At 32.8% G+C, this 72089-nt stretch overlaps 1 protein-coding gene and 1 pseudogene across 1 annotated transcript; both read left to right on the top strand.

Annotated features, from left to right (window-relative positions):
* The first annotated feature begins 41868 nt into the window (after positions 1-41868).
* On the top strand, positions 41869-60959 carry LOC142612486 (uncharacterized; annotated as a pseudogene).
* Positions 60960-67053: 6094 nt separating this feature from the next.
* On the top strand, positions 67054-68437 carry LOC142612485 (LOB domain-containing protein 23-like). Its single transcript, XM_075784573.1, has 2 exons — positions 67054-67206; positions 68114-68437. The coding sequence occupies exons 1-2, from the start codon at positions 67054-67056 to the stop codon at positions 68435-68437; spliced, it is 477 nt and encodes a 158-aa protein (XP_075640688.1).
* The last annotated feature ends 3652 nt before the right edge of the window (positions 68438-72089 follow it).

Genomic DNA, 72089 nt, shown 5'->3' with positions numbered 1-72089 from the left:
CTCTGACAATGATTTTCTACTTTCTCCAGTTTCACTGAGCCAGTCATGAGTCAACCTATATTGAACAAGAAAATAGCATCAATTGGTTAGTTCAACACCGTTATTCTTTTCTAGAGTCTAGACCCGATTAATACATATCTCAGAACCTGATTTACGAAAATGTTTAGCCAGTAATCCATAAAAGAAAATATGATTGCCCTCTAACTAGAAGACATGATCATAGTGAAATTGCAATCTTTTTCCAACCCAATTTATCGGTTGGTCCACAAAATAATTAAAGGTTGAAAAAAAAATAAGGACAAAGTACCCTTTATAAACAAGCTTCTTTTTGTCTCCAAAAAGAAAGAAAGAAAAATCATCCTCCTCCCGTTTGGACATTGCTAGCTAGAGTGCCACAATAACCAGTTAAAGCCTATAATAAAGTATTTGGCATACGCATATTTTGTACATATGTCCCGACTTTCACAACTCTAAAAGGTCCCCAATTTGTTGAGGGATTTTGTTCATTTCGCCGAGGACAATTCTGCTTTTCTGGCTATCCAAATAATTGAGGAAAGCTCAACTCATCAAGAAAAACCTTTTCCTTGTGAATCTTCTTTTGATTTCCCTAGTAAATCATTGTTTTTTGGAAAAGAAAGATGGAAAGAAAAACAGACACGCACGCTCCTCTTTCTAAAATCAAAATATGTATGATCCCACAGGCCATACTAGACACCATATAATCTTTGAAACCCACTTCCCATCTCTCTTTATGGAACGCGGTTTCTACACATATTGGAGATTTATTTTGTACGGGAACCAAATCCACACGACCCCATTACATTATAGTAGCCTATAATAGCTTTTTTGGCTTATGGCTTTTTGGGTGCTCTTCTAAAGCCAAAAGATGAGCTACTTGTGACACATTTTTTTGTCTTTTTAATTGATAAATCATTCTATATTTGTTTGTCTTTGTACCTTTCTCTATTTTGTCTTCTTTCTGATAAGTCGATGCGTTGCTAGTCTGAGATCAATTTCTTATTTTTCTATATCTATTTCTATATATTTATTGTGTGAGCTGGACTTGGGGGTATAAATGAGTGGTGCTCAAATCTCGTTACTAAAAGTTGTATACTTCATATTTCAAGTCACTGCCAACGGATTTGGTTCAATTGGCAAGTTGAACACTTAACTCAAAATGCCTAGGTTCGAGTTTCGCTGTCAACTGTCTTTTTTGGTGGATAATCTATGAGGGTGTTTGGATAGTACAAACGTGCGTCCACGTCCAGTTTTTTTTTTTTTTTTTTTTTTTACGCGTGTTTGTTACTGTTCATTGGCTATGAACAGTGATTTTAGGCCAATGAACATTAACTTTTGGTATGAACAGAATTTTTTAACCATTTAAAAATTATTTTGCTACAATGTTTTCAATTTTCAATTTTCAGTTTCAACAATAAGTTCTATCCAAACGGACCCTATAAGTCCAATGCAAATTTTTTCTGAGACCTACGACTTTCCCTGATCTTGGAATGGGATAACCTCCCCTCACTTAAAATTATTTTTACAAAAAAACAAAAATTCAAGTCACCCAAATAATCATGGAATCTTACGTCACTTTGGAAAAGCCTGGCACCATTTGTTGTTATTTTTATTTTTTAGGTACATCTTGATATTATTGTTCTTCTTAAAAAAAAAAAAAGATTGATATTATTATTCGTTGAGCAAAACAACAAATACAGAACATGCCACCTGTGCACAAGCTAAAAGGCATTATTAAAAAAAATTAATATAAAAAAGGTGTATGTTGTTATATATAAAATATAATAAAAAAAATTAATATAAAAAAAGTGTATGTTGTTATATATAAAATATAATAATTTTTAGGTAGTTTCGATGTATTACTCTGGAATTAATTAAGTGTTTTTCATCTTAACAAGTTTAAGAAAAAAAAATTTTGTTTTGATTCTTATGTATTCTAGAAGTTCTAATATTAATTGTAGTTTTTTTTAAAAAAAAAAAATTAAACCCATTAATAACTTATTAAGCAACGGATTATAGGAGACAATTTACTATAGGAGAAGCAATTATAATAGTCTATTTACAAAATCTTTGAAACTATTGTAATCTTAGTACATGACCCATTTGGCTTCCCACTGCAAAGCCTCGAAATTCCGTACGCGAATTTTCTCCACAAACAAACCTCAGTTACAAAAAGTGGGACTCCGATGATCAACAACAATGACCCCACAATCGAAGAATTAATTTTGTGGTTTCAAGGAATCATCATTTTATACTTACAACAAAAAAGGATTCAAATTTTGTAAATTTTCTAAGGTACTTTACCAAATAGATTTCCTTAAATCTTAAAATTCTTTAATGATTTAATGATCTAGATTTTATCATGTCAGCATTCCACTAATAATAATGTTAATTGTTTTGTTTGCAATATTATTTTATTATTATTTAAAGAATATTATTAGTGAAATACTGACATGACAGAATTTAAACTATTAAATCATTAAACTGTGGTTAGAATTTAAGAAAATCTATTAATAAAGTATCCTAGAAAATTTAAAGAATCTGAATTCAGCAAGAAACTTAAAAAAAAAAAAAAAAAAAATCTTGTTTAACATTCACTCCAGCGAGAATGATTTCACTTGAGCAAGTAATCTTCAATTTGCTTAGTGACTCAACTTTAATACAAACCAAACTTATTTATATAAATATTATAACCCTTACAACAAACTTATATGTGTATATATATATATATTATAACCCTTACAACACATTGTTTTGATACAAAAATTTATCTAACAATCTAAAACCTAACAATTACTATAGTAGAATGCCAAATCGAACAAAAAAAAGTAGCTGAAACTAGTTCAATAGTACAATTTGGAGCAACAATTTATACAAAATAGGACTTCTCCGTTAGGTTGAAGTGGATTTTGTCTATTTAGAGATTCATGGCTTCTTCTTCTTCTTCTTTTTTTTTTCTTTTTTTCAATCGATGATTAGTGACCATTTGTACAACATGATTTGTGTCATTTCAGGGTAACATTTTTTTTTTTCACATATAACAAATTTTCAAATTCAAAACAGATGTCCGGGTCCGTTTGGATAGAGCTTATTGCTGAAAACTGAAAACTGAAAACTGAAAATACTGTACCAAAATAATTTTTAAATGTGTAAATAGTGTCGTTGGACTCATTTTTAATAAAAAAAATTCTGTAAAGTGAAGTTTGTGGGTCCCGTGAACAGTACACGAGACCCACAAATGTGCTGAAAAGTCAGCAAAATGCGGCTATGTTCATGCACAGTGCATGAACAGTAGCCTTTGTTCCCTGATCCGTACAGCAGAAAAAAAAAAAAAAAAAAAAAAAAAAAAAAAAAAAAACGCAAAACGCAGCAGATGCGGACGCATAAGCTGTATCCAAACTCAGCTAGAGTATCGGTGATTTGAAGCTTACCTACACACTTACTTAGGTATATTGATATAATATTGGCCTAAGTTTTTCAGATACTTAATTTAGTGACACGATCAATTTTAATTGAAAATTATCACAATTCATCATATAGTGGGTTTCCCAACTTTCTATGAACAACTTTTCAAAGAGCCGAAAAACAAAAACAAAAACGAGAACAACTTATTGAGGGTGAGCAACAACATTAATTCCTCGTAAGATAGATAGAGAGGAAAGTGACGTTAATCACGTGTCATTAATTGTAAATTACCTGTTTAATATGTTGTGCAATCTTTTTTTTTTTTTTTTTTCTTGAGCACAACATATTAAACATGTAATTGTCATGTACTCACATTTGAGTCATATCAACCAGTCATCTAATCTCATTGTCCGACAATTATTTTTATCAAGGAACCAATTTTATTTTTCTAAAATCTTCATGGAATATAAACGATTACATCATTGATTAGCGAGCTAGATTGACCCACTAATTAATTAAACGAGCACTTGAATAAATATCACTTTTTCTTGGATAAGGCTTCTTTTCATTGGAAATTTCTACTGGACACGTCCGGATTCGGACACGTATCCAAGAGTGAACACGTGTCCACCATCCAACGTATCCAGTGAAAACTTCCATTGGACACAAGCCACGCCCCTTTTTCTTTTCTACCATAATTTCATTCCTTGGTTGTTAGCTAGATCCGCATATTATTCTCCACTTTTATTTTATGATTATACTAAGGGTCATACATAAGCCACATATATAAAGAACCACTTTTTTTAATTAAAAAGTGATTAACAGGGTTATTAGAATTATTAGTCAATCGATTCTTAAAATTAAAAAAAAAAAATTTATTAATCAATTGTTAACACGTTGCACATGCTCTTTAGTCTTTAATGATCTAAGCTTGCCCAGCAAAGTGGTGACCGCTCGTATCTTGCCCATTATTATTTTATTTTATTTTAAAAAAAAATGAGGGTGGGGTACCCCAGCAGTAATAATAATCTTGCAGTGTTTCATATCTTTGAATCATAAGTGGCTTCGATTACAAAGGAACAATTAGTTGATAAATTTTGATTGACAAAATCTTGATTTTTTCTTGTACTGGGCTCTGATAAAAATATAATATAAAAAATTGTAAATATAACGTGGTTTTTAAAAATATTACAATACTTTTGGAGTCATAAAAAATATTAGAAAATATTTTGCAGTTGTTGAGGTGAAAAATTGTGAATGGTAGCTAGATAATAAAGTGATGTTAGTGGTTGATCAAAATAAGAATTAATAAAAACTTGTTAACTCAACTGTTTTGTAAAAATATTTTGAAAATTGTTGTTTATGTAACATTACTTCTTTTATAAACCTACGGCGAAGACTTCCCTACCTGTTAAATATGTAATAATGCAAAATTATGTATTCCATTCTAATCTTTGGACCGAAAATAAGAGAAGTTGATCTCAATCTATGAGTCAAAAGGAGCTGTAATTTTATTGTGAATCTGATGCGGGATGTGAAAACGTAAAAAAAGTAGAACATGTCTACTTCTAGAAAATAAGAAACAAAACATTTTTACTTCTGAAAATAACCTCAAATTTACTAAGGTTCTATAAATTCACAAGGGTCCTTAAATCCATAAAGAAAAAATGTATTCTAAAATAATTCTTAATTAATACATAATCATAACAGAAACCAAATTTGACCTAAAAAGTATTAAAAACACCTAAAAATAAGAAAACAATAATCCTAAACTAAAATTACAAAAATTACAAATTAAACATCAAATTTAATAAATTACAATAATTAAATAGTAAATTATATATTTTGTTGATACAAAATTACAAAAATATAATTTAAGGTCACAAGCTGAATCGAATCACAAGATTACCAAAATCTTTTTCTTTCAGACTTCTTTTGAATTTTCACTTTCGGATAGCTGTAAAATCAGGTACACTGACAATCCTGATATCCCTGTCTAAGGCGGTTGTGATGATTGGATGGTACGTACATTGTTATCTCCAAAGGTTTGGTAACACTCACTTATTTCCAATTCCAAGGACATTAGGCTAAGGGGGAGGGCCTCACCTTGCATATCTTCCAAGGCCTGCCCGTGGCAAAATGTATGGAATGGGGCATGGACCCAAGTTTGGTGCACCAGACATCTAGCTGACAGTGATACCTCACACCTTTACCTAATTATTTTAGCCTTGTTTAGTATTACTACATAGACTTTTGTCAAATACTATATATCGATCAGCATTTGTAATTTATGATTTTGTGGCGAACTACGTCTCCTCGTTCACTATGATGCATATAGTTATCTATTAGGTTTTAGATTGACAAATTTCATGACAATGTACTAGTATTTATTGAGTCTCAAAAAGTCATTCTATCAAGTTTTTTATTGTTGTATGAACTGATACTCGATTGATCTAAATTCACCTTTTGACAAGCATTCATTCACTTCTTAATCAATCGAATGACCAATTTTGACAATTTTTCAATTATGGACCGATTAATCAAAAATTAGATACTCAGTTAGAGATGCGTTTTCACTTTTCATTAAAGTTGATATCGAGCTCTTTTTAAACCTACCAAATCTACCACGTAAAGACGCTTATTTGCTTGATTTCTTGTGTGACTGAAGAGGCAAAAACTTATTTACTTAACTTATTGTGTGATTGAAGAGGCAAAAATGCTATAGTAAGGGAACATGAAAAGGAGTTGCCACATTGTTATCAATCAAGCATTCAATCAATTAGCAAGTTGTGTACACATTTGTGAAATATGCACGCAAAGCAAAAGAGTCTAGTAACATTTGCGGTTCCTTGTAATTATTAATAAAATCATGGTCAATCTAGTATGTATTCAATGTTGAACTTAGCATTCACCTACCACCCAACACAATCATAACTCAACTAATTTAATTTAATATCCAATTAATCTGGGGCGGCACAAAACGTTTTTGTTGCATTTTCAGTCAAATGATGCCACCACTCAAAACAGACAATTTATAGAAGTGGATTTGCACATCGGTCATCCGACCACTTGTTCATATATAACAGCAATTTTTTGGGTATTTAGAATGGCTTCTGAACGTGATTCTCCTGTAGTGCACGGGACCAAAAAAAAAATACAATTTTTTTTACCAAAAAAAAAAAAAATAAAGTACAATTTTAGGTTAAGTGTTGAACTTTCCTTTTAGTAGATATGTACTCAGTTTTGTTTCTTCTTTCTTATTCTTTCAAGATTGAATTTCATCACAGATGATTCGTACGCAAACTTCTTTTTCTAAATGCTGAAGAATCAACCACATTATTTCATTAGAAACTTAGAAAGCACAGTGGAAAAGTGTAAAAAGCATTGAAAGATTTCAAAAAACACCTTAAATTTTAAAGCACAGAAACAAAGCTATAGTACTTGAATTTTGGGCGTTGATAACAGAATCCAAAAAACGAATATGGTCTAATTACAGTTCTTGCATTTTTAATACTGTAACTTGTCTCGGGAAAACGTTTCACCAAGCAATCATGACATTCTTCAATGGTCATTACTCATGTGTACCTACCTCCCCTCCCTCCCTTTTGTCTTGAGTCATATATGGCTGATGCTCCTTCATATTTTCCTTGTAACTCCTTTATGAGGATTCCTTTGAAAATTGTAAAGGTGGCCCAAAGATGAAAGGCATAACCCTCTTTTCTATGTCGAATTGTCGATATCTTGCATCCCTGTAGCATGTTATGCCCAAGAATCTTTAAAAAAGAAGGCGCACTTGAGATTTTGCCTCAAACACCTTCGCCCGAAAGAAAAAAAATTATCTTATGAAATGGTTTTATAAAATACCAGCTCTATTGAGAGGAGTCTTCAATCCATAGTTGAGTGTCTTGCATGATATTGATATTCCACAACGTATAAAAAAGGCAATGTCTTAAGAAAGATTTAAATAAAACAAAAGCTCAAAAGTTAAAATTCTTTTTAAAATTTATTAAAATTTGACTTGTATGTAGGAATTTGACTATTATTAAAATTTATTTTTTGCTTCTCTAAAAAAAATTTAATTTTTTGAATGATTAGGAATTTGACTATTATGAAAGTTCACTTTATGTCAACATTATAAAATTAAAAAAAAAAAAAATCTCAATAGGATTTGTATTTCGAGCCTAGACTTAATCGAAAGAAACATGCAAAGTTTGATGTTCTCTCCTGATGGAGGGAGAATTAATTAAATCGATTTTTTTAGCTCTCTTTAATGACATACAATCTCTTAAGTATTCATGTAATTTTTGGTGTGTATGAATCAACTTTTAGCTTTTGAGGTAAAATTCCTACTTGGTATCAAATATAAATCTTTTTTCTTTTTTCCCTTTTTTTCCAAGTTTTGAGTTGCACTTAAAGTTGGTTGTAGAGATTTGATGGTAATACTAAATCCATTTTCAAATTTTAATTATTTATGGACTAGTTTCCATTTTATACTAAAGTTATATTAAAAATCTATTTTGTAAATGAAATACTAATGAAATAACTCTCACCAGCTTGGGGTGCAATAATTCTTAAGTATGAATATTTTAACTGGGGCGTGGCCAGGAATTCGTACTTGGAGGGGCCAAGTTGCAATATTGATAGAAAAATCATAATTTATAAATATATAAATATAAAATTATCAACTTTGATATATTGTCATATTCTTAAATATTAATGGAAGTACAAAATGCAATCTATGTTACCATACACATATACAAAAATTTGCATACTATTATTTTAAGCACCATCAACCCATCATTATCCATAATATTGAAAAATTTCTTATTCTTTTAATGAATTATTCAGCTCATAATTAATTTCAAATTAAAAAAAATGATGGTATGGAAAGAGATATAATATATTATCATATAGCAATACAACAAATTGAACAACTTAATTAACAAAGCATATTTATAAAACTAAATGACCATTATCATATATATAAAAAGCATAAATCTAAATGCCCATATGATGTTGAAGAAACAAACAAACCTGAAATACTGAGACACAAGAAGAAGCTGGAACTGAAAGCAATCATGGATATTTTTTTTAGATGAAAGGAGTTTATTTGATTTCTACCCTTGTTGAGAAGAGAGTTAATGTGTTTAGAGCCATCAACAATGATAGGAGAGAAACATGGGGCAGTGTGGGCTTGTATCAGGAGAGAAAGTAGCCGTGATAATTCTATTTTATTTGAGAATCCTGTAAGTGGCTTCTTGAGATTAAGAATGATGGGAAAAAAAAAGTAAATTTTTGTTTGAAAATGAGTGGTAAAAGATGATATTTTGAGAGTGTGGATTATTGTCTATTGGATATTTAGATTGACAACAAATCATTTGGATAATTGGGAGAGTTGACTAGTATTTTATTTGAGGACTTTGAGTTATCTATTGGACTAATAAGTAGAGATCCTAGAAAGAATTGGGGGGGGGGGGGGGGGGGTCATTATTTTCTAGGGAACCATAGTCTTTTACTTATTTTTTGCTATCAGACTCATAGCCTAACAGTAGAAGAAATCAAAATTTGGGAGAAGGGGGGGGGGGGGGGCAAGGGACAACAAAACACCACCCCTGGATCTACTATTAATTTTGAGTAGATAGAGATGAAATATTAATTATTTACTTATTTTTTCTCTACCTAATATATAGATAATATAACTTTGTTTCATATTTTATATGTGACAGGTGCACCTAAAGAGGTTAATAACTTGGTATGGTCATTTTCCCCCTTAAATATTGTTGTGGTGATAACACTAGTAACTCTTAGACAATGTAAATTTACAAATTTATGTTTTTTTTTATTTTTTATCTTTAGAGAAATTCAAGTTTCTTTTTTATTTTTCATTATTCTTTTTGGCATGTAAAAACTTACGGACTGCATCAGGTTGACCTGATCCTAAGAAGAATGAAGAAATGTTATAAGATTTAAACCATTTAATACTACCAATTTTTACTTAAATTTGATCCAAGTCAAAACTGATCAAATTAATTAAACTCAAACAAGTCTAGTTGTATATAGGGTTTTACTAACATATGCCTTTAGGGTATATATTAATAAATTATTTTTAGAAACTTTTTATAATAAAATGAAAAAGTGATTTACATTTTAAACAATTTTTTTTTCCATAAAAAAAATTTCTAAAATAAACGATAAACTTGTCCTATGATCCGAATCTTTTATATATATATAATATATTTTACTAACATGTGCTTTAAAAATATATATTAGTGTTTCATTTTAAGGGATTTCTTAATGAAAAATAGAAAAGTAATTAATTGATTTAACCGGAATGAAATGACGAACACTAGCTAGTACGAAACCAATATGAGTCTTAGAGCATCCACATCAATCCCTCTATTTTACACATCTATTTTTACACTAAAAACCTACTTTTTATATTTTACACATTCACTTTTACAGAATACCCACATCAGTTCCTCTATTCTACCTATCTTTTAATTAAATAATCAATACTCTCACAATTTTTTATTATTTCTCCTAACAACTTTTACAAAACGCGCACTCTCTCTCTCCTTTCTCATTTTTGATTTTTTTCTCTCTCTTCTTTCTCATTTCTGATTCTTTTCTCTCTCGCTCTCTCTTTCTCTCCTTTCTCATTTCAGATTTTTTTTTCTCTCTCTCTACTCGTTTCAGATCATCTCTCTCTCTCTCTACCCATTTCAGATCATCCCGTTTTAGATCAACTCTCTCTCTCTACCCATTTCAGACCATCTCTCTCTCTCTACCCGTTTCAGATCATCCCGTTTCAAATCAACTCTCTCTCTCTCTCGATTAACTCTCCGATCCGCTCAGACATCTCTCTCTCTCTCTCTCTCTCGATTAACTCTCCGATCCGCTCGGGTCCAAGCTCCGATCCCTGATTCACCAGCTCCGAGCTTGGATCCGCTCCGATGCGTCCGATCCATGAGCTCCGATCCGCGTCAATCCACCAGCTCCGATCCGAGCTCCGAGCTCCGATCCACCAACTCCGATTCGAGCTTCGAGTTCCGATTTACGATCCACCAGCTCTGAGCTCCGATCCACAAGGTTCGATCCACGATCCACCAGCCACGAGCTCCGATCCACTATCTGTGTGAGTATCTCTGTTTTTTTTTTTTTTTTTGAGCAAGTGTATCGCTATGATGATATGTCTGTGTGTGGGTGTGTTTGTGTGCATCCGAGGAAAACGAAGATGAGCAGTTAACTGGGTTGTTGAGCACGGATAGGAGAGAAAAAAAAAAAAGGAGCCAATGGAAATTAATAAAAAAAAGGGATAAACGAGCTATAGTAACCCTGTTAAAATACACGGTTACTGTAGCTCGGGGATGGATTTGCACAATTTTACATATTTTTACACCCACTGATATGTGCATTTTTTGGCTCAAAAATATGTAAAATTGATAATTTTTTGTGTTTTAGATGATTTTAACTGGATTGATGTGAATGTTCTTACAAATTAATCATGACCTTTGACTTAGAACGTCCATCGGTCACTTTCCTTGAGTATTGTAATCATAGCTTACTGTTCCAGAAAGAAAAAGAAAAGGGTATAATTTACGTAGTAGTCTATTCCCGTAACGTTTATGATTAATGATTTATCGCAGCGTAAGATTCTTGATTATGATAGGGCAACTAAGTGTCATTTCAGAGTCATAGACTCATTAGCTGTGATCCAATTATATATGTTGAGCACTGACATCTTTGTCTTAAAAAGCAGGGTACGTAAATTGTTCTGTTCTTCCTTGTAAGTACCCACGTAAACAAAGTAACACTCGCTCTTTATATTAATCCTGTACGTAATCCATTATTGACTGGTTGATTCGGAAAGTTAGAATAAACTGTTAGTTGTTTATGTACGGATCAATGTTGATTTCTTTTCCTAATGAGGAAAATCGAAATTTTAGGCATTATTTGGTAAACCTATTTAAACACATATTTTTAATTTTTAAATAATATTATATGTATTTTTATATATTTTTTTATTTACATATATTTTTACATAAATTTTTAAATAATAATTTTTACTTTTTAAATGCATGTACCAAACACTCTTCTATTATTCTAATAAATATTATTTATAAGAATTTTTAATAAAATGTATGTGTTGGGTTATGTTAATGAGTGTTAGGTGCACTAGTTAAGAGTACTAGTTAAGATTGATTTTTTTTTTTTATTATTGTAATTGGCTTTTTTTTTTTTTTTTGAGTTGCTCAAATTTTATTTTAAGAGGTATTTGATTATTAATATTTGCTACTTTCCAATGTAGTGAAACTTATTAGATATCTCTTTAACAACTACACTTTGGCATTTGTTAGAATGAAAAGTTTTAATAGAATTTAAGTTGTAATTACCTACACAAACCATATTTGAAAATATTTGTGTATGTATTAAAAAAAAGAAGAAGCATAATACTACTTTTTTTTCCCAATTATTGAAATCTTTCTAATGAAGATATCAAGCTTAAATGCTATATTTTATTTAAAAGTTAACTAGTTTGACCTGTGTATATATTATTGTGGGGGGTAAAAAGATCCTGATGGGAACATGGGCCTTTTGGGCCGTGTTAAGGAAGGCCGACCTGACCCTGGGTTTAGAAGTTGTTAATACTATGGGTCGGCCCATGCGCCGAGGATCCGAGGACCCAGCCGAGGGTGAACTTACCCTCGGATGAGCACCGAAGAACTCGGGATTTCATAGTAAAGGTTAGGGGATGGCACAGTTAAGGCCAATGGTTAAAATGGGGAAACCCTAGAACGCCCCAGAAGCACCGGTGTTGAAGAAATGTCAAAGATAAAGGCTGCTACCTCCACATTAAAGACCCTGCACCTACCACCCTGGCCGCATTAATGAGGAAGTGACACTTGAACAGTGGAAGGGAAGCTTCTAGTTACTGTTCAAAGGCACTAAGAAAAGAAATATCTAGGCTAAGGGAGGAAATGGGGCAACACGTGTATAAAGTATTAGAAAGAAGAGTATTTAAGGGAGGACCTGAGACAGAAAGGAGGGAGGACTTCTTTGTAACCTAAAAAAGAAAAGAAAGAAAGAAAGATATAATATAAGAACAGCCCTTGGCTCACGTCCGAGGAGGCCAATTTTTGCAATATTCCTTGTTGTTTCCAATTATTTACCACCCTTAGTTTGTTATTTGGTTCCCACCCATTCCTAATCTAGGTTTCAAGCCCACGCTCTACAAATTCGTATTGTTTAAGGCTCATTGGGCCTGAGCCCATAACTGTTCTTGGGTCCAGGTGCAATTGTGCACTTACAATTATTATGAAATAACAATTTTTTTTTAATGAATATTAATCATGTTTTTCAAATAAGTTAAAATTGTGACTTCCAATTAATTTAACTGATAAAATTACTTCAATTTTTCTTAAATAAGAGATATAAAATTAAAATCCTGCTTATATTAGAAACTAATTTGTATCTTGGTCTAATGATAAAGAGCAATTACAATATAACAAATACTATAAGTTAAAATTCTATTGAATCTATAAAAAAAAGTTATAAACATTATTGAAATATACTGAAAATGTACAGCCATACATGTACATTGAACATACCCAAGGAGTGAGCATTTTCAGTCTCTACCATGATATGACCAATGCTAGAAAAATCTTGCTCCTTCTGCTGCAATGGTCTTTTCATTTTTGTTGAGATTCCAACTTTATGATCACATCTCCGATTCCTACATCCATATATTGCAAACACAATGGCTTGCACTACTGCTTGCATGGGCTTTTGCTGCTACCAAATATGTGACCAAACACTTCGAATAGCTCCCACCTGCAATAAAATCTCTAATCTCCCTATCTTATCTCTAATAGTGACTCCAATTTGGATGCATTTGTTAATCATTTGACATGGTTGCGTTGTAATTCACTTTACACACGCGCGGGGCGCACACATACCCAGATATATATATATATATATATATATATATATATATATATATATATATATATATATATATATATATATTTGTGCATGGTGGGGGTGGAGTCCAGACCCAGTATCTAGGTTCTACCTTAGGAATATGGTGGTGCTGCCTTGTTAATCTTGACTCTTTAGGGAACTGAGAATTTCCTCTAGAGAGTGTTGTATTGTGTCACCAAGACTTTGTTTGTTGTTGCAACTGTAGTAATTCGTGAGTCTTGTGGTGATTCAAAATATGCTAGGTATCACCATGCACCCTACACTCTTGTGGATTGTGTGGGGTGTAGGGGCAAATGCCGAGATTCAAGTCTCCAAAAGAGAGTTTTGCACATATATACACTTAGATTAGGTTAGAGTAAAAATTTTATCTTGTCTAAAAAAAAATGTTAGATATATCTGTCTTTACTCTTTAGAGGTAGGGGTAGAATCTTTCCTTTTTAGTTAAAGAAGTTTTCATCCCAACTTTGTCAACATGATCCATTTCATTTCTATGATATAATCAGAAATCCCAATAGCATAGCGGATGGAATCTGCAATTTTTAGATCTAGGGCACGTTTTTCAAGTCCATTAAACCTACTATTTATTTTTAAAGGATATCTTATCAAAATATCGCTTTTTGGGGTGGGGTAGGGGGTTTCAAAGTACTGTATTTTCTTTAAATCAATTGAAAGTAAAATATATATTTACATCTGCACCTAAATTAATATATGAAAATTGATATCAATATTCAGGCTGTATCAATGTAATATAAACAACAACAAAAAACTTGTGGTTTCTTACTATATTTCAACTTAATCATTTGACATATGGTAAAGTGAAACTTAATATTCTTTTAAATCAATAAAATCATCTATTATTATTTTTTGCCTGAATACTACTACAATTTTTCTTTCAATGTACAAAATCAATCTATCTGTAAGAAAATCTTCTTCCACTTTGTTACAAATCCAAATTTTAACAATATTCATGGTTGAAAAATGCAAATATTGTAGTTAGTTTTCTTGTTTGTACTTGGCCAGAGCTACTAACACTGTGCCATAATTTTTTTTTTCTTCCTACTCTGAAACTCCTAGATCCTCTCCTGCTTTAACTTTGTGATGAAATTATGCTTCATCATGGGCTGTGCCTGCCCGCGTATCTTGTTGCTCATAACCACAATCCATATTGGAGTTTCCTTTGCTTCACTGACGGACAAAACAATCTGTCACCATGATAAATGATACCATGGCAATGGCTGAGGTTGGTAGTCTCTCATATTCAAAATTAACTTGAAGACCACTTGCACCATGGAGTGACACAAGACATCTCTTAAGCATAAGTCTTGTAATATTCATTAGGCTCTTTATGTTTGGTTAATTTTGTGGGCGTAAAAAAAAACACTGTACTAGATTCCAGTGACTATGCAGATGACTTGCACAATTAATTTATATAAACTACAGGGTAAAACTTCCACAACGGGAGATCCAAACAACTAATTAGAAAGTAATGAGGAACAAGAAAACTATATATTGATATGCAAATTGTTTTCTTGAGGTACAAAGAGTTGGGTTGAAAGCTAAAAGCTCTTATATCTACTCAAATATTACAATTTTCTCTCTCTTGTTCTTCCCTAAGGATTCTCTCTCAATTTTTCTAAACTCCCCTTTCATGTTGCACCTCCCCTCCTTTTATAGGCACCTTTCCCCTTCTTTTCTCTCTAGCTGACCTACTTCCAGCTGGATTCAGGAGATACTTGTCCAATCACCCCTTTGTTATGCCATCCTTTCATCATGAAATGGGACTTTTGGAGGTGTCTCCAATGTTCAGGCTAGTCTATAAGCATTTAATCTGAAAGAGATTAGGTAGAAAACATTTCATTAATGTGGAGGTAACTGCCTCTGTGATCCTTATCCTTTCGTGGCATTTCCCGAGGCTAGTTTAGTGACGATGGCATCTCAGATAAAAAGGGGACTCAGTTACTAATGGTTCCTTACACACCTACTTTAGGAAAAGCCCTGTTTACTACCTCGGATAGGAGCCTTAGCAATAGTAGCTAACTCGGATCTCCACAGGATCTATTCAGGGGGGTTATGTTTTACCCCTTAGGCTTCTTCACCCCTATCCATATATTTTGGTCGGGTCCATCTTTTAGGACATGATATGTTGGGCCATTGGCTCTCGGCCCGAGCTCAAGTTCATCCACCCACAAATTTCATTACAAATTCATTTGTAGTTGTTGAATTTTTATATTGTAATGTAATATGTGGTAATGAAGGTTGAATATTGAAACGTCTATCTACTATGCAAGAAAGACAAGCTTGATTATGCGAAGGTCATACATACTCAATCATGTAAAATCAAATAAAAACTTGGTGGAGTCTCGGTCAACAGAAACTCTTACGAAAATTATGTTTTTTTTTCTCCAAAATTCAATTTTGTAATCATCTCTAACCCAAATCTTACTTATATAATGTACATTTTTAGATCCCTTAAACACAAACAAATTAACCTAGTTATTTAGCCAAATGATTAACTTAGGTAAATTATTCAGATCTAGGTTAACACAAGTAAATTATATCATTGAAATATTGCGAAAAATAAAGAACACAACGATATGATAACCTAGGAAAACCAAACTGATAAAAAAACCTAGGGAGGATTTAATCTAGCTATCGTCATGGTAAAACAAATCCAATATGAAAGAATTGAAGTTTTACAATAGTGACTTAGACCACTAACATCCTATTTTTACCTCGAGTAGAAAATTTACTACCACGACCACGTGACAGCTTTGAGTCCACGGACTACTTCTTTCTCAAATCCACAGCATCCACAAGTATACCACTTGTTTTTCTTTAAGCTCTTTATGCAGTAACTGAAACGATCACCAAGCTCTCGACATCAATCTCGATCTTGATAACCCTAAGTGTGTATGAAGGCAAACACCTCTAGATATTACAAGAGATTCATACACACGGCATAAACAACAACCACAAAACGTGGTTAGGGTTTTTCCTATTATACTTAAAGCAAAACATTTTTTTCATAAGAGGTTGAGTTGAGTTGGAAATTCTGCAGAAAAAACATTTTGCACAAGCTTCAATTGATCGAGTTTAATTTTCCATCGATCGAGCCTTGCAGAAATTGAATAGCAATTTTCTGCAATTACTTGATTCCAACTTTATACATACATCACTTTAAACAGTCTAAATCTAGACTAAACGTTTTGATCATGATTTGCCAACATATACAAATTGAAGTTTTAATACATTATTTCCTAATTTCTTAGAACGTAACAATCTCCCCCTTTGGCAATCTGTGACAAAACACATACCAAAAACAAAAATGCTCAAAGTTACAAAACACAGTCCATTACAACAAAATGCCCAAAAACAATTCAACTTAACTATTATCTATCAGTTGCCAGTGTAGATAGCAACATGACTGAATCAACTTGTATATTCCTGAAACACTCAACAAATACATAAACGCATGTGTGGAAAAATACAAGTAAAACAAAATAAATTCTTGATTTCACATAACATAAAATAAAAGACATACATCATGAATAACCTCATAGCATAAATCAATAGCCAATGTAGCACAATGTGTAACAAGAAACAAAAATAAAAAACATAATGTCTCCCCCTAACATATGCATCACATAGAAAATAGATACATCATGATAAATACATCATGAGCCAAAAAAAAATTACAAATTGAAGCACCTAGATATAATCTAAAGCTCCAAAACAAAAAAATTTCCCCCTATCTCCATCCATATGTACTCCCCCTTTTTATGACGAATTGCCAAAGGGCAATCAAGACTCATTATCAAAAGGAGGTGGTGGAGGTAATTGTCTAAAGCTCACCAAATTTGCACTCAAAGCCTGAAGCTCCGTGAGCACGTCCACCAAAAGCTGACCATGAGCCGTCTGAATGGTCATGACAATGTCCAACATACGACGAATGCTAGAATCATCCGAAGTAGAAGGTGGAGCAGCAGCAGCAGGTGGATCAACAAACTCCTCAGTAGTGGGATCACCTAAAGAAGAAGGAGTAGGAGCAACACTCGAAGAAGACTCAACTCTTGGGCTTTTAGAGTTAGCTCTCATCTAAGTAGCTCTCTACCTAAGGAAGGTGGCACCAATAGGAGCAAAAATTTGTACGAGCTCAGAAGCAGAAAACTCATCTAGACCTAAATGTAATAAAATCCAATGAATAAAAACCGAGAAGAAAATAGCATGTGCAGAAGGACTACTCCTATGAACCTCAACCAAGGATCAAATGAGAAGATGAGGAAAACTCATAGGAGCATCTGTCACAAGGGCATACAAGAATGCACAACGCTCAATAGGAATGGTGTGAAGGTGAGAGATGGGTCAAATGGAATGCCATGAAATCCGGAAAAACAAATAATGAATCTCGGTCAACTCATGAGAGGTAATCCGAGGATCAGTACCCCACTGAATGGAAGAACTAGTGATATATGACATAATTTCATCAAGTGGAGGGGTCTCAGAATATGGGTAGACAGGATGACGTACCAAGGGCACCCTAAGAGCAGAGGCCACTACCGAAGGAGTAATGACAAACTCGTCACCCCATATCTAACTCTTCGCAAACTGAGTGTTGGAATCAGTGGAGTAGACAAAGAGGTTCGAGTAGAACTCTCTAATCAAGGTAACCAAAGGAGGATGATCTATATCCAACAAAGGCAACCAACCCCTACGCTCAAAATTTCTCCTAATTTCCGGATTAAGCTCATCTAAAACAACCTTTCTCTCAGCCCACACAGACCTAAGAATGTTCAGCTTCTCATAGGTCTTTTGGTTTTTCTCACTGAGAAACCTCTCACTATCAAAAGCTGGAGTAGAGGTGGAGGTGGATGTCTTATGGGCTCTAGTCTTCCTAACCATGATGCTAAGGTTGGAATAGGATAAACAAAAGAGAACCAAGGAAACAAAAACAAAGAAAAACCAAGGGCAGACTGCATCAGACATGGTTAGAGCAAAAACAAAAAGAAAAGAACAATCTAAATGATGCATGAACAGAATAAACACATGATACATGCTCTAATGCATTGAGAATAGTTCAATTATACTTTAAAAACATAGAATTGGCTTGAACTTAGAGTTTTAGAACAAAAACCCAAACTTTGAAAAACCCAATTCCAAAAATCCCAACAAATTGATCAATTTATCATTACACAAGTTAGATAACAATATATAATGACATAATTAATCAATTACACAAGCCAAATTTACAAAATTAAGCTCAATTGAACAAAATCCCCAATTTCCTAAATTTTCAAGCCCCAAAAATTTCAATTTGTTCCAAATTACAAAATTAACCAAATCAAACATGTTAATAGCAAGTACAAAAACCCAATGATTAATTTTAAAAGAAACCAACTCAAAAATAAAAAATTCCAAATTTCTATAGGTTCAAAAATTACACCTAAAATGCATGAGAAATGCATGAAAAATGGAAATAAAATGAAAAAGAAGGGGTAAAAAGGACTTACCGGCACTTGAAGACAAAAACCTTGAGAGAATTTAAGAAGAAAACGACAAAAGAATGCTAAAATTGGATTGGTCGAGCAAGAGAAGTCAAAGAACTTTTGAAAAAGGTATGAACAGTGTGATGAACACGTGAGAGAAAAACCTTTTTAAAAATTCACTAATCGATTTTCGATCAGTTGAAAAATAGATTCGATCGATTGAAAATCACATTCAATCGATCCAACATCAATCAAGCAGCAATCAAGCCAGGCAGATTGTAACCAAATTTTTTATTGCAATTTCCATTAGTCGAGAGACAGATTCGATCGATCAAGAATTTGGAAAAATCAATTTTTTGAAAACAAAGCATTTTAATGCAGAACCTCTTTAAAGCACGTTGTTTTATGAATAAAATACATGAGTATGAGATGAAAAGTTTTTCAAAAACCCTTGAATTTATCCTAGATCTTCCAAAAACAAGATTTTCAATCAATTTGTCCTTAAAACACAAACTTTAAATATGCATTAAAATCTAGGAGTTTTTAATCTTGGATGGCCACAACAAGATCACACACAATATAATGTACTAAGTTTAGCAAAGAGTAACTTGTGTAGTGTGTGCAACTAGCAAAAGCGTGAGATACATGTAAGGTGATATGTAGATAGTAATCAATCACAATTTTTACAAAATTCATCACATAAATTTGAAGAGATTATCACTTAAGGAGTTACATCATATAACTCCCACGTCTCCTAGAAAACAAACTTGCAATCATGTAAGTTTCTTATTTTGCCTCATAATGTACACACCAATTTTATTAGATTTGGAAATTATTAGAATAGTCAAGATAATGTACACACCAATTTTATTTCAATGTGAATTGATTATAGCCCAATAATGTACACATCAATTTTAGCATTAATCTGAGGCTACACCTTATGTTTTTTTGGTGCATGTGCTACATTTTTCGAACACAAAATCTTACGATATGCACTAAGGTGTTTATGATTGACTAGTAAACAGTGGTGAGATGGTTATTTATGCATTTCTCATTAAGTTTAAGTCCAACAATCAAAAGCATGTGACTTCAAGATTATGATCAAGTGATCAAAAACTATAAATATCTCCCACACAACATGCACTACAAAGCTCAAACTAGTAAAGTGCAATAAAATAAGCTCATCTAAGCTAAACAAAGTACATAAATAAGTTATGTAAAGTTAATATGATCAGCCTTGATTTCAAATCCAAGAAAAATGATGCCAAACATTTTTTTTTTTTTTTTTTGTTGAAAAGAATAACAAAAACATCCTAACATGAAATGCATGAATGTTATGCAATGCAAATCCTATTAACAAAAAACAAACCAAAACAACAAAAGAATAATGGTCACAAAAAATAGAGAAATGAAGCACAAGGACCATGTTAGAAAGACTCAATTAGATTGAGTCTTTTGCATCCAAAACTTCTTAGATGCAACTCTAGCATTGGAGTTATTATTCTGATTAGAATGATGAGCAACTCAGGATTGGAATGAAGGTTCAAAGCCTTTACCAACTCACCAATAAGTACCATAAGATCTTGTGCTTGAGGCACATGTACTTTTGGCTTATTTGCACGCTTAGCAACTTGCATCTTGAAACAGTTTGGATGAATGTGCCCAGACTTTTCGCAAAAATGACAAACCTAGACAGGTCTATCATGCAACTTATCCTTAGGAGGGTTAGGGGTCTTAGGCTTAAACTCTTTGAGATCAACCTTACTCTTCCTAGGAGGTGTAACTTCTACTAGTTTGACACTTTCTCTCACGGGAGGCTCAGAAGAAGAAACAAAATTTGTGAAATGAGTTTCAGACAAAGAGATGCTTTCTACGAAACCTAGACCAGTTTTTTCTAAAGGAGACTTCTGAACACTTAACATGTGATCAAGTTTTGAATTAGTAGACCTATTAGTTTGTTCTCTAGCAACAGATAATTCAAGTTCCAAGTTCTTAACTTTATCAAGCAATAACGTGTTCTCAGTTTTCACCTTATCAAGCAATTCATTAGTATTAAACAGTTTCAACAACAAATTTTTCTTATCAAGTTCAAGAGAAGTAATTTTCTTTAAGCCTAAATCAACATTCATAGCATCTTTTGCAACAACCTTGCAAAGCTTATTATAGACTTCTTGCAAATCAACATTCTTAGAGAGTTCCCCATCAAAAGGGTTCTCATCAACCACAACACTTTCATTAACTATAGCAGTAACTGTGAAAGTAATGAAGTTTCCATCCTCATCACTATCAGACTCATTATCAAAAACTTCATTATCACTAAGGGTTATAGCCATAGCCTTACCCTTTGATCTCAAGAATGTTGGACATTCTGATTTCACATGACCATACCCTTGACAACCAAAACATTGTTGACTCATAAAATTATTAGAGGATTGACCTACTTTCTCTTTAGGTTTTTCAGTATTGTTCACTTTAGTGAGATCATTCCTTCTAAAATTTCTAGGTTCAACATTGTTTTTACCTCTTGCCCTTCTGTTGTTGTTCTTGAGAAAATTTCTAAAGTTCTTGGCAAGATATGCAATCTTTGTAGCAGAGAATTCATCATTAAATTCATTCCCATCTACATCATCAACTAACTTAAAAGCCATTGATTTAGATTTGTTTGTCTTGAGTAGGTCTAACTCATAGGACTAGAGAGATCTTGCAAGTTCATCTGAAGTCCACATTCTTGCTTTCAGTAATGGCAGTCACTTTGGGTCTAAAGTTCTCAGGTAAGGATCTAAGAATCTTCCTAACAATCTTAGGTTGATCATAGATTTCACCCAAATTATAAGCAGAATTAACAATGTCATTAAGCTTAGCAAAGAATTCATCAAAACTCTCATCATCAGACATCTTAATGCTTTCAAATCTAGTTGTTAACTGCTGCAACTTATTGATTTTAACTGCCTTTATGCCCTTATGCATAGTTTGAAGAATATTCCAAGCACTATGAGCAACCTTAACATTTGAGATCCTTTTGAATTCCTCCATAGAAATAGTATTGAAAATAGCATTCATTACTTTGCCATTAAAAGCATCTGCTTCTTTCTAAGAAGTTTGCCACTCGCTTACAGGAGTAGTCCACTTCTCCCATCCGTATTCAATGGAATTCCAAACCCTTTCATCAATGGATTTTAGGAATGCTTTCATCTTTACTTTTTAGTAGGCATAATTGGTCCCATCAAAGTGAGGTGGGATCACAAGAGAGTGACCGCGTTCCATGACAATAGGGGTCAAGGATCAACTCTTAGATCTACGGATCTAAACACTAGAGCTAATCCGCTCTGATTCCATTTATACATTTTTAGACCCTTTAAACACAAACAGATTAACCTAATTATTTAACCAAGTGATTAATTTAGGTAAATTATTCAGATCTAGGTTAACACAAGTAAATCATATCATTGAAACAGTGTGGAAAATAAAGAACATAACGATATGATAATCCAGAAAAACCAAACCGGTAAAAACATGTGGAGGGTTTAATCAAGCTATTCTCAAGGTAAAACAGATCCAATATGAAAGAATTGAAGTTTTACAATAGTGACTTAGACTACTAACATCCTATTGCTACCTCGAGTAGAAAACTTACTACCATAACCACATGACAGTTCCAAATCCACGGACTACTTCTTTCTCAGATCCACAGCATTCACAAGTATACCGCTTGTTTTTCTTTAAACTCTTTATGCAGCAACTGAAACAATCACCAAGCTCTAGACATCAATCTCGATCTTGATAACCCTAAATGTATATGAAGGCAAACACCTCTAGATCTCACAAGAGATTCACACACACATCATAAACAATAACCACAAAACGTGGCTAGGGTTTTTTTCTTTTATACTTAAAGCAAAATATAAAACCCTACACGTTATATGGGCTTGGATTGAGTTGGAAATTCTGCAGAAAAAACATGCTACACAAGCTTTTATCGATCGAGTCTATTTTTCGATCTATCGAGCTTTGCAAAAATTGAACAGTAATTTTCTGCAATTACTCGATTCCAACTTTACACATACATCACTTTGAGCAGTCTAAATCTAAACTAAACGTTTTGATCATGGTTTGCCAACATATACAAATTGAAGTTCTAATACATTAGTTTCTAATTTCTTAGAACCTAACATATAAAAACCCTATGTCAACCCTAATATTGTGAGAAGATAGAAGGTTACTAAAAAAAACAAAGAAAACCCTATTGGGAGCATTAATTAATTCTTTGTCTTCCAATCCTCTCCCAGCCCATTGATCATCTTTTAGAGGAGATTTTCACTCAAACACTAAGATCACCTATTGAGTGTATTGAAGTGCTTTGTGAAGCCACAAAGATGACACAAATTCAAGTGACCTTAGAGTAACTAAGAGATGGGTTTTGCAATTGACGATACACTTGCAACATTGGATCACTATGAAGATGATCGACTTGCAATAAGATCTGGGAGCTTAGATACAATATTTTCTATTACATGTGTTGGGTGTCTTGTGAGTTAGCTTGTCTCGTAACTTTTTTATAGTAAATTTGACAAGCATGGGTTAGGACCTAGTGTTTTTCCTGATTAGGTTTTCACTTCATAAACAATTTCCCCGTCTCATGTGTGTGGCTGTTCATGTGATTGATTACTACCTTATCCATATTGTGGGGTATGAGAATTTCGAATAAGGTGATCACACCACGTATCACGCTAAGCTGAGGATGACAGTTGCTGGGCCGAGGAGACCACGTTCTTGCATTTTATGATCACATCATCAATACGCTATCAGAGGAGGCTCTACTGTGCAGAAAGGGCTTTGGGAAGGGAGATGGTAGTAGCGGGATTGAAAAGCTAAATATTGCCACCACATTTAATGCATCCCACCAAAATTTCTGGCCACATTTATGTAGAGAAGACATTTGAACAGTGTTTTCTAGCCGCATTTATGTGGAGAAGACTTGTGAATAGTGTGGTCTTGGAGGCCGCATCTCTTAGGAACTTGAAGAAGATGCTAGATAAGATTGGAACAGGTGGAATGCCAGGATGATCTGAAAGTGTCTATATAAGATAAAAGATCCCTCATGGAAGGGGGGATAGAGGGGGAGTAAGAGAAAAATACTGTAGATTGAATATCTGTAATAACTCTTTAAGAAATAAGAAATACAAGAATCAGCTTCTCGGCTTGAGTCCGATGACAATTTTCATTATACAAATTAATCCACTCTTATCATTTTGCGATCTTGGGTCATTGTTGTTATCATTTAAGCTCATTAGAAACAAGATTTCTAACCCTCTCTATAAATTTATTGTACTGTGCTTTTTGGGCCTATACCCTTCCTCTTGTTGGGCTTATTGTTGGGCGTAGGTGCAAATTGCGTCCTTACATATATCACATTTGTAATTAATTAATTAAATCCTTAGACTATAAATTACATAAATAGTCAAATTGGTAGTAAGCGCCGTACTCAAGGGTTTAAACATGTTCTTTTCAGTTGGAATCAAAGCACAGTTTCATGTTGTTAATTTAAAGGGTCGTTTAGGTAGAGTAATCCCAAGTTTGCCAGAGTTTTCTACTGTTTCCATTTTTTCTTTATTTTTTACCCTGATTACAATTGGTCGTGGGATGGTGACGCTCCTCATAGCATAAGACATGGCATATCCCATTAGTCCATTACTCGATAGTGACTCCCACAGGCGACAACCTTATCACCTTAGTCGACTCCATATTAATATCAGATTGATGAGTAACACATATATAATCAGTATTACTTCTTTGTTGTTTCCTTAAATGCTATTTTTCTTTTGAGCATTAGGGTTTATCTTTTTTTTTTTTTAATGAATTTTATCTTTCTTAATTCATGCTTACTGGTATTCTAGAAAAAGGATATAGACCAACATACATCTTGGCAAAACATGTCAAAGATATAGTTAACAAGGATAGCAACAAATTTATTGTTAATTGAGTCAGTTATTACTCATGATATTATGAATTTATTTTTTTCTTAGTAAAGTTACAACCTTTCAAAAAAAAAAAAGAAAAAAAAGAAGAGAAATGGACTCACTCAAATAAAAACACAAAGGAAAATATATAGTAGTACAACTTTAGAGACATGCTATATTCAGGACTATTATTGTGTAATTTCGAAATATATTCTTCCTTTTATAGATGGGTGAGTCCCACCTATTATGGTAGGATAATACAATAATTTTCCTTCTAATAGACACTTGACTATACTTCCCTATCCTTCTTTACTATAGATAGACAATGGGTGGCAACGGCATTAGTTATAGGGCATAGGTGGTGCATATTAGCCCTTGACATATTGCTAGAATATTTTTAGTGAAAAGCATATAGATTATAGTCTCCTTACTTTCTTTCACTTTCCTTTTCAACCTATGCTTTTCACAAAAAAGTGGTACAGTGCATAGATGTCGGATTGGAAGAAGTCTTTATTTGTTTATTATTTTGATTCAAAGTAGATTGGAAATAGTCAAAATTGGTATGCGATTGCTGACATTGTTGGTGTGAAAATCTGGAAACAGCGCAAAAGCAAGGGGTGCACGACCGGCGAAGAAGCCGACCTATAGTCATTATCGTTGTCTCTTCACTCAGACAGCGACACGTTACGACTGAAACTGATAACGACTGTCGGCATCCCTAACTCAAGCCACGTGTATCGACATGATTATGTTTAACTAATTCTTATCAGCGTTTGTGTGACTGTGTGTGTATATGTGTCTCGCTCTAGCAGCAGATTAGCTAAATTTTACTGCACTACTTAAAATGACATTTTGTCTTTGTTTATTACCACACAATATTTTCTTTGAAGCTCATCCTTAATTAATTTGTTTATCTGATCATAGGTCATTACAAAGTTCACAAAAATTTGGAAGTTTGTGATCCAAATTCTAGCTGTATGGAATGGGATTGGAATGACTGTGACTTCTGCAACCAAGTAGTCGGCTTTAAATTTGTAAGTTTGTGATCCAAATTTTGTTTATTTGACCTTTTTTTGATTGGTTTTTAGTTTTAACTAAAATTTAATTAAAATATAGTTGAAGTTAGTAAAAATAATAATGATTTAAAATATTGTACATAAATTAATAAACAAAAAAGAAAAGCTAATTAATGACAAACAAACTTTTAAGTTTGTGAATTACTGACACAGTTTACAATTCTTCATGCCACATAAATGATAAAATCGAAATAAATGTGTCATTAATTGTTGTAATCCTCTCACACTCTATTGAGTATTTGTATTGTAATTATATAAATAAATAAGCATGATTAGGATTGTAATAAATAAAGATTACAAGAACTCAAAAATATGAATAGTCATAAGGGTGTTGTTTATTTTACACCGTTTGTTACACACAGTTTGTATTTTAATAAACTGAAAAATTCATGTTTTAAATTTTAAAAACATAAATGTGTGTAATATGCTATGTACAATTAGACACGTAGCATAATTAAATGGGCTACTTGTTTTGATCTGTAGTGTAAATAGTGATCATAAATATATTTCATCAAGATTCTTTTTTCGTTCTATTTTCTTTGGAGGGGGGTGTTAAAAATCAAGATTCTTCCATCGATAATGATTGTAAAGAATGACTCAAGTTATAATCTGTGATTATTGTATAATTGTTAATTTGTTATGGGGCCTTGGATATTATAGCTAGGCAAAGCGACAAAATTTGTGTCTACTTCGTAATGATGGAAAAATTAGCTAGTAGACCTTTGATTTGACTCTATAGAAAGAAAATGATTGTTTTTTTTTTAACAGAAAGAAAATGATTGTTATTAGTTCCATTTGTTAACCAGTTATATTATAATATTTGTTCTATGCTGGTTGGTGGATGCATACAAGAAAAAACTTAGGCGCAAACAATAGCTGTTTATAAACAGCTCGATTCGACTACCGTATACTTTTAATGCTGTAATCATTCTACAAGTATAAAAATTAGTGAGAGTTTTATACACATTTATACTTAGATTAGATTAGAGTAGAATTCTATTTTGTATAAAATAAAATAAATAAACAACTCAATTCGATTCACAAAAAAAATTGTTTATACATGTTTCTTTAGTAAACAAGTCAAGCACAGACCTAAGTTTAGAATTAATTATTAAACGAGCTAGCAAGCTACATAATGATATGAGGCTCAATTTAACTAGACATAATATTATATTTTTATACGTATATTTGTTTGAAAATATATTTATATAAACTTGCAATTGAATTGTATAATTTTGTAAATGGGTTAATATAATATCAAATTATTATTTTTAGTTTATTGATAATATAATTAGTCAATTCATGGTAAGATTTAAAGATTTGTGAAAACGTAAAAATGTTTAGTCATTATATATATGAGGAAAAAAAAGTTAGTTAAGTGGTTCATGAACAAGCTCAAGTTCGTTCAATAATAAAATGAATAAAATGAATCTAGCTTCAACATGTATTTTTGTTTGGCAATTAACTCAAACTCAGCTCATATTCAAAATAAAATTAGATGAACAACCCTAAACTTATAATTCTCAGCTCGACCCATTTACAACGGTAGGAAAACTCTGCACAAAAGTACCTACCAGCAAGGCTTTAAATTTAAAAAGAAAAAAAAAAAAAAAAACTAAAAGGAAATAAACGAGTGCATTTCTTCCTCAAAACACCTTCGGTCCCCCTCTGGTCGGTGCCGCATGTGACACGAAATATCTAAAAATAGACATTCATCGCGATATGTCTATAGTTTTCTCATACCAAAAAGAAGAAGAAGAGATATGTCTATAGTTTTCATGCAGTTTTTGAGCCATATATATAATATAAAAGATTATGTGATCGATTATGACTGTATTAGACCAACTCTTATGCCAGTCTTGTCAAAATAATTTATTATATAACTTAAAAAGGGAAAAAGTTATGGACGAATATTATAGGAACATAATGGGTATCTTATATATTTTTATTGCCGACTTAACAAAGAATTTAAAAAAATGACCAAATCATGATAGTCTTCTTTTTCATTCTGGTGGAAGAACTTTTGAGTGGCACACATTAAATTAGTATTCTGTGATGGAAAGGTAGAGTCACATTGATAAATTGTCCACAAAGGGGATCAATTTTATTTGTCATGATTCATGGGGACAAGCTATCTTCTGCTCATGATTGTACAAGTGACACAATTTTAATTTTAAAGTTTGTTTGCTTGTTCAATCATGGAGATAAATGAAAGAGAAAGAAATAGAGTCACCAAGGTGCACTTGGAGAGGGAGAGAAGAAAATGGAAAAGGGAAAGAGAAAGAGAGAACCTGATGATGAGGAGCTATATCTACTGAGTCTTTTTTTTTTACTTGAACTATATATATATATATATATATATATATATATATATATATATATATATATATATATATACTGATTTAATTCATGATTTCTTATAATAAAAGATACAGTCTAGAAGTTCGCGATATCCATACTAGTCTAAATGCTAAGCAAACAAGGACCTCTCAACCAACTTTGCTTATTATATATGCCACTAACATATATAACATATCATATTATATTTAGAAGATCATCTCAATATGGCATTGTCACTTTTTATCCTTCACACAATAGTTGTGGTAAGTGGATATCCTCTCGACTTATTATTATTATAGTTTATGTTTTTTCTTCTTTTGTTAAGTACATTAAAATAATTATTATGAATGCTTTAATTTTTTTTTTTAAATACCGCTTTCACATGAAATTATATTACCGAGATTTTCTATAAATTTAAAATAGTTTTTATTACTTATTTAATAAATAAAACTAGGTCTTACTTGACGTTTGCTCTATATGTCTCAATATTATAAGTTATACAACCTAATTCTATCATGTAAGTTTGTATTATTAGTACATTAAAATTATTGCCCTAATTTATTTTAAGTGAAACTCTATTATTGAAATTAAAAAAAAAAATTAGCAAAAAAAATGTATTAAAAATTTCAAGAAACTGAATAGAAATTTCATCATTTATTTAAATATGTTATGCTCTAGTATAATATTTTATGTTGGATAAAATTTGTCCTTACATGATGTTCATTGATGAGGTAACTTAATTAAAGTAATTTTTGTTTCTATTTTTAAAGTTTTAATGCAAATTAGTTAAGGGAGAGGAAGAATTTTTATTTATTTATATTTTTTTTGTTTTCTCTTTCCTAGTGGAATTATGATTTTTTTTTCAAGATGAATTGAGATCCTTTTCTTAGATGAATTCGGAATTTTTTTTTTTAATTTTTCTTTTTCTAGTTTAGTGATTTTTCCTTTATTTAGTAGAAATATGTTTATTTTTTCTTTTCCTAAAAAAAGTAGGATAAATTTTCTTCCTATAAATACTCTTTATGGAAAGATAGTCTAAAATCGAAACCTTTGAAGCTCCCACAATTTTTCACATCATCATTATTTTTAAAACCTTAGCATTATTGTGGGGACACTTTTTAGCTTCTGTTCAAGCTTTCTGCTTTATAAGCGTGAGTTGAAGGAAGTAGTGTACCATCAGTTATTAACTGATCGTACACTACTTCCTTCAGCTCATGCTTATAAGGCAGAAAGTGAGGAAGTATTTCTTCGATGTGGGATTCATGAAAAAAAGCCAAAACCAAGTATAAGTGCAACACTTGCTTGGACAGAAGCTAAAAAGTGTCCCCACAATTATAAAATAAAAATTCTGATTTTAATAACTATTTCTCTCCAATACTCCTTCTCCTTCCTTATAAAAATCCAATCAACTCTTTCCCCTCCCGTCTTCCTCTGTATCACAAGCGCAACACAATCCAAAACCAAACCAAAACAATAAACATGAGCACAAATCCAAACCAAAAGTTTCTCAAAAAAAAAAAAAAAAAACCAAAATAATCTCATCTCCCTCTTTGACATCTTCCTCCTTATTCCATAAATTTCTTCAAACACAGTACAAGATCAATGTTTTAAATACCGTTCTATTCTAGTTTGTTATTATTATAATAAAAGATTATTTGAGAGGTTTTCTCTATTATTTTGCATCAAGTTTACATTTTATTATTCATTTTAATTATAATAATGAAATATTTTCTTTAGATTACTGCATGCACATGTATAATAAAAGTTTGAATTAAAACGTTATTGTTTTTTCTTTTGAAAGAGGAGAGCATTTTTGCTGGCCAAACATTTTTTTAAAAATAAAACTTATATTTTTAAAGGGATTAGTAGATTTTTTTTAAAACCCTCGTTAGTGATATTGATAATTTGATATCCATACGTACTATTTTTCTGCTCCTTCAACTAATTGACTAGGACCCTCTATGATACTAACCAACCAGGCAAATAAGAAAGCATTTTGCCTCGTTAATTTAAATAGGGGTGAGAAAACATTTAGAGGCTTACGGGGCAAGGCCAATTGCTACGAAAATGATAGATGATAGGTAATATCGATCACTCTGGTTATAATCCATGACCTAAATAGATTTGCTCATTAATTGTCGATCCCATCACTTTCAATTTCTGACATATGTCATGTTGAATGAGCAGCATGACTAAAATACCTTGTTGTCTTGGATGGAGATGATGGTACAGGTATAGAACTAGGGACCAACTGTTTCTAATTGGCTTATAGCTGTAAATAATTTCCATGTTTTAGTAGCTGTAAACATAAACATTCAAGGTTTGACCTCTTGCTGAGAATTTTCAGTCTCAATTGATATATGTATGAGTTTGTGCAGATGGCTCATTCATTTTGGGTTAACTAGACATGTTTGGATTCAAATAGTTCTGCCTTGATGAGTTTTATACTTTCACGTCATTAAAAAAAAAAAAAATCTACAATTCCCACTAAAATTCCTTATTATATATATTTTTTTAGTAAAGTTAAATAATGCTTACAAATTGATTCAAATAATCATTAATTAGCCTTTTGAAGTCTTTCAATCACATTTATTATTATACTAGTTCATAAACATTTTGTGGTAAAATTTCTAAGAACAAAATTTTGGAGGAATCTTCTCCAATCCATTGCATGATTACTCAAAAAAATGACTAAAAATAGATGTATATGGTTTTGTCAACATCACACATTTGAGTAACTTTCTTCCCAATAAGTTTGGAATGAAACCTTTTTTCTATTTGTAATAACTTTGACATTTTCCTTGATTTTTGGGTGTGATTTTCTCTTAAGGGTCCCAAAAAAAGGGGGGAAAAAAACAGAGTTAAGCTGTAATTGCAGGAAGAAGAATCTATTTCTGTCTTGACCTGAAGGATTATAGGCCCATTAGCTGCTGTCTGGGCTTGAATTCGTGGACCTAAAAAAATGATTTCCCATCTAAATACTGTGACCACTGATAATGTCCAAGTCCATGATCGATCGATCTTAATGGACCCATATAAGGACTCTAAGACAAAATAAGAGACAAAAACCTAATTACCCATAATTTGTCGGCATTCAAAATTTCCAAAAAGGTTTCATAATTATATATATAGTTTCACTTTCACTTTCACTTTAACTTAGACTTTCAAACTATTTAACCTAAAACAACAATGGAAGACAAGTCTCTATTATTTGAAGCAGACCTCTCCGACTACGGTCTCCTCTGTGCTACAGTACTCTGATACCTTTTGTGGGTCCTCCTTCCTGGTCTCAAAACTCAACAGGATCGTCGGCCTAGATATCCTGATGGTCCTTGCCGCCCAACCACGTGCTGACACGTCTAACAATCATGGTGTAGTTGTTTTCAGTCAGATCATAGACAAATTATACAATTCACACACAGAGAGAGAGACTAGAATTTGGACACGTCCTAATGTCCCTCTTTGTACGGTTTAACTGGTTCAAAAAAGGAGGGGAGTGGGGGACTGACTTTTTGCGGCGGTAGTCGACGCCGGGCATTGGTGGTCTGAGTTGTTTTGTCAATGACAGTTGCATGTGGTTTTTGGGACTGGACGCACGTGCCTGACAATTTCCATGCACAAGTCCATGACACGTGCTTCGTTCTTGAAAGAAAGCAAAGCCGACCAAAAAAACACACAGTAGCTAATAATGGACTTGTATGACTGACCGTATACAATCGTCAGATGTTTGTGGCTGAAGTACTGTCATAATAATGCCTTCTAGTCTTTTTGGAAAAAAACACAAAATTGTACCTATTAAAAAAATTAAATAAAGTATAGTATCATACGCGTAAAGTGTGTGCGATGAGTTTTTTTTTTTTTAGTTGTCATAACAAAAAAGCAGCAAACTTAAGTTGTATAACTTATTTTTCAATTAAAAAATAATAATAAACGTATAGTTACTTTGAAGAAATGAGTTAGTGAAAGAGTGTTTTTATTTTGTAAGCAATGTTTTAGTGCAAGTTAGACATGTATTTTTACCAAACTATACTTTAGTTTTGTCTCTACTTAAACTTAGGGTGGTAAGGGTATTTTGGAACAAAAAAAAATCCGGTTCAAACAGGGGCAGCCGCTTAAATAGTAGTATAAATGATATGAAGTGCTAAGTCTTTCCTTTTAATAATTATTTTAGCAAGAAAAATGGGGACTTGCTAGCTAATTGTGCAGTCATGCATAACTTACACTTCATTATACATTTTCACTTGAGTTTTTTGGTAAACTCATGAGTCCATATTGCTAGTCATCATCAACGCATTACAGGACATGTCATTAGCCGACATCATTGCCACAGTTTCCTCGTGCGAATGAAATGAACATAGGTGTACCTAGTAATGTGTAGTACTATTAGAAAAGTGATTTAAAAAGATTCTTTCAAGACTTTTTAGTAGAAATTGTCGATCGTAAAGTTAAAAATAACTTTTAAATCAAAGTTAGCTAAAGCAATTTTGAGGAAGTGTCCCCATCTCTCCTCTCTTCTGCTTTCAATTTTTGAGGGAATCAGAAAAAGTTGAATGTTACCATTCTTCTTTGGTATAACACACTCTTATTCAGCCCCAAAAAAAAAATATCATTATAATAATAAGAAAAAATTATTTGATTCGAGTTAAATACGATAAAAAAGTGAAAAGAAAAAGTTGAATGTTCCCATTCTTCTTGGGTATACACTCTTTTTCAGCCAACAAAAATATTAATATAATAATAAGAAATAATTATTTGATTCGAGTTAAATACGATAGAAAAAGTGAAAAGAAGCGGAAAAAAAAACATGTAATTGACCCTCATCGATTGATAAGGACCATCGAATCAACTCCAACTTAACTAAGATTAGACTTAGAATGATTAAATTATAAATTGCATCTTCTAACTTTGAGCTTTTTCAATTCAATTTTTTAAAGTTTCATTTATATCCTTTTTTTTTTTAATTCTTTTATAATATAGTCATTCCATCCAATCTACATCATGAAGTTGATCTTTTCAAAATGAGTTTGTTTTGGAAAGTAAAAATAATAATAAAATTACCGACAAGATTGAATTGAATTAGACAAAAATTCTAAATTGAAAAAAAACAATTAAAAATGCTAAAGTGAGGGGGGGAAACTGAAAAAACTGAATTGAAAAAGTTAAAGAGTTCAATTTGTAAATTATTTCAAAGCTTAAGGTACATTGAGTTTGAATTATAGTTGATGCAATTGAATCCTTCATGAGAACATTATGTGGGTAAAAAACACTACCAAGTACTATGTATACATAACTCGTTCCATGTGATAGGCCTTTTCTACTTCAGATAAAATTTTTACGGATGGCCTTAATTTTCCAGCATATCATTTCCAAACAAATACGGTAGTCAAACAGTTGCCAGTTCAAAGTCCTCCATTAAAATAAGGTTTTAAACACAAACAAAGCTTCACCCGAAACCTCGAACTGTACTAGATCTCTTATCCTGCAAAGGCTTTGTTTTGTTTTTCAGGGGAAAAAGGATGAGAGATAGAATTACCCTAGCTAGTTAGTTCTAGATTCAAAGACTGATATTGACATACCTCTTTGTCGGGTAGAGCTTTAATTAGGTCTGTGCACAATCACAAAAGGAAAACTTTTGCAAGAAAGACTACGTAGCCATTCATTTCAAAACTTATAGTTCTGACCCCCCCACCCTATAAAAGAAAAAGTCCGAGTTGCATTTGTGTTGTCTAGCTAAGATCTCGCTTTCTTGGTTTTTAGTGGTGGACTCAAAAATTGTGCATGGTGTAGTTCCTCTCTGTCTGTGCGTGGATCATGTATGTGTTAAATTTTCAGGGCAAAAACCATAAAAGCCATGGAATCGCAATGTACCGCATTGATGAACTTTGTCAGCAATATTTTATCTCATCATGCAAATGCCTATAAGCTTCCTGTCGGATAGGGCTACACGTAGCTAGACAGTCAAATTCGATTCCATGTGAATGACAGTTGACCCTACCCATAGAGAGAGACCATGGTTCCATCCAGGGTGCACTGCAATGACAAGTACATGTTAGGACCGTGCATGAGCTGGAACGTTTTAATAACACTACTGCAAACCATATCATTGCACATACAAAATGACATTTTCCATTAAAGCCTTTGCTTTTTCTTGTTCCTGTGAGGCTTCGTACTTTTTATATTTCATAATTACACTCCTTCGTTCCATTTCAATTGACTCGCGTCTTGGTCTACAATGTTACCGTTATTTGTAAGAATATAAAAACATGATGATGATCATATTAAAATGGAAAATAGTAATGGATGTTCTAAGACATTTGTTAATGACCTATCTTAGTAAAATTTTTATGGGAAAAGAAAAAATCAATTAATTTTTTGACATTTTTTTACTTTCCATAAAAGTTTTATTGAAATTTTCTAAAATTAGGTTATTAACCATTGTTTTTAGGCAAGACCCTATTAAATTATGTTTTACTTTGAGAAGTAATACAACCTTTATTAGGTTCATAAAACAGTATTGAATCCCTATGCTACGAAGGAAATGATTCATATATCTCATACATAAATTACATTCTCCAATTTGCAGCTCCACAAAGCTGTACAAAAATTAAATTATAGTGAGTAAGATGGAAGTAGAAATATAAAAGCTTTCAATTCCAATAGTGTCAAGGCCACATATCTTCAGCAAAACAATAAAAGCTATACCACAACATTAGACATCCCAAAATAAATCCTAACATATGCATGTGTAGGATGGTAAACAAGTCGAGTATTAAAAGTTTAAGCTTGTTATTATTATTATTTTTTAACATGAGCTAAGCTCAAACTAATTACTAAACAAGATTATATATTCAAGCTTAATTCAATTTCAAGTCGAGCAAGTTCAAGCTTGTTCAAAAGCTATTTGATTAACTTATTCTTTTCTTGTACCATTACTAAATTGTTTTTATCTTTTCACAATTTTTTAAATTTTTACTACAAATTGACTATTTATTTTATCAATAAGCTATAAATAATAATTTATTTTCATATGAACTTATTTACAAACTTATAAAATCCAATTTTAAATCTTTATAAATAGATTTTTGGACTAGTATACATATAAAAATATAATATTACATATAGTGCTTCTCATGTTCAGAAACTTTTGTTCACAATTACATTATTATATTTGAGCTTGACTCATTTAATAATTCAACCTAAACTTGGACTTAAGGTTGACTTGTTTATTAAAAAAAAAACAAACATACACAATATTGAACGAGGTAAGCTTGTTTGTTACGCAAACAAACATTAATGTACTAGTGAAAAATATCCACTCTAAACTATAACTTTAACATTATAAAAAATAAAAATAAATATAAAATAAAAGCTATAAAAAATTTAACAATTTACTCAATACCTTGATTCAAGATTAATCTGTCCACTTATATATTTATTTAGAAACTAATTTATAGTGAAAAATGCTAGAGTTACAAATTGTTTTTCAAACTGCTAATATGGTGAGTAGTTATTAGTAAGTAAAATTGTGATGTAAATAGTGAGTCTAAATGAGTATGAGTAAAAATTTACCGCCTCAACAGTTTGTAAAATATTGAAAAAAAAATTAGTAATGGTAGCATTACTCATTTATAGTATCAATAGACATAGCAAATTAATTTTAATGAGGGTATTATTGCAAGATTGTGTATTTAAGATTTTCATTGAAATGTCCTCATTTGGACTAGAAAAGAAAAGGACCAATCTGAAAAGTATGTATGTTTGACCGTGTCCCTATGGACGTAAGTGTTGTACACTAGAAAAGAGGTCATAGCAATGATGCTATCTTTCTTCTTAAAAAAACATTGTCAATAAGTTTATTTGATCATAATAAAACTTATGTATATAATATGCTTATTTCTGATTTTTTTTTTTTAGAAAGTTTTAATTTATAGCGTCTAATCTTGATTATAACTCTTTATCATTAGACCAAGACACCAATCGGTTTTTAACATAGACAATAATTAAATCTTAAATCTCTTATTCAACAATTAGATATTTTACCAGTTAAACTAACTGAAACCCACATCTTTGATGCTAATTTAAGTTCAAGGTTAGGGTTTTATTTACTTGCTCACATATTATATTCAAGTTGGTAAATTCTATACATCCACGCAATGCGGTTGCTGGACATGTGTACTTTTTATCCATGTTCATTCTTTATGTGAGGCTTCGCTTGGGCCAACCCAACCCTTGTAGTGGATAAGCACTAGACTCGAAGCCCAATCCTGTATTTTTTTTTTTTTTGGGTTGAACCCATGGTTCAAATGAACTAGAAGTCTCTAAAACAAATTGGGCCGGGCATACATTGTGAAATTAATGAGAGTCCAGCTTTTTGCTAACAATGTTGGATAGAATTTTCCATCATTGGGAGATATGACATGTGGCCCTATGAAGAATGCGAAGAATGGACTAGTGAATATCCACAACAAACTCAACCAATTAGGCCTCATCCTCTAAATGATTCCCTGTTGAACTCCAACTTTGAAACACCAAGAATTCTCAACCTTAGTTATATTCCAGATATTAAGAAAAATATGGGGTCTCTCAATAGTTTTAATGCAACTTCAAATTTTGGCTATAATAATGGCGTTATACTGGAATCAAAATGACTAATGGAGAAGAGCTAATTAGAACAAAAGAAAAGAGTTTCAATGATAATGGGGCACCAAATGGCCCTTGCGATGGCTTTGGGATGATGAATAGACACAATGACAATATCGCTCTTGCAACAATGGGGAATGAATCTTTTGGTAATATCATGGATCAAGGGGAGTCTTCTTTTGATGGGTTTGAGAATGCAAACCAATTGCTACCATGGATTAACATTGTCAATCAACAAGAAAATGATTTGCCTATGTTGCCAACACAGTCATAGCAACAACCCAATATTGTAAATGGAGGAGAAAATGACTATTCCTATGATGATCTGCTGAATGCCATTTCTCTCATGCCAAACTTAGGGGAGGATGATCTCAATGAGTTTTTCTTGGAGGAAACCTACAAACGAACCTCCTTCTCAGGTGTGTTAGAAAAAAAATATCTTTTAGCAAAAAGTCACTTTGAGTTTGATTTTTATGTTTCTAGTGGTTCATACGTAAGACACAACTTGTTTCAAAATTTATTGAGCTACCAAATTATGACTGAATTTCATATGAGATTATTATTATTGATATCAGATTACTGTTGAAATTATTATTAATCAGATTTCAATTAGTACCGATCGGTACTAATAATTTCTCACCTAATATTGATTGGCACTAATAAGAAAACTCGAAATATCAATCGGTAATAATTTTATCGATAATAAGAAAACTCGAGTTATAAGGGGAACTCGATTTTCAAAAAATCGAATTCCAAAATAGGAACACATATCTAAATAGTTTGAAAACATGGACAAATTGCTACATAGTTTAAAAATTAAAGGCAAAAGCATATTTTCTCCCAAAATTGTCATTGAAATCCAAATATCATAACTTGAAAACACCAAAAATTTGTTTTCGGTGTTTGTGGGGAGTAAAAGGACCCAAGTGAGCATATAGGCCTTTGGACTGTAGCATGGAGGGCCGACCTGCTCCAGAATTAAACTCTACGAATTGCCCCATACGCCGAGGATCCGAGGATACAGCCGAGGGCGAGCTTCTCCTCGGACAGATCCAAGAGAACTCAAAGTTTCATTATGAAGGTCAAGGCACAGCTCTGGAAAGACTAATGGTTAAAGGGGGAAACCCTGAATCTTCAAGGTACACCGGTGTTAGAAAAATACCAAAAGAAAAGGCTGTCACCACCACATTAAAGACTCTGCACCTACCTCCCTGGCCGCATTAATGGGGAAGTGACCCCTGAACAGTAGAACTGAAACTTCTTGTCACTATTCAAAGGTACTAAGAAAAAGAAATATCTAGGGGGGAGGGGGTTAGAGCAACACGTGGATAAAGCATCAAAAAAAGAAGTATTTAAAGGGGATGAACGCCAGAAAAAAGGGGGGTCGGTAACAAAGAAAGAAATTAAGAATTGTAACTTCTAAGAGAGAAAGAGAAATCATACAAAAGTAGTCCTCGGCTTACGTCCGAGGAGGTCTATTTGCAATTATCATTTGTTATTTGCAATTGTTTGTAACTTTTAGCCTGTTATCAAGTTCTCAGTACCTCTAACCTAGGTTTCAAGCCCACACTCTACAAATTTTATTGTTTAAGGCTCATTAGGCCTGAGCCCGTAATTGTCTTTGGGTCCAGGTGCAATTGTGCACTTACAGTTTTTGTCACTCAAACTCAAATTTTTGAGTTTTGAGTTATGAGAACTTAATTCAATAATTTGTCCAAATAAGCATTTCTTCAATGGGTTCCACATTTTTTGAGTTTTGGGTGATGAAAACTGAGTTATATAACTCATTTTTCATCAATCGCAACACTATAAGTCATTGGGTTAAATTGATCCTAAAACCTCTTTTTTTTTTAGATAGATATATAGAGGGAAAGGGGGAGAGGTGGGGGAAGAGAGATTCAAACTTGTCTCAAGTTAAACTTTTTCCTTATTGGAACTTCCAATTAAAAATTTATTTATTACTTTTTCTTACTAATAAAATAATTGAAATACTATTGAGCCAAGGTTTGCTTTTTTCTTTTCTTTCTTTTTTTAGGGGGGGGGGGGGAGGGTGTGGGGTCATGGACGGAGCTATACATGGCATTGCCCCCCCTAATTTTTTTAAATATTAATATTTTAATAGGTAATAAATTTAGCAATTTTGTTCAATAAAGTTACACTCCCCCCCCCTGACAATGCCATCAATTCTTTTAAAAGTAATGTTAGAGCCACAAACGTTTTTACAAACAATTGAGGCAGTAAATTTTTATTGGTTCGCACACTTGCATGTTTACTTATTAATAACCATTCACCAAACTAGCAATTTGTAAAAAAATTTTAGTTTTAGCATTTTTTAGCTTTTAAAGGCCATAAAAAATTAATAGATTAAATTTAAAACAAAATATACAAACCCAAAAAAATTAGCCCAACAATAAAAATTACCAATAATAAAGTTTTAAAAAAAATTAAGCCCAATCAATCTATTTTACTCAAAGCAAACAACTTGGAAATTTTAAAAATTTTAAACAAAAATCCTTAGTGGTAAAGTAGTAGAGTCAAAGCCCAGAACCATTGCACACAGCTAATAGCATAATCACACCCCCTAACTTTAAGTTCTAGCTCTGTCTCTCGGAGGGGATTCCTCCTCTAAATAAGTGGATGAAAAATGAGTAAAATTCAGAGTTATTTAATGAGGATTAGGCTTTACAGTACATCCCTATCTAAGCAACTTATTATTAGGAATTGATCAAGATTTTGGATCCTTTTTAATTAAGTGAAATGCAATGCTCCATTTGATCCATACTATGGGGTCATTTCAAAGTGAAATGCAAAGACAATTTTGTATATAAACTAATTTAGTAGTTTTACAATCTCCATTGGTCGGACCTGGTTTTCTATCTCTCTTTTATTTTATTTTATTTTTTAATTTAAAAAAGAAAAAACTTTTTTTTCCTATCAATTATTATAATTATTGTTGTTTTGTGTTTTGTGTTTTTTTTTTTTTTTTTTTGGCCACTGTAATAAGGGTAGTTGTCTCTATGGCTTCGTTGTTATAAGAATTTTTTTTAATTTCAAGTCAAGATACCAATTAATTTTTGGAGTAGACGAGGTTTAAATTCCAAATCTCTTAAGAAAGGAGAAGATTTTTCACCCATTTAGCTAATTGCAACTCCCTATCCTTGCCTACTTTAAACATGTGATGTGGACAAACAAAAATTTATTAGGAGTGATTTTCTATACTATATGCGATAAGGCACATCTAGAAGTGGATCCATTGTTATACATAAAGATTTTTTCAGAAGCCCACCAAACTGGCCCAATACGTTTATCTTTGTTTGATATTTATAAACGTTTTGATTCTTTTTAAGGATAGAAATCCTCTTTTTAAGTAATAAAAGAGGTAAAATCTCAATTTGATGAATAAATAATTAAAACTTGAATAAAAAAACTTGAAATCTCTATTTATATATTAGCAAAATCCTAAATGTAACGGGAAAAAAAAAAAAAAAACAATGAAGTTGTGTGAATTTGTTTTCTTCATTTTTAAATAGTAACTACTTACCATCGTACACTTCACTCTACAAATATAAGTATTTGTAGAGTGTGTGGGTAAGGGTCGGGGTTCAAGTCTTTAAGATGAAACTTTACATATATATATACTAAGATTAAGTTAGAGTAAAAATTCTATCTTGCATAAAAAAAAAAAGTAACTTCTTAAAATTTAAAATGAGAATAAATGATATGAATAAATCCTTCGTTTAATTACACCTCTCATAATAATATTAGACAACTAGCTAGATTGGTGGTAAAATCTAAATTGTTTTATTACATGAATGAGTTATATTTAAAGGATCCAAAATTGATTAATAAGATGAAATGAAATATTAGAAAGATTCATGACACGTAGATGATTTTGTATTTAAGATGCATGATTGGTCATTAATGGTAAATTATTATTACCATTGATCCCAATATTTATGATTTTTATGACAAAATAAAGAACTGAACGTCATTTAATTCAAAAATATAATGTGATTCTCTAATTGTTATAACTAGTCCGAGAAAAGAAATTCTTAAAATCATATTATGTAATTCCACATTAAAATGATGTTTCCTTTATCAATAAATATTTGAGGAATACTTAAAATTTAAGCTAGATCATCTTCCAAGCAATATTATACATTATTTAAATGAATCATTTCATGTTTTAATTAATATAAGTGATTATCAACTTTAATTAAAAAGTAATTGTTAAGAGCAGACGCAATAAATTGAAATTATCTATAAAAAATATAGTATAAGTGATTCAATTGGAAAATATTTAAGCAAAGCAACTCTAATACTATGTTGTTGGAAGTGGATTCGCTAATTACAGATGCAATCAAATGTGTTTAAAGAGAAGAAACATTATTTTACCAATGCAAATTGCCAAAATCAAATCAAAATGGACATAACTAAACACCATCTATTTTTGCATTAAAAATGTCTTCTTTTTTCAACAATAAACAAGGTCATCCACTAAGAAGTATACATGACGAGGCAATTGAAATGAAAAGGCTGCGAAATATTCTTTAGAAACCTTCTATTTTAGCTAAACTGCATTGAATGATTATGTTGGGATAGATTTTTTTAATTTAATTAGTATGAAAATTTATGGAGGTGATGCATGTATGTTTCCTTCAAAATTTGATAGATATGTGTGAGATGAGGGGCTGATATCTGAGGGAATAGTTAGATATTAAAAGAGGTTTAAATATCCAAGTTTGTCAAAAAATAAAATTTTTGATAGAAATTGCATACATTTATGTAGAGATAAAAATCAAAACAAAATTGTGATAAGAGCTCCCTCCTTCCATCTATCTATCCCTACGAAAGCAGTCATATTACAAGTGTTGCACATTTATTGCGTCCACTTTTAGATTCCATTAGCTCCTTCTACTATAAATATATCTCCCTCTTCTCCCCATTTTTGTTCATAGTATATTGACCATGGCCATGGTGGATGAGAGAGTTAGAGTAGACCAATCTTTCAAAAGCAAAACCTCCATTGTAGATATCCATATTTTGGTGGTAGATGATGATGCTACATCTCTTGCCATTGTTTCTGCAATGCTTAGAAAATGGAAATATGAAGGTACTTTTTTATTTTTATTTAAAGATTTCAATCCTCTTTGTATTTAGCTTCTTGTTTTACACATAATTGCATGGTTACGTTTTTCACAAGCCTTTATATACATGTTTTATAATATTCATTCTATTAGAGCACTTTCATTCCAACTATTTTTATTTCCATTATGTTTTTGGGCGCCAATTAGCTTTCGAATTACATACATAGACAGATTAATATTCTTCTGCCTATAAACTTGTGAATTTCATTAATTTTCAACAAATATATTTTTTTTTTTAATTTTAATTTTTCCGATCAATATTTTTCTCTAAAATAGATCTCACACTTGTTATCTAGTATTCTGTTTATGGATCTCATATTGCACTAATTTGGTTAAGGCCTTGTGTCCATGTTTTTTGACTTAATTTAAAATATTTCTTCATTTTCATTGTGTAAGAAATTGAAGGGAGAATTTGAGTTTCCATACTTGGCTTTCTACTAAAACACGAAAACTTATTTTGATTAATTTCCCTATACAACTAATAGATTATTGTTTTAATGTTCTTTATTGACATGATTTCTTTCAATCTCTTTTCTTATATTGTTAGTATTATGTTTCATGAATTTTCTTATAGTCATTAATTTGAAATGCATGCATGTTTTTTCGCTTGTTTTTAGATATTCCATTCATTTATCTCCATTCTACTATGAGAAAAAGTTTAGTGAAAATGTTCCATAATTAGTGTCTTCATCTATTGTACATACAATAGATTTAATTCCTCTTTTTTTTTTTCACATATATTAAAAATTGAAATTTTATAATCTTATTCTCTCAAACTATTATGTTTAATTGATCCTATCTACTTTTTCATCGGCTCAAAGTTATTGCTTGTTTACTACAATTTTTATTTTTATTTTTCCTTAATATAAATGATTGAAAATTATAATATTCTTTTCTAACTAGGAGACTATATACAGGGCCGGCTCAATGGTATAAGCCATTGATGCAACCGCCTAAGACCTCAAATGAAAAAAATACTCCTAAATTTTAATCAATAGTATTAATTAAGCCAAAATATTAATCAATAAATAAAATAATATTTTTTTATCAAATGAAAAACAAATAAAAAAAAGAAAAAAATTCTATGTCCACAACATTTTTACAAAAAATCTTAATAGCAAATTGTTAAAGGTTGTTATTGATAGCAAAAAAATAATTTTAGTAGTAGGTTCAATTAGAAAACAAGAAGTAATTTAACACCTAAAATTTATCATGAAAAATATTCTGAACGTAGCACTTCTAAAAAAAAAAAAAAAAAGAATAGAAGGAAAGCAATTCACAAAAAACTTCATAACATTTTTCACAATAGTCAAGTTAGCAAATTTTTACTAGTTTTCAACTATATTCACCACTGAAATCACTCTTTTATTCACTACTATCAATCTGCTACATCAACAAATGTAAAAAGTTTTGTCAAATTTTTTTGTATTTATAAACTTCTTTTAAAAAAAATAAATTCTACTTGGTTTATGTTGATTAATAGTAATTTTATATATGAAACAAAATAATCAATTTTCGCCTTAGGCCCCCAAATGCAACAAGCCGTCCCTGACTATATATGCCTTTAATCCTTTCCCAAGATTTACTATATCTAAGTAGGAGATATTAACTTGTGCATCGGTACATACTCTATTTGTTTTTACATGTAATAAAATATTTTTTTTGTTAATTTTGTGGAATGGTTGTTATTATTGCTTATTAATGATAAAATTTCCTTTGATCAATTAATTTTACACTCTTCAACCAAGTATTTATAATTAAATCGTAGTTGGGAAATGTTATATTTGTGAGAATCACTCTTGTTTAATTTGTACTTTGTAGTAAAAAGGTTTCAACATTTTCTTTCTACAGTGATTCTTTTGTAAACTTATAACTTTGTTCCTATTACTTTAGTTGTGACGGTTAGAAACCCAATGGATGCTTTGGCTACTCTTCGGAGGCAAAAATTCGACCTTGTTGTTACAGATCTGCATATGCCTGTAATGAATGGGTTTGAATTGCAGAAGGAAGTTCAAGAAGAATTCAAGCTACCTGTAATTAGTGAGTGCCATTTTACATCAATGATTCTAATTTTAAATAACAAGCCATTGATTTCATCTATAAAACGTTCCTCTTAGTGTTTGATTATTTCATGTGATAAATATTTTTTTTTTATATAGTTTAATAGGATTTTGATTATTGTTGGGAAAAATCCTAATCCCCTCTATGTCTATGTGTGAATTAAAATTAATGACTACCAAGCAATAGCAATATTATGGCAACAAAAAAATTCCAACAAGCACCACATAAACACAATCACACAAGAACACCAAATTTTACGTGGAAAACCCTCCAGTGTAGAGGGAAAAACCAAGAGGCGGTTCCGAAAAATATCCACTATGAAATAGAAATTACAACTATCAAGTTTATGCTAAACTTAAGTCCACAATAAATTGGATATACAACAAATAAATCTCAAGGAGTAAATACAATCTCACTACAAAACCAGTAGCAAAATCTTCCTCTAAATACTCCAACTCTCCATGGTTGTAGCACTCAAAAACTCCATGAAAACTCCACCAATTTATCTTCCTTGTGTGTAATTTAAGCAAAGAAAAATGTCTTCTTTTTCTTTTTCACTCCCTCACACTCTCAATGTGTTTCTCTCTATCTCTTCACTCGGACTGCACCACTCAAAATGGCTGAAGCTCTCTCCTTTTGTGTTTCTTGCTCTCTCTGGAACTCTCACACAATAGCCGAATGTTGGCTCTGTTTCTTCAGCTCTCTCTACCAGGCCGAATGGCCTTTGTTTTCTTTTTCTTTTCCTTCAGCATGTCCAACACGCTTAAGATCACTTCTCATTAAGAGAAGTCGGGCCTCCCATGCATGCTCAGCTTTGGATTAAACCAAGTCTGACTTTGTGGGACTTGAGAAGACAAGCTCATAAATGAGCTTTGACAAGAGGCAAGCAAGTGGGTTGGAATCAAAGGTGTCACGTGCACCTAACAATCTCCCCCTCCATCACACTACGGAGGAGATCTTCAACCTAAGTCTTCAATCAGAGTTCATGCCGGCCAACCCGACACAAAGCTTTAGCTTCTCTCTTGACACAACCTTGGTCAACATGTCAGCTGGATTTTTATCTGTGTGAATCTTCTCTAATTCAAATGACTGTTGTTCAACAACTAGTCTCAACCAATTGTATCTCACCTCAATGTGCTTTGAGCTTGAATGGTACATAGAATTCTTGCTTAAGTCTATAGCACTTTGACTATCACAATTAACTACATACTCGTCTTGTTTCAAACCCAATTCTTGGAGAAACCGTTTCAACCAAAGCATCTATTTACCTGCTTCATTAGCTGCAATGTACTCAGCTTCAGTTGTAGATAAGGCAACACACTCTTGCAATCTTAACTGTCATGATACAGCTCCCCCTGCAAAAGTAAATAAATATTCCGATGTAGATTTCCTACCATCAAAGTCACCTGCCCAATCTGCATCTACATAACCCTCCAAAGCTGGTTTAGTATCACCAAAAGTCAAGCACAATTTAGAGCTACCTCTCAAATACCTGAAAATCCACTTCACTGCTTCCTAGTGATCTTTACCAGGATTAACCATGAACCTGCTGACAACACCAACTGCATGAGCAATATCTGGTCGTGTGCAAACCATAGCATACATCAAACTCCCAACTGCTGAGGAATAAATAGTTGATGCTATATCTTTCTTCTCTTCCTTGGATGAAGAACAAGATTTCTTCTTAGCTTGAAATGAGCACCAAAAGGTGTACTAACTAGCTTGGCATGCTTCATATTGAACCTTTCAAGAATCCACTCAATATATTTCTCTTGTGATAACCATAGCTTCTTAGAGCATCCACAGCAGTGGAGCTAAAAATTTAGCTTTTTAGCTCCACAAAAAGTTACTTTATCTATTTTACCTATTCACTTTACAAAACATGCTGCAGCAGTGGATCTATTTTAGCTTTCAACACAATAAAATAATATAAACATCACAATAAAATAATATATCTACTACAATAAAATAATATATCCAATACAATAAAATAATATATCTACTACAATAAACAACAATCACAACTACCCGCAACCGCAACTGCAACCGCTGCCACTACCGCCGCCGCCACCGCAATTGCTACCACCGCCACTATCATTGCTGCCGCCGCCGCCGCCGCCGCAACAATCTTTATTTTTTCTTCTTCTTCTATTTATTCTCAAGAATTATATTTTTCAAAAAAAAAATGTTACATCCACAATATTTTTTACAATACTTTCACGAGAATCATAACAAAATCTTATATGGAAAATTGTTGCTAATTCTAATTTGATCCCGCCACTAAAATTATATTTTTACTCACCAATATTAGCTAATTACTTAAAAATTTATTGTGAAAATATTGTAAAAATATTTTTAAATTGACATGTCTTATTCTTTGCTTTTCTTTCATCCGTTTCTTTTCTTTCTTTTTTTTTTTTTTTCTTTTTTTTCTCTTGCATTTTGTCCACCACACACTATCTTCCATTCCATCCACTCCTTTTTTTTTTTTCTTTACTTTCCCCTTTCTCCAAACCCACCCTCACTCTTTCTTTCTGCCTCCAGCCCTCTCGTTTTCTCCTCTCTTCTTCTTCTTTTTTTTTTTTTTTCATCTTCTACTTGATTACTGTACAACCACAACCCACCGTGCCATCAAATCCCATCAAAACCAGTGAAGAAGAACAAAACAAAAACTTAGAAAAATCAACACAGCACCGAGGGGCACGATTTTAGTATCGGTGGACGAGACCCATGCCCGATACTCTGTCCGATTCAGTATCGGTGGACGATACCTGCACCGAGGGGCACGGTTTCATGGTCTTCACTGACGAATCGAGCCTTAACTGATACGGACCGCCCGATTTTGCTGCCAACGGCGTGGCTCGGTCCTTCACGATCGAAATCGGAGCAAGGCAACACAGTGGATTCAACACAGCCAAACCGAAACCCATGCCCGATACTCTGTCCGATTCGGTACCGGCCGACGAGACTTGCGCCAATCATCTCTCTTGGCTTCGATCTCATCGCTCTACTCGTGGGTCTGAGGCGGATGGCGGATCGGCGGCGTGGGTCTGAGGCGGATGGCGGATCAGTGGCGTGGGTCTGAGGCGGATGGCGGCGTGAGTCTGAGGCTGATCGGCGGTGGGTCGGTGACGTCGAGCTTCGGAGTTGAGAGAGATGAGGTTCAGAGAGATGAAAGCTTCAGTGCACAGAGCACAGAGATGAGAGTGACTGAGAGAGAGACAGAGACAGAGAGAGAGAGAGAGGCTTTGAATTATTTTAATCAAACCCGAATAAAATAGTATTTTTTTTTTATAACTTTCAGCTACAGTGCTCATGTATTGATACATGAGCACTGTAGCGCAAAGCTAAAAAAATTTAGCTTTGCCTCCACTGCTGTGTATGAGATTTTGTGGTTTGAGTGGAGCTAAAATAGCAATATAGCTATTTAGCTCCACTGCTGTGAATGCTCTTAGCTTTCCTGTCATGAAGAATCTGCATACCCAAAATTTGTCTTGCAGGACCCAAGTCTTTCATATCAAATGACTTGAACAAGTCCTTCTTTAAATTTACAATCACACCTGCATCTTGTCCTACTATCAACATATCATCTACATATAGCAAAAGAATAACAAATTTACCATTGGAAAATTTTCTGACATACACACAATGATCTACATTTTTCCTCGTGTACCCGTGACCCTCCATGAATGAGTCAAATTTCTTGTACCACTGTCTTGGAGCTTACTTCAAGCCATACAAACTCTTCTTTAACTTGAAAACCATGTGTTCTTTCCCTTTCACTTTGAATCCCTCTGGCTGATCCATGTAGATTTCTTCTTTCAAATCACCATGAAGAAAAGCGGTCTTCACATCAAGTTGCTCAAGCTCAAGATCCAAGCTAGCTACTAATCCCAAAACTACCCAAATAGAACTCATCTTGACTACTAGAGAGAATATCTCATCAAAGTCAATCCCTTGTTTCTGACTGAAACCCTTGACCACCAATCGAGTTTTATACTTCACTAACTTGTCACCATCTTTCTTCAGCTTAAACACCCATTTGTTTCTCAATACCTTCTTGCCTTTAGGAAGTTCCACCAAGTCATATGTCTTATTCTTGTTCAAAGAATTCATCTCTTCATGCATAGTCTTCAACCAGCTTTGCTTATCCTTATGCGACTATACTTCCTGAAAACTTTCTAGCTCCCCTCTTCAGTAATCATAGTATACTCAGAAGTGAGGTATCTAGTCGATGGATGACGCTCTCTAGTAGACCTTCTCACCTGAAGTTCTACCATCTCTAGTGGAGGAGGCTGCTCCCCCTACTCAACACCATCTGTATCTGTCACATCATCACCATTAACACCTGCTACCTCATCAGCATCAAACTCTCTTGGTTCATCACCATAATTCTCATCTTGAACCTCTTCCCTATTTGTGGCATTATTTGAGGAAGAAGAGGTAGGTGTAAGATCAGGAACACCTTCAACTGTAGCTTTAGGCTTCTTAGTTTTTTCAAAGTCTACCAAGTTTTCATTCTCATGAAAAACTACATCTTGACTTCTGATCATTTTCTTTTCCTTAGGATCCTATAGCTTGTAGCCAAATTCTGCATCTCCATATCCAACAAATATACAAGGAGTGGATTTGCTATCAAGTTTTGATCTTTGTTCCTTAGGCACATGTACAAATGCCTTGCACCCAAATACCTTCAAGTGAGAGTAAGAAACATCTTTTCATGTCCATACTCTTTCTGGAATATCAAAACCCAAAGGAACTGATGGAGATCTATTATGAGGTAGCATGCAGTCACAACAGCTTCACCCTAAAATGACTTAGGCAGATTAGCCATTCTCAACATGCATCTGATCTTTTCAATAATAGTGCGGTTCATCCTTTCTGCCACACCATTTTGCTGTGGGGTACCAGGAGCTGTCTTTTCATGTCTAATGCCTTTCTCAGAGCAGTAACTCTTGAATTCATTAGATGTTTATTCACCTCTATTATCACTACAGAGACACTTCAAAGGCTTCCCTTTCTCTCTTTCCACCATGGCATGGAATTTCTTGAAGTGCTCAAATACCCGGTCTTTTGTTTTCAAAACATAAACCCACACCTTTCGTGAAGCATCATCAATAAATGTAACAAAATATTTATTACCACCTAAAGTGTCAACATCAATGGGACCACATACATCAGAATAAACAAGATCTAATACATTGGGTTTTCTAGTAGAGGGTATATTAAATGAAACTCTATGTTGTTTACCAAATAAACAAAAATCACAAGGATTTAGTGATGTACCTTTGGCAATGGGAATGAGAGGCTTCTTTGCCAAAATTTGCAACCATTTTTCACTCATGTGAGCCAACCGCCTATGCCACAAGTTAGGCGAAGAATCCTCCTGAGCTGCACTAACAACATCCTTGCACAACTTTACTTGTGTCTTGTAAAGTGTACACCAAATTTTCCCTCTAGTAAATACCAATGATCCTTTGCTAAGCCTCCATTTTTCATCATGGAAATAATTGCCATAACCTTCTTTATTAAGAACATGAGTGGAAATCAAATTTAGGCAAATATTCGAAACATGTCTCACATCCTTCAAAATTAGGGTGTATCTAGTGTTAGCCCTAACACATATATTACCAATTCCCACAATGTTTGCATAACTATCATTGCCCATCTTCACTCTCCTAAAGTTTCCCACTTTGTATGAAGTGAATAACTCCTTTCTTGGAGTGACATGGCAAGAAGCAGCTGAATCAATCACCCATTCAACATAAGGATTTGAAACTGTACAACAATCATCTTGTCCTATGGCTAAGACCTCATCTTCCAACACTATAACAGCAGCAGTGTTTTCATCATCCACCCTTTTCTGATTTTTATCCTCTTTCTGTTTGTTCTTCCAAGCCTTGCAATTCCTTTTTATGTGACTTTCTTTATCACAATAAAAGTACTTGAATTTTCCTTTTGATTCTGACCGACTTCTGGATTTACCTCACCCTTTAGAATTTCTATTCTTACTTCTCCCCCTATTCTCTGTGACAAGAGCATGTGCAATATCCTTGCCCATATCCTTTCTTCTAGTTTCTTCATTAAGCAAACTATCTTTAACCATGAAAAGTTGTAACACACCATTCGGAGCAAAATTACTAAGTGACACTACCAAAGTCTCCCAACAGTCTGGTAAGGAACTCAGAAGTAATAAAGCTTGCAACTCATCATCTATTACTAGCTTCATTGTAACCATCTGATTAACCAAGTCTTGGAACTCACTAAAGTGCTCGGCAATGGACATACCCTCTTTAAGCTTCAAATTCACAAGCTTTCTAGCAATAAAAGCTTTATTTTGAGCTGTCTTTCTTTCATAAAGACCCTTTAATTTTTTCCAAAGAGCCCCTGCATTTGTTTCCTGAGACACATGGTGAAAAACACTAATGTCGATGCATTGTCTAATACACCTGATAGTTTTTCTATTTAATTTCTCCCAGTCTTTATCTGACATATCATTAGGCTTGACACTATCACCCTCAATAGGGTCATGCAAATCCCTGCAATAAAGGACATCTTCCATCATCAGCCTCCATATCGAATAATTTGATGCCGAGAGTTTAACCATAGTATTCATAGTCATATTCTCCATCTAATTCAACACAAGATAGTCAAAACCCAAGCAACCAATAGCTTTGATACCACTTGTTGGGAAAAATCCTAATCCCCTCCATGTCTATGTGTGAATTAAAATTAATGACTACCAAGCAATAGAAATATTATGGCAACAAAAAAATTCCAGCAAGCACCACATAAACACAATCACACAAGAACACCAAATCTTACGTGGAAAACCCTCCGGTGTAGAGGGAAAAATCATGGGGCAGTTCTGAAAAATATCCACTATGAAATAGAGATTACAACTATCAAGTTCATGCTAAACTTAAGTCCACAATAAATTGGATATACAACAAATAAATCTCAAGGAGTAAATACAATCTCACCACAAAGCCAGTAGCAAAATCTTCCTCTGAATACTCCAACTCTCCATGGTTGTAGCACTCAAAAACTCCATGAAAACTCCACCAATTTATCTTCCTTGTGTGTAACTTGAGCAAAGAAAAATGTCACCTTTTTTCTTTTTCACTCTTTCACACTCTCAATATGTTTCTCTCTATCTCTTCACTTGGACTGCACCACTCAAAATGGCTGAAGCTCTCTCCTTTTGTGTTTCTTGCTCTCTCTGGAACTCTCACACAATAGCCGAATGTTGGCATTGTTTCTTCAGCTCTCTCTGCTAGGCCGAATGGCCTTTGTTTTCTTTTTCTTTTCCTTCAGCGTGTCCAACACGCTTAAGATCACTTCTCATTAAGAGAAGTTAAGCCTCCCATGTATGCTCAGCTTTGCATTAAACCAAGTCTGACTTTGTGGGACTTGAGAAGACAAGCTCATAAATGAGCTTTGACAAGAGGCAAGCAAGTGGGCTGGAATCAAAGGTGTCACGTGCACCTAACAATTATTATATGCTATAACACAATTTTGTTTATATTTTTTTTCCTAATGTATTATTCAATCTAATGCAGTGATGTTTGCTGATGAGGATAAGAGTGTCATATTGAGGAGTTTAGAGTGTGGAGTTGCTTTCTATATAGTAAAACCAGTAAGCCCGAAAGAGCTCAAAAATGTATGGCAGTATGCTACTGCAGCTAAAAGAGGCAAATTTATTGCTGTAAAAGAAATCAAAAACATTCCAGCTGAATCATCGGTTGTTTCTTTAGAGGATCAAAAATCTGCAGCATCATCTGTGAGTCAAGAAAAACGTAGTAAAAAGGACTCCAAGAGAAAGGGTGTCCCAAAAATGGGAAAGGAAGATGAGAATGAAATGAACTTTGTCCTTTGGTTTATTGAACATTATTGAACACAGACCATTATAAACTCAAAAATCATATAAGAAAGTAGCAAAAAGATTGTCCTAAAGACGTCCAACCAATTGTTGAGATGTACGAAACAAATAATTAGATTGTCTAGAACCATTTATTTTCAAAGAATATTGTACGTTTTTAGACCCCTTAACACAAGTTGTTTAACTTAGTTATTTAGCCAAGTGAATACTTAGATAAATTATTCAGTTTTAGCTTAAAACAATAAAATCATATCATGTAAAAAATGCAGAAAAATAAAAAACACAACGATATGATAACCCAAGAAAACCTAACCGGTAAAAAACCTGGGGATGATTTAACTTAGCTATCCTCAAGGTAAAAACAGATCCACTATGAAAGAATTGAAGTTTGTACAATAAAACTTAGACCAAAGATCCACTATGAAATCTTCTATTATTGTTCCTAAGAAAGTTTCTAAAATTCTTGGCAAGATAGGCAATCTCTGTAGGAGAGAGTTCATTATCAAGTCCATTCCTATCAACATCATTAACTGACTTAAGAGCCATTGATTTGGATTTGTTAGTTTTGGGTAGGTTTAGCTCATAGGACTAGAGAGATCCTACAAGCTCATTAACAGGGATGGAGTCCACATCCTTGCTTTCAGTAATAACAGTTACTTTGGGTTTAAAATTCTCAGTTAAGGATCTAAGAATCTTCCTAATAATTTTAGGTTGATCATAAATTTCACCCAAATTATAAGCAGAATTAACAATATCATTAAGCTTATCATAGAATTCATCAAAACACTCATCGTCAGACATTCTAATACTTTTAAATCTAGTAGTTAATTGCTGCAACTTATTAATCTTAACTGCTTTTGTGCCTTCATGCACAATTTGAAGAATATTCCATACAATATGCGCAACCTTAACATTTGAGATTCTCTTCAATTCTTCCATAGAGACAGCATTAAAAATAGCATTTATGGCTTTGCTATTAAAAGCGTCTGCCTCTTTTTGAGAAGTTGACTACTCACTGACAGAAGTAGTCAGTTTCTCCCATCTGTATTCAATGTTTAATCATGCTCTCTTATCAATAGATTTTAAGAATGCTTTCATCCTTACTTTTCAGTAGGCATAGTTGTTCCCATCAAAGTGAGGTGGGATCACAAGAGAGTGACTGTGTTTCATGACAACAGGGGTCAAGGATCAACTCTTAGATCAAAAGATCTAAAAACACAAGAGTTAACCCACTCCAATACCATTTGTACGTTTTTATACCCTTTAACACAAGTTGTTTGACCTAGTTATTTGGCTAAGTGAATACTTAGATAAATTATTCATGTTCTAGGTTAACGCAATAAAATCATATAATGTAAATAATGTGGAAAAATAAAGAACATAACGATATGATAACCCAGAAAAACCTAATCAATAAAAATTTGGGGAGGATTTAACTTAATTATCTTCAAGGTAGAAACAGATCCACTATGAAAAAATTGAAGTTTGTATAATAGAACTTAGACCACTAACATCTTATTGCTACCTCGAGTAGAAAACTTACTACCACGATCATGTGACAGTTCTGAGTCCACGGACTACTTGTTTCCTTAATCTACATCAACCACAAGTTCACTTACTTGTAACTTTGATAATCCACTCAAAGATTTCAGATCTTCTTTAACGTTCTTTATGTAGCAACTGAATAGATCATTAAGTTCTTGATGCGAATCTTGGTCTTGACAACTATATGTGTGTGTATGAAGGTAAACACTTCTAGATCTCAAAGATGATTCAACACACAACTTTCCAAAAGACTTCTAAAACGTAGCTAAGGTTTTTCCTTTTATACTTGAAGTAAAATACTTAACCCTACACGTCATATGGGCTTGGGCTGAATTAGAAATTCTGCAGAAAATTAAATTTGCACGAGATTCGATCTATCGAATCTAATTTTCGATCGATCGAGCCTTGTAGATTTTGTCCAATAAATCCTACAATCACTTGATTCCAATTTTATGATTAAACATACTTTGAGTAAGCCTAATTGATAATGGTTTGCCAACATAATACATATTGAAGTTCTAATACATTAGTCCCTAAGATCTTAGAACCTAACAAATATTTCCAAGATAGAATCTCATGTCTTTATTTCCAAAAGTTCTTTAAGTTTTATACTCCTTAAACTAGATATAATTCATTTGTAAATAATGTGGAAAGCCAAATAACGGATCAAAATCTTATAGAATTTTTAGGGTAATCCATATGCAATCAAATCCTATCAATTTTTTTTTCAATTAAATAACTATGATTTTGTGAAACCATCAATTTATTTAAAGATATTGTCTTCATCCTAATAAATTCACCTCCAAAGAGAAAAAAGAAGAAAATGAGAAAAGTACTGTTAGCTTCTCATGGATGCCACTCAAAAATTGATGTTGAATTGAATGGGAAAAAAAACTCAAATTCTTAAAATTAATTGAAAATTTTGTATTCTAAAAAAGTGTAGCTTTTTTTTAAGGGGGAAAAAGAAACTACAGATGCCATAAGGGGAAAAAATGTCATCAAGAAAAATCCTCTATCTTTTTGTTTGCATTACATCTATGTGTTTTGTTTTTTAAAACACACTAGTCAATAATTAAGCGTTGTTTTTAGGGCTATCCATGGGTTGGTTAGGGTCGATTTGTGCCTAACCCGGATTTGGCTTGAAAGGCTAGGGTGGGAGAAATCATAACCCACAACCGACTTGTGTGGAGCTTTGGATTGGGTCTTATCGGTTTCGGGTGCATCTCGGTCAGATCTTGACCAAAATCTTGCCAAATCTGAACAGATCTGTCCAATATTCCTCCATATCCTTCAAGATCTGGCCAATGTCTTGCTATATTTGTCAAGATCTGGCCGAGATCTCATTATATCAGTAGACTTTTGAGTTTAGGATTACCAATTTTTAGACAAAACTTGCGATTTGCGATGAGAAGAAAGGAAGGTGTCAGGCGGGTCAGGTTCTTCGGGTTCTCAGATAGTCAAACCATAACTCGAACCAATGGTGTTGGGTCTTGGTGCCGACGACCCGCAACCAACCAAACCATCACTCAGATCGAGCAGTTGTTGAGTCGGAGAGTGTAGGGCTGGTTGGTTCCTTGAGTCTGAGCGGGTGCTGGCCATCCCTAGTTGTTTTAGACCTCCAACTTTTGATTAAAATTTGATCAATTAAGGCTAATTAACTATTAATATGATTATCTCTCAAAAAGGAGGAAGGTTACGTCTAGCAAAAAAAAAAAAGTTCACAATGGAAATCATGGGTCACTCATGGGTAGGCCTACTCATGAGTTACTTGTGAGTCACCATAGTTGTAACTAACTTTTGAAATTTCTCTCACTCCTCACATGTCCACTCACAAGTGCTTCAATCCCGAGCTACTCGCAAGTTAGTCTCAAACTCCTTTAAATGTACAGCTCTTCATAAACTCTAGACTAAACCCCTCCACAAAATACAAGGAAATAAATGTAAGAATTACTATATAATTGACATAGAATAAAGCCAACAAAATGTAACGAGAAAAAAAATCACAACTTAATAATCTTCTCCTATTCTGTGACAAAACATCTTATAATAAACTCTAGACTTAAACATGAGTTTGAAAACATTGGCAAAACTCACTGACTTAAATTTTAGAATTGTGAAGAACTTGGAAAAAAAATAGCGATTAAGTAAACACGATATTAACTATGACAGTCATGTAAAAATGACTACAATGATCATTTAACAATGCAAGAGATCATCCAAAAATGCAATCATTAATGCACAAAACATATAGATGTATGCATGCTCAACATAAAAACACAATGCAACGAGAACAAGAAAGCAAATATAACAAAAGATAACTCAAAGCATCATAAAAGTGTCAAGGCCAAACAACACGACCACAAGAACAACAAAAAGGAATATTGAAAGTAAATTACAGAAAAGTAAACAAGCATATTCATAATTGTAAAATAAAACAAAAGATGTCTCCCCCTTAAAGTGATCAACATAAAACAGCTCCTGACAAGATGTTTTCTACTCTTGATATGTGCATTTTTTCTTATGGAATTTCTCTCCCTAAGAATGTACACAAGAGACCTATAATTTCTCACCCTTTTTGTACATGAATGACAAAGGGGTCGATAAGAAAGAGGATAAGAATTGAAGCAAAAACAAGGACAAGAATACATATGGGGCACATGATGTATGAGTAATGAAGCTCAAACAAGAATGAGTATTGCGCCACAATGGGCCAACATCCAACACATAAAAACCTCATATTCAAAAACTATGAATTAAAAAAAGATATAAGTGTAATAAATCACCTTGGAGATGAACAAGAATTGAAATGCTTTTTGATGAGGAAAGATCAAAAAAGAGGGTTTAGGGAAGAGAGAGAGAGAGAGAGAGAGAGAGAGAGGAGATCTTTTAAAAAGAAAACCACAAAATGCCCATTTAAAATACTGATCCGGGAAACTTGCGAGTTTAAGCCACTCGCCATGAGTACCACTGCCCAAAGCCCATTTTTCTCTAAACACAACTTGTAAATTGGACTACCCACTAGTCACTCGTGAATCAACTGTGAGTGTCCCTGCCCAAAACTTGACTGAATGCAATATTTCAAAGAAATTTCTCTTGGGAGTGAGTCCACTCATGAGTTACTTGCGAAGCACTCAAGAATGACTTTGACCATTGTTTTTAAAACCAAATTTTCATGAATTTTTAAAAAATCAACATAAAATAATAAATAAATAAAAATTCAAAATCATGAGAGATAAAGACAAGGGTATAGAAAAACACTTCCAAAGACAGAATCAAAATTCTTTTTGATTTAACCACAATATGATTAAGTACAAACGCATCAAATTTAAATGAGTACAAATACTAAATGATATAGGCATTTGGTAAACAATAAATTACTTGTGTATCATGTGTGAATATCAAGTGTGAGTTTGTCTAAAGTTCTAGAATAATTCTTCAAGGACCAACTCATAAAAGGCATACAGTAATGACACTAAGACATGAGAGATTCTTAACAAGAATAGACAAGAGTATATTGACCAGTGTGGCCGATACCGTACCGGCCGGTACATACTGTACCGGCCAGTGCACTGGTACCGGTACACTTCTATATTATACTGGAAAAAATATTGGCTGTACCGGCCGCATACCGGCCATACCGGCCAATTTCGGGCAATACCGGCCGGTACAGAAAAGCTTTTTTTTTTTTAAATTTTTTAGTTTTGTAATTTTTGAATTTTTGTAAAGGCATAATCGTAACTTATTTATATTAACTTCTTAGTATTATTTGTTTTCTTACTATGCAATAAACAACTAAGCTTTTTATTTTTTATATTGTGTTTTTTTTTCTTTTATTTGATACTAAAGTCTAAAACTATGAATAATTTGTTCTGAATTGAGGTAATGTTTTATAATAAACTTTTATATTTACTATAATATAAGTGAAATATTATATGTTTATAAACATGGTTCTAGAGATTTTGGTGTGTGTGTGTGTGTGTGTGTGTGTGTGTGTCTATATATATATATATATATAAAATAGCGGTAAACCCGAAACGGTACACTGGTATTGATCGGTATCCGAAATATATCGTACCGGTGGCCAAATCGGTACAGCCAACGGTACGGTATTGACTTCCTTGATATTGACCCCTCACGTAGAAAAATAATGTGTTGAAATTGGTGTTGGTTAGCTAAACATTCTTGGAATATGATATTCTTAAGTTAAGAACATACGGAAGTTGAGTTTCAGTTGCAAAAATATAGATATGAAATTATGATTTTAGTGCAACTTCAACTTACTAAACTTTTTTCTATACATTTGAAAACATGTGCTTTTTTCATAAGTATTTGGCTTTTATGTTCAACGTATAAACCATATTATGCAATATGCTCCACATTTCCTGGTAAAATTAGTTTTCAAAGTACGACTTTTTCAGCTCTTTATCTTTTTCATATTATTTTTGTACTTCACATTTTCCTATTCAAACTAATTTTCAAAATACAACTTTCTAAGAGCTTTTTAACATAGAAAATGTTAGGACATATGTGTTTCGCTTGTTTAGAACATATGTCATTATTTTATGTAATTAACTAATTCTTTGACAAAACGCACTTTACTTGTAATTAGGTAGATTTAAGATGAGTTTTATGCTTTAAGAAACTGTGTTTCAAGATCAAGAGTAAAAGTCATCAAGTCTGTCCAAGAAACAAGCTGAAAAGTGCACATTCATTAAAACTCGACAACTAGCATGTGTCGAGGTTTAAAGAGCTATTCCAGCCCCATGACTCAACAGCTGCTCGACAGCATCTCGATACCTCTATCTGTCGAGGTTTAAGAAAAACAAATTCTGAATTTTGTTTTGATTCCAATCTGTAGATGTGTCTTTACGCCTTCTTTTCTCCTAACTCTAGACATATAAAAGGATTATTTGAAAGGCTGTAAGAAGTACGCAAGTTGCACAAGTATTGAGAAATTCTTATTCATGCAAATTATGACTTGAGAAAAAGTTCTTGCCCTAGTTCATCTCTTTTGTGAAGAAATTGCTATGTCTTTGCACCGTAAGGTTTTGTAACCAAGTATCTTCTTGATCTTCATTGTGTGGATGAATTGAAGAACTTTACAACCAACAATCTTCTCTAGTTGGTGATTGAAGTCGCGTACTGGGATCCGAGCAATTGGTTAGTCACGTACTTGGAAGCCGTACATTGAAAGTAGAAATTGTCACTACAAAACAAGTCCAATTAGGTATTGGGGTAAGAGTTCAACTGTAGATTAGTAAGGTACTTGGGATTTCTTTACTTGTAACCGCTTGTTGTGATAATAGTGAAATTTCGGGAGTGGTGACCTTAAAATCACCTGGTGGGGTTTTTGCCGTGTAGGTTTTCCCCATTTGTAAACTAATCACCATGTCATTTATTTTCCGTTGCATACTTTAGTTTATTGGTGATTTGTTTGTGCTACCACGTGTTTGCATGTTAATTTGATTAATTAATAACTTTACTAATTAATCAACTTAATTCATCACAAAAGTTCAATACGTTTTTGGCCTATTAGAGAAAAACATTTGTGAAGAGAGATATATGAACCATTCTATGAATATGTCAAGGTCAATCAAATCAAGAGACAAACAAAGTACATCAAATGTGAATACGCATTTACCACAACCATACATAGAACATAGAAGTCTAGATTTTACTCACAATTACTATAATATGCATACAAAACAAGACTAAAATCATAAATGCATTATGTCATTAGTACAAAGATACTAGATCAAACTTTACTTGAGATATGTGCTTAAATATCATGGTTAATTTATTAGATTTTTTGTTGTTGGTATTTCCAGATTTTTACTCACACAAAAACAAATGAAAAGAAAAAAAGCATAAACAATGCATAAAAAAAATGCATGATGCACAACTACATGAGAGTGTAACATCTAATGTATGAATTCTCATAATTCTCAACCAACTTATTAGATTCATTAAGTTTATTGGTTAAGGCATCCTTTTCACAAACAAACTTGCTGAATTTCTCTTGAAATTTCTTAGTCTGTTTCTTAAGAATCTTGTCATTAACAATTTTTAAACAACCAAAGGAGCCATGTAACATGTCATATTCAACATCATCATAAACAAAGTGCACCTATGAATTAAATTAAGTCTAATTTGTTAAGATTTATTATTGTTTGTAAACGAAAGCATGCATGCACAATCTCGTTTATTGTTTCTTAATCGTTATAATTGCTTAGTGATGATTATGTATATGCATGGGAATATTGCAGAAGTATCGCTTATTCCTAAAGAAAGTCGTGGAAAAAGGTTTTTGCACCTCAAATGGCGTATCCTTGAGATCAAGCTTTGCCTCTGGTCTTCCTTCATCACACATATTCAAAAAATTTTGACAAAATTATCCCCAATTCCCAGAACAACAACAAAAGAGAACATCTATACTCCAACCAGGATTTGGAGGTAATTTTATGACACTTACTGGTTCTATCTTTGGTGGTATCCCTTCTAATAGAGCATCTTCAAGTGGACCTCAATTTGGATATGGAAAATCCCTTAAAGCTCTCAATATAGAACCTGCACGTTTTTCTACTAAGTATAATGCTTCAAGTTCCAACTTTGTGCCTCAACTAGGACTTAAGCAATGGCACTTATTGAACAATCTTCAACAGCCACTGTTTGGCAATAGAAATAATTCTCTTCATCAAGCAAATCGTCCAGCTTTTGATAACAATGTTGGATCAAATTTTCCATCATTGGGAGATATGACATGTGGCCCTATGAATAAGGCTAAGAATGGTCTAGTGAATACTTCAAATTGTAATGACAAAGATCGACAACAAACTCAACCAATTAGGCCTCATCTTCTAAATGATTCCCTGTTGAACTCCAACTTTGAAACACCTGGAATTCTCAACCTTAGTTATATTCCAGACATTAGGAAAAATATGGGGTCTATCAACATTTCTAATGCAGCTCCAAATTTTGGCTATAATAATGGCGTTGATACTGGAATCCGAATGAATAGTGGAGAAGAGCTAATTGGAACAAGTGAAAAGAGTTTCAATGACAATGGGGCACCAAATGGTCCGTGCAATGGCTTTGGGATGATGAATGGGCACAATGACAACATTGCTCTTGCAACAATGGGGAAGGAAACTTTTGGTAGTAACATGGATCAAGGAGAGTCTTCTTCTGATGGGTTTGAGAATACAAACCAATTGCTACCATGGTTTAACATTGTCAATCAACAAGAATATGATTTGCCAATATTGCCAACACAGTCACAGCAACAACCCAATATTGTAAATGGAGGAGAAAATGACTATGCCTATGATGATTTGCAGAATGCCATTTCTCTCATGCCAAACTTAGGGGAGGATGATCTCAATGAGCTTTTCTTGGAGGAAACCTACAACCAACCTCCTTCTTAGGTGTGTCAGAAAAAAAATATCTTTTTGGTAAAAGTCACTTTGAGTTTGATTTTTATGTTTATAGTGGTTCATACGTAAGACACAACTTGTTTCAAAATTTATTGAGGTAACAAGTTATTACTAAATTTTATAAGAGATTAGTATTTATATCACTTTTTTTATTTTTCATTAACAAAAAAATCATCTAAATGGTTGTGAATTCATGAAATGCTAAAAATATTACAAATTTTATTATAGAAAACTTATAAACCGATGAGGTAAGAATATGGTTGGTGTCACCAAAATAATATAATGAATAAATTTTAAATTTTTTTTTTTTTTTTTTTTTGTAAGTGATGACAAACTAGTTTGTTAGGTTTATATAGTTAAATTTGCAAAATCTAAAAGATCAGTCATCTATATATATATATATATATATATATATATTCATAGTTGCTTATTTAATAACCACTGTTTTACTTTAAATATGTAGCAACAAGGAGGGGAAGAAGTACCTTCTGAAGAGAGTCCTCACGTGAATGAAGTTCAAATTCTTGAACAATTTGGTTCATCCAATATTGAAGAGAATGCACCTTTTGAGCGAACCAACTTTTAGCCAGATATATGTCTAATGCTTTTCAGTATTAATTTTGCTTTATAACAAGTACATCTAAATTATTCTTATAGACTAAATTTAGTTTCCCTCTTTAGTATACAAATGAAAGAAAGATTTTTAAGTTATCAACTCGCTAATATTTTTCCCTTAAAAATAAAAAATAAAAAAAAATAAAACTTGTTAATAGTTAATTTTCCTGTTCGCTACTTGCTTGTTACTGTCACGGTGTCCATAATCAAGGCGGTGAACAACTAGTGGACTTGGACTTTGATGTCAACATGTTTACTTTGGTGGAGAGCCCTGATCGCTACCTCAACCAGGCAAATTCAACTTTTGTTTTATTTTAAGCATTCTATAATATTTTACTTCCAATGAGTCTACACAAACCCTATTAAGAGAGAAAATTATTTGAGTTCATATATGATTTATCTCTAGACTAAATAATTTTGGAATCAGACCCTTTTAATAGCCTCTCAATGAAGTATTAAAAATATTGATGTTCCTTAGCATTACTTTGAAACACACATTTTTGCCTCCTTTTCATAATTAAGTTCCTAACCCTTTTGTTATAATGAGTGCAGCATCAACTCGTGAGCTCTAATGATCTCTATGGCATGTATCAGGTGAAGAATAATGTTAATAGCAGCCCATCGGAAAGTCAGGCATGATCTTAAAAAGCTCTAATTTTCTCCCTATTGAATAATTTTTTTTTTTTTTTCCTTTTAGAGTTTCAAAATCTCTTAACTTTTTCTAATGAAAATTTTGGGTTTTTTTTTTTTTTTTTTTCCTGTTAAGGGATGGGAGGATGACTTCATGGACTCCTTGTTTAGTCTTAGCCCCAACCTGAAGCTGCAAGAGTGAGAAGGTTGTGATGATCCAAATCTAGTTGCCGAGAAACTTTTTTATCTCTATGCATTAAGTGTGTTTAATTATATAGTTATGACATAGTATAATTGTGGTTTCATTTTGACCTTTTTATTAAGAGAATTAATTTCGTATCAGATGCCATTTTGATTTGGTTAAAGAAATGATATATTTCGGTACCGGTCAATATCGGTGTACCGTTTCAAGATTATCACAATTTTATATAAGTATAAATACTTTATTTTTTATAATATACTTATTTAGTTAAAGTTTTAAACCATTTATTTTATTAAGACAAATTTGTTACTAACCCAATCTATACTTCTAACATCTATCCACACACACACACACACACACACACACACACACACACATATATATATATATATATATATATAAAATTAACCGTTCAAACACCTATATGATGCCTTGAAGAAAAACAAAAAGTAAATGCAAGTGTCACAAGTACCACATCAAGTGTCAAAACTTGCTGGTGCATAGTAATGCACATGATTCATCTAAAGCCTTGAAGAAAAACAAAAAGTAAGCTCTGTTGAGGTGCATGTCTCAATACATTCACCATTTGGATCGAAAAATAAAAACTACTGTCTCATTTTAAAATAAAATGGGACTTCATCTTTCAAGGATGTAGAGAAGAAGATAGGAGTTGTACACTGAAATGAAAAGAAGAAGAGAAAGGAATGGTCTTCTTGAACCATCTAGTATGCTAAAATTAAGGAGGAAGACGAAGTGAGGGATGGTCCAACAAGCTGAAATTTGGACTATCATGTCATCCAACAATCTAGAGATAAAGATCTGTAAGTACCAAAAAAAAAAAAAAAAACTTATTCACCTTGTACTGGCCCGAAACAGGTTTACCACTGAAACACACTGGAATTTGCTGGAATTGCCAAAATGAGCTGAAATACCCCAGTATTTTGGGTGGTATAAATTAGTAGTGTTTCTATATCAATTGACCTGTCAACACGGTAAATTTCAGCCGTACCGACCGATACGGTAAGGAATTGTCTTTTTTGCTTTTTATGGCCCATGGTAATCTTACGATTAAGGGTGTCAATTTGAGCTGGTATTTCGTGTTTGTGTCATGTCAAGGTAGGAGTATTCAGCTAAATGACTCAACCCAAACCTAACCTATTTAATAATTGTGTCATGACCTTTCAACCCTAACATGATTTGTTAATGAAGCATGTTGACACCAGACAACCCACTTAACATGCTTAATAAACATGTCATGTTGGGTTGACATGAATGTGACACAAACCATTTCAACCCACTTAATATTAAACAGGTTGAATTGACACAAATTCAATCCATTTAACCCTCTTCACAAAAACACATAATTAATATTGTTATACATTTAATAAAAAAAAAATTTAATACAAACTCATAACATCAAAATACTTATTAAGCATACAATTTGAAAGGTCCATAATTAATAATAACATCAAAGTACTTAATAATAATATCAAATACTTAAAACACATGGTCCAAAAGTTCAAAATAACATCAAAGTACTTTATAAATATTAAGTTCATAATACAGTACCATCGATCTAGAAATAAGTTCTTTACATTCCAAAGGAAATGTATACACTTCAACCAAAATTCAAAATAACATAGTTCAACAAGTAACATCTATCTAGAAATAAATTCTTTATATCCCAAAAACAAGTGGCATACACTTCAACCCTAATTTAAAATAGCATAGTTCAATCAAAATATAATATCTACAAAATTCGCCAAATGTTAAGTATAAAAACTATAACATAGTTTATATCTCTCTTATTTTCTTTTTAAGTTTAAAATATATTTGGATATAAAATTTATTTGACAAATCTAAAATAAAATGAATATTTATATATTATATGAGTTAAACAAGTTGTGATAATTAGGTCATTTTGAGTTGACACGAATAAATTAGGGTGTCAAACGTGTCAATTACGGTTGTGCGAGTTGACCTGCTTATAATACGTTTATCATCGTGTCACTTTCAGGTTGACCCATTTATTATCCAAACCTGTTAAAACCCAATCCTAACCCAAAAAAAACTTGTATCGTGTTTATGTCATATTTGTAGATTGTGTCAAACATTGACATCCCTACTTACCATGGAAACTCTTTGGTCATGTCACTATGAATGTGAACTTATTTGTTGTAATTTTAATATAGTTCTTTCTATATGGTTCTGTATATATCTTAACTAGAAAACTTTGATATATAGCTAGAAGTTTCACAATGACATCCCATCGTAAGTGTCTGCTATCTCTCTATCTCTCTGGCATTTAATTGGTAAGAATTGATTCTATATCTTGTATTGCTATTTTAATAAAATCATTGAGTTGCTTTGCATTCTCTTCTACAAAAGTGGATTCTATCTATGGAGAAATTATTCAGTACACTATTGTCTACCAGATGTAACCAAGAAATTATAACAAAAAAAAGTGTTAGCACGTGACATGCTAGAACCTAACTTTGGATTAGTCGTAATTGTCCTATATGAAACTTTTCATATATAAAAAAAAATAAAAACAAAAAACAAAAAAATAAAAACTTAAAATTATAGCATAATTGCTTATGTGAAGTTGTAAGAGATTACATCCCGGCCCAACCTTTCAAATGGTTTGGCATAACTTATACAAATGGGTGAAGTTGTTTTATTATCTTTCAGGAGTGAAGGTTCTACTCATTTTATCATCCCATAAATTAAGGATTTCACACGGAATTCCCACTTATTTAATTGGAATAACAAGAAAACCAAAAAAATTGAAAAGTGCATTTTTATTGATGAATTGAAATTTTACGGCTTTACTAAAGAATTGAAATTGTACATTGTGTGGTGGGGGGGGGGGGGGGGGATTCATCATCATCACATGGGCCACTGATTGAGGAAGTGTACTTTAAGGTAAAGGGTGTGGCCCAAGTCTCAACATCAAGGGTCCATATCCAAGATAGAGTAAAGTGGCCCAACCCATACGCTAAGACAATTTGAGAACCTTGTACCCAAGGAAGGCTTCAATAGAATTGTCGATGATGACACCTTGGCCCAGAATTCTTGCCGAGGGTGCGGTGGGAAAGACGCGAAGTCCAAAGCAACAATCACCTCTGCATTTATTAGATACTCCTACCTAATGTTGGTATCATTAAATGATGAATAACTGGCCTAAATAGTAGAAACATCCCAAAAGTCTATATTTATGATCAAAGAATGGCAGGAGAAGTGTTTGATGGGACAAACATCTTCTGCCATCTAGCCAAAAGATGTAATGTACAGCTAGAAAGGAGGAAGGAAGGGGAGATAAAAGGAGGAGTTAGCCCACAGAGGAGGGGGTCCAAAAAATAGAGAAAAAGAAAAAAAAAAAGAAAAAGAGAGAGAAATACACTTTGTAACTGTTTGAATTTCATGTTTTGTACCTCAGGGAGAGATTTCTTTTCAATTATTTTCATCTATTTTATCTATCTTGACTTTCAATTAGTTGTTCAGTCTTCCCATTGTGGATTATTTGTTCATTCTCTATAAATAAGTTGTGTTGATTAAGAACTTAAGATTTGTTTACACCATGTTGTATTTAGACAAAATTTAGATACAAAACTAGTTGTAGCCTAAGGCTACAACTTTACTCAATTAAATAAACATTAATACATATTTTAAATTTTTAGTCACGCTCTTAATACAAATGTCAAATTTTATGTCAATCAGATATTATATACTATATGATCTGTAAACTTATATTTTATGTATAATTTTAAACTACAAAAACTTGCAATTTAAACAATTTATTAATGACATAGCTATTGAATATTAATTTTCTAGAAATTTTGCAAACATGAAGGATATAAGAAGAAGATGTAATCCAATGGTTGATTTGTCAAATTCACCTCCAATAAAAAATATTGAGTAAGGTTATAGTTTTAGGTTACAACCAATTTTGTAGCTAAATTTTTTTCCTTTATGGTTTTGACTCCCACAATTTGATATGTATGAAACAGGAGATAACATAGACCCAATAAATAATCAGTTGCTCAAAAAGTACTGAACACCTACGATAGGGGGATTCTTGGCTGGTGCCAAAGATTGGACCTTGGAAGGCAGTTTTTTTTTTTTTTTTTTTTTTTTTAAATTTTAATGTCCAAGGCAGATTAATTGTGAGAAACATAAATAATATAGTTGATTTAAAAATCAAAGAGGCTGAGCCCAAAAGCTCATAGCACACTTTCGTATCTTCCATTATTAAAATTGGTAATTGATTCAATCAAAATATAGCTTGCCATTTTTTGTTTTTTTATTTATTTACCAAATGCTGATATTATTTGAATGGAGGATCCATCATCCATGGTAATTAGTCAACAGCCTATTGTGGAGAGAACCAAAATTTACAGTTCTTTGGTCTCCTCTTGCCTTTCTCAGAAGCTTTCCTTTTAAATTTCCAGACTTTAAAAAAAAAAATTCTAGCCGTTAGAAAATCTATCCAAAGCTAGAACAAGTCTTTGTAGTACAAATACTCACTTTTTTCTCTATATTTGAACATCCAAATCACCAAAATCTCCATTAGATTTTCTTCTTCATAGGAAAACATTGAGAAAATCTTTTGGTTAGATTTTGTTATTGGGTTTAACCATGATCTCTGGTCGTTGTGCAGCTTGCAAGTATTTGAGAAGAAGATGCCCTTCGGATTGCATCTTCTCTCCTTATTTTCCTCCAAATGATCCTCAAAGATTTTCTTGCGTTCACAAAATCTATGGTGCTAGCAATGTCGGAAAGATGCTCCAGGTAAACAATACTATCGTTATCATTAAATAGAATAGATATACACTTCTATGAATTAACATATTTATGATTTATATATATATATAAAATAAAATGCTTCTCAAAAAATAAAATAAAATAAAACAAAAATCCATGGAGAGAAGTTGTATATAATCTGACAGCCATACCATGACAGTTTATTAGCACTTGCTTAAATGTACAATGTGTCATTTATGCTGCCACTTCATGCTTCTCTTGTTTAATTTTAAAATTTTATGTATTCCATGACATCAAAGTATATATGAAACCATTCTTTCTCAAACAAAACAAAAGTATGAAACCATATATAAAACCAAAATAGTGAAATACAAACCGGTATTTATAATTATAACGTACAAATATTTTGCATTTGGCACATTGTGGAGTGGTGGAATTGAAATATGGGTTTTGTTATTAATGAGGAAATTCTTCTTTCTGTTTTAATATAAATGTATGATATTTCAATATATATATATTGGAGGTAAGACTAGACCTATTAATTATCTCTCTTCCAAACATAAAAATAACCTTGTGCATTCGATGATTATATAAGAAGAGCCCATTCCTAGCTATTAGAATATATATAGATCTTTCCCTTTTCAGCTCTCTCTCTCTCTCTCTCTCTCTCTCTCTCTAGAATGTGGGGTTGATGGGCTCACACGGGAAGTCGCTGAGCCTACACCAAAGGTCCCTTTTTTAATTCAGTAAAAAAAAAAAAATATATATATATATATATATATATATATATATAAAAAAAGAGAATAGATTTGGATATTTACTGATGAATATACAAGTATATATATATATATATATATATATATATATATATATATATATGCTTTGAATTTCTTACAACATCATGATTTTGACATTATTATTTAATCAAATTCAGCAACTTCCATCCCATCTCCGATCTCAAGCAGCGGATACTTTGTATTTTGAGGCACAATATCGACTTCAAGACCCCGTTTATGGCTGTGTTGGTATTATCTCCCAATTACATCAACAAATAAACAGTGCAGAAAGCCAGGTAGCTAAAATCCAGGCTGAGATTTCCTTCCTCAATTCTAATGCACAAGAAGTCGAAGAACCCCAAGTTGATCAGCATATTGAAGCCAATTCCACCTTCATCAACAATTTATTGCCAGAACAAATCAATACTCTTGACCTGTCGCCCTATGTCCTTCCTTCCACTCAAACATCTTGGTTTAATTAGTGTTGTTTTGCAAATAATGCATAAAGTGGAAGATTTCTATGCCAAATAACACGATGCAATTAATGCATACTTATAGCATTGGTAACAATAGCCTAGGTGTTTCTTCTCCTCTTTTTGTATGCTTAAGGCCTAATTATTTTCATTAAAGACTACTTTTCCCCCCATTATTTATATACTTCACTCACTCACTACATTTTTTTTTTTTTTTTTGTATAAGACTAAAAAACAATCGTAGTAGCCAACAAATGACTTACTGGTATGAGAACCGAACTCGACTAACTCAAAGAACTTATGTCTAGACGTTAATTTATCTAAAGGCAACACATGTCCAAACAACAAAAGATCCTCGACAACTTTAAAGCAATTATAATGTCAATTTTTCAAAAACAAGTTATTCATGGTGATCCAATTATTCTATTTACAAATGATGGGCTGTAATCTAATGTAATCAATTTTGTCAATACATGTCATCTTTCTATTGTTAATTATAACCTAAAATTCTATATAACCAAACTTTGTCATAAAAAAAGAAAATCATAAATATCATATTGTCCTTTGTCATATTTAAATACCTACAAAACAACTCATTTCCCTATTTGGATCAAGGAAGTCAATACCGTACCGGAGGCTGTACCGGTTTGGCCACCGGTACGATATATTTCGGATACCGGTCAATACCGGTGTACCGTTTCGGGTTTACCGCTATTTTATATATGTATATACACACACACACACACACATACACACACCAAAATCTCTAGAACCATATTTATAAACATATAATATTTCATTTATACTATAGTAAATATAAAATTTTATCATAAAACATTACCTCAATTCAGAACAAATTATTCATAGTTTTAGACTTTAGTATCAATTAAAAGAAAAAAAAAACACAATATAAAAAATAGAAAGCTTAGTTGTTCATTGTATATTAAGAAAATAAATAATACTAATAAGTTAATGTAAATAAGTTACCATTATGCCCTTACAAAAATTCAAAAATTACAAAACTAATAAAATAAAATAAAAAAAACTTTTTTCTGTATTGACCAGTACGCCCGGTACCGGCCGGTGTTGCCCGAAATTGGCCGGTACGGCCGGTACGCGGCCGGTACGACCGGTATTTTTTCCGGTACAATATAAAAGTGTACCAGTATCGGTGCACTGGCCGGTACGGTATGTACCGGTCAGTACGGCCAGTACCGGTACGGTATCGGCCACCATGATTTGGATTGAGCATCATCCCTAACTCAAATTTCATAACTCAAAATCAATTCCCATAACTCATTTCTCTAACACTATTTTTCAATCACTCAAACTAAAACTTGTTTGGTTTCATATCTTGGTATCTGTAACTCAAAATTTTGCATAAAGTAGTGGGATCCATTTGCATGAAAAGAAGTAAAGTGAAAAACTTGTGGGTGTATGCTAGTGTGGTGTAAGAGTGAAGAAGAGGTGTGTCTGAAAAGCAACAAAAAAAAAATGAAACAAAGAAAGACTAGTGACATGACAACACACTGTTGTGGGCCCTATAAAGGAAGCACAATCACAATACAAGATTGTGAGGAAAATGGGCTTTTGCCCTTAAGTTTTAAGCTATGTAGCAATTTATCCATGTTTTGAAACTATATAGCAGTGTATCCCTCTTTTGGAACTCAATTTCTCCTAATAACTCAATTTTACCATTTTCGAGTTATCTTCTGCACCTATATGGTGTTTTGGCCATAACTTTCTATTCATAATTCCAATTGATTCAGGATTAGTATCAATTGAAAGGAAATTTAATTCTTTACAACTTTTCCAGAAATAGAGAAAACTAAATTTCAATATTTGCAAGGCCAAAAATGTAATTCAAGTAGTTGCTGAAAAATCGTAATGGTTTTTTAGTATTTTTAGAAGAAAAATCATATTAATACCAATTGGTATTACTTAGGTTCCAACTAATATTAATTGGTATTAATCAGATTTCAATTAGTACCTGTAAGGTCACAATTTGTGCCGAACCCAACAGTATCAAGGAAACAGGCCCAAAAAGCCCAATACAATGAAATTTATAGGGAGTGGGCTTGAAACCTAGGTTCTATGGATATTGGATAACAAAAATGATGGACTAGATCCCCAATTCATATGCAACGAACAATTTATATAGCAGAAATTCTCCTCGGACGTATGCCGAGGACAATTTGTATTGTTTTTTCCTCTTCTAAAGATAGATTACAATTAGGGGTGGTGTATATAGTGTTTTTCTCTTTCTTCTCCTATACCCCTCCTTGAATGTCTTTCTTTTCCTTTTATATTGTCTTCCTTCTTCCCTCCATCCTCCACATATGGATTAAATCACCGATCTAGATACTTGTCCCATCCACCGCCCTCTTAAAGTCTTCCAACAATAGCTGTAAGGCTAGTCACCACTGTTCAAATGTCATTTCCTTATTAATGCGGCCAGATGGGTAGGTGTAGAATCTTTAATGCGGTGGTAACAGCTTTTTCTAAGATATTTCTCATTCGTTCTTCCTCTCTGTGCCCTCGTGGAACATATCTTTATCCACCAAACCTCCTAGAATCTCCTTTTCAACATCATGGCATATCATATGATCTTCACTTCATTTAGCCGAGGAGATGCCCCTCCTCGAACTATTTCCATCAGCTTCTTTCGTAACAGCTTACTTGTGGGCTTTTAAGTTAGGTACCGTTACTACCACTAAACCCTCCTCGGACAAGTTAATACCCTCAGATCAAGTCCAAGGCCCAAAAACATGCCCTGAACCTTTTGTGTTTACAATAGTCCCTCAAAACTTCAATTTTCTTTTCCATTCGAGGAGAAAATTGAGTTTTGACCCCATGCGCTAACCTTCGCACGCTTCTTAAACTGCTACATGTGAAAACGTCATTTCCTTCTTTAAAAACTACTTTTGACGCCTCGAAATCCACAATGCCCTTATTAATTGCTCCAAGCGGCGCATTGTCACCCACATCCAACGGCGAGATGTAAATCTAACAGCGAGATGTAAATATAACGGCCTAGATTCTTCCTTTGAATTTTTAGCAGGATAACTACCATTCGGTTCCGCCTTTCATATAAAACACTTGGGAAATTGTGATTTTTCCATTTACTCTAGAAATCAACCAGCTCTAAAGAATTCCTCATCTTCTCTACTCTAAAGAAGTTCCTGAAGAGTCGTCTACTCCTTCTCTCGTACGTTTTCACACTTCTAAACTCTTTCTCCTCGGCTATAGTCCTCAGCCATTAACTGTACCCCCTTTCCTTTCTAAATCTTCACTTTTACCTTAACCAAATGCGTAGATTCAAATGTTTAGTAGATATTGACGCCAGTATGGAGGGTTTTCGAGTCAAATACCACATTCCCACAGAAGTGGGTTTAAGGTATTGTGCCCTAGATGCCATAGCCGATGATAGGAAAGAAGGAGAAGTTGTCATTCCCATAATCGCATTTTTAAAGGGCAGAATGACACTTCCCATGAAGAACGTAACCAGTGAATACCTGCGTAATCATAGATTATGCCCAGACCAATGTACACCTAACATGTTTAGAATCTTAGGTTGTGTTGACGCTCTCAATGAGCAAATGGGTTTGAGACTCACATGGCACAACGTTGCCTATATGTATGAGTATCACAAACTTAAAGA

Source organism: Castanea sativa, chromosome 10 (assembly GCF_040712315.1).
Source record: "Castanea sativa cultivar Marrone di Chiusa Pesio chromosome 10, ASM4071231v1".
Classification (NCBI taxonomy): domain Eukaryota; kingdom Viridiplantae; phylum Streptophyta; class Magnoliopsida; order Fagales; family Fagaceae; genus Castanea; species Castanea sativa.
The sequence above is the reverse complement of the archived record's forward strand: the minus strand, read 5'-3'. Positions and strand labels throughout refer to the sequence as shown.

Coding starts and splice junctions, on each gene's coding strand:
- LOC142612485 (XM_075784573.1), top strand. CDS start 67,054: ATGATCTCTGGTCGTTGTGCAGCTTGCAAGTATTTGAGAAGAAGATGC. Junction 67,207..68,113: donor ATGTCGGAAAGATGCTCCAG/GTAAACAATACT, acceptor AATCAAATTCAG/CAACTTCCATCCCATCTCCG.